Below are 55,048 nucleotides of genomic sequence, written 5' to 3'. Positions count from 1 at the left end.
TGAAGGGAGGGTCGGTTTTTTTTTCTTCAATTCATTAATTGATGCCATATGTCAGAAAGAGCTGACTAATTTGCTACGTAACTATTCAAACATTGCAGGTGCAAGCTAATGAACACAGAATCGAATAGCCAAGCTTCCCTATTCATTGGTGCCCTGTTACAGAATTTGTAGCATATCCTAAATTGAATAGATCCGTGTTCTGTTCATTATGCTATGTCAGGGCAGTGGCCTATTGTCATATCACTTGAAGTTTAAGTCAGCAGTTTGCAAAATAAATTAAAATGACATAAAACCTCACTATTATATCAGAAATATCAGTAACTGAAAGAAAACATTTACGGGCAATCTTGACAACATCGGACTGCAAAAATATGAATAATTATGCATCCCGAAATCGTTAAATCAGTAAATCAACATATTAAAGTCGTTTACATGCAGAAAGTGCTATAAGACCAAGAAGCGAACCAGTTAGTAGCAGTGAGGCAAAGTGGTCTTGTGGATAAGACTGATCGCTTCACAACACAATGTATGTATGTACTCGGGTTCGACTCCCAGCTTCTTCTTTATACCTCATGTTATTTTTTTTTTTTTTTTCTTCTTTACCCCATGATATTGACGTGTCCATCTCCTTTTTTAAAGGGGACACCCCCCCCCAGCTCCTCAACAAAGGAGAAAATAACATTTGATACTCTTTCTTTAACAAGCGACTCTCTGAATTAGTTAGAATACGTCTTTTGCTACATCTACAATAATAAGTATCAATATGAAAAAATACATAGAGATTACCAGTGTGACACATTAGTCTAGTGGATAGGCAAACGCCTGGCAACTGGAAGGTATCGGGTTCGACTCCCAGCTAGTGCTTTAAAAAAAAAAAATTATAAATCTTTGAAAAAAAAAAACTGATGTTAGAACCCATTTTCATCTCACTCAAAGTTTGGTGTGATAAAATAATTATTGTTGGTGTTGTTGATGTATGGGAAAGGGTTCCGAATCACAATATGTCAATGGATTCCTCAAAAAAAAATTGAAAAAGGGCCTATGGTGAGGGGGAGCAGCTAAGTGTAGGAAAAAACTGTAATGGAGCCCCTTTGGGAGGGGGGGGGGGTCTTGTTTTGTTTTGTTTTTTTTTGGGGGGGGGTCTTTGTTTAGCTGGCGGTCGTCAGCGTAGCCGGTGGCCGGTAGCGTTAGCCCCAAAGCCATGTCCAATTTTTAAACTACATTCAAGAGTCCCTTATTGCCAGGTTAAACAAGTTTTTACACTTTCAGTACTACTTACATCCATTTATTCAATCTGTACACTCCCATGCTATCCTTTTCCAGTCTGTAAACAACTTTACAACATGAATTCAATGATGGGCAAGGTTTTACTCCTCCTATGAAAGCGCCCAAACTTCGCGAGGTGAAACAAAGGGTCTTTCAATTCAAGTCTATTCAAGCCCAATATGGGCTAATTACAACTGGCCTGCATACCCGAGCAGAATCATTTTGTGCTCGACAAAGACACACAGCCTTGGGTAAAGAGGTCCATTATTATTTAGGTAGTTGTTTTAATCGACAAAGTACTATTACACATCAGGTATATTGGATGCTCTGTTTCAAAGAAGGTCCAGATTGCCGAGCAATGAATTATCTCATGCCTCTTGTCCAAAAACCATATCTAACTGGTTTTTAAAACGGTATCATTTTAATTTCCATTTCCCAGCATTATTTTGAACTGTCTTGAACTGAAGTTGTTTTCCTTTCTTATATTTTGATACCATTACGTCATCTTTCATACGCCTTCCCGGCATGCACCTCGAGCATTGTATACGTTTCTGTAGATCAATGTAATGCGCATAGATAGCAATGTACCATACTTGGAACACAAGCCACCTCCAATCTCATATAGTGTAGGTGACGCAAATTAGGCTCCGTCTCATTTCACCTCTCTCGGAGCTTCTGATACCGATCATGTCGAATTATGATGTTTGGTTATTTTCGCACATCTGCTCCTACTTCTATAATATCAAGTTTTCGTTATATACCAGGCTTATGTTTAGGAATGTCACTAGACGTGAAAAACTAAATGAGAGAGAGAGAGAGAGAGAGAGAGAGAGAGAAGGGAGGGGGCGAGTTAGAGCGCGAGAGAATTATCACAATCTTTATTCCTAGATCGTGTAAGGGATTTCCTGACTACTTGCATATTTTGTAATGTTACTAATTTTTACATAAAGTTTTCACAATCTTTACTCTTTACCAATATATCAGATATAATGTATTATAAAGTACCGAAATGTCACGTCATACTGACCAAGTTATCAAGGTTGCTGGTTCCAAACAATCTTGTTCTAAACAATGGTGTGATGATCACACAAGCCCCATACCAGGTATGTTTTATTTTGAAGAACTTCAGTTGGTGTTCTCGCTCATTAATTATTAACTCCATAATATCTCCTAGCATTATTTAATTTAAAATTGCCTAGCACCCCCTCCATTGAGCCTTAGAGATATAAGCTCCATCTATCTCCTAGCATGATTTCATTTAAACTTGCACTAACTACATCCAGCCTAGCACCCTCTCGATCTAGCCTAGCACCCCATCCATTGAGACTTAGAGATATTAGCTCCATCTATCCCCTAGCATGATTTCATTTAAACTTGCACTAACTACATCCAGCCTAGCACCCTCTCCATCTAGCCTAGCACCCCCTCCATTGAGCCTTAGAAATATTAACTCCATTTCCTAGCTAGTTTGCCATTAATGCTAGTTTTCAAAACTAATTTATGTATAATACACCTACGTGTTACTTTCAAGTTGCCTTTGATACCAGGTAAGGAAGTAATGTTCAATAATGTCAAAGTCTTCTGCAATATTTTATCGTAAGTATTGAGATAAGACTGAGTATATGCAGTGCGTCCCATAAAAAAAGAAACTGAGAATTATCAATGTTTTATTATAACTTAATCACAATTATAAACAAAGAAAATGCAATAATTTTTCAATAATTCATTGCATTTCACCCCGGTCCCCAACAGGAAAAATTCCTCTGTAGGGCTCTGCATTATGGTTCATGGAATGCCCACATAGAGGATTCTTTTATGTTGGGGGTCGGGGCAAAATGCAATGAATTATTGATAATTAAATGCCTGAAACCCCTTAGCTTTAATACTGGGAATCTGCCCTTGACCAGTGGCGGATCCAGGGGGAGCCCGGGGAAAAAAAATCATAGAATTAATGATAGATATGATTCTATTGATATATTATAGAGGTAGAAAATCTAATGATAAGCTTGCTCTAAATAATAAAATATTTTTTTTTTTTTCTACAGCGAGAAAGACATGTACAAATTTCATTGGTGTATAAACCATTGAAAAGACTGGAGCGACCATGTAAAACACACCGTTACATCAATCTCCAGAAATATTGGCATACTGTATAGAATAAAATGTTTTGTTTCTGATAGAATATTAGTTATGCTATACAATAGTCTAATATTACCACATATATCCTATTGTAATATTTTGTGGGCAACATCCAAGTGTGTGACTAATAATATTCTTTTGCTGCAAAAGAAATCAGTACGCTGTTTTGTACCCGAGTTGGTTATCGTGACCATGCTACCCCACCATTTGTTAAACTGAAATGCTTAAAGGTTGATGATATTTACTTCCTCCAAATTTCCATATTCATGTCCCGGGTGTCTCAGTCATGTAGAAATACTGTAAGCATGCATGACCACAGGTCTTCCAGACACCCCCGAAACGCGGCTCTTTAAAGGTATAGACCAGTTTTGGAAACGCCCCCTCTCGAAAAATGAAATGGAAGCTCTTACAACCAATCATGTGAAAGAATATGGTCATACAAATTTTGCCAAGAAACCGCCTATACTAATTGATATATTTGGTAAATTATTTTTATCTATTTGGACCTAATAGATATAACACACGTGTCGTGCACGTGTGCGTAGTCCCATTAACATCTTTCTGTGTACAGTGCTTATAACATTACCAAGACTGGGCCAATATTTCTTATCATTTGATGATTCCTGAACCTTGGAGGACACACCAATACTTAGCCTATATGCTTGATGATCAACCTTTTCTGATCGATTCCACCACGCCTCTTTCATAATGCAATCGCATGACTATAACTGGTCTTTATCTTTAAGTGATTCGCACGCTTCGCTTACTCACCACCGCCCCCAAAATAAGAATCTAGCTACGTGCCTGCAGTTAAATATATAGCCCAAGCCCGTACAAGCTTTTAAGGAGGGGGGAGGGGTTTTTATAGGGTTGCCACTTTTGAGCCAGAGGTGAGAGTGAGTCATTGCGAGGGGTGTAATGAGCACTTAATTTTTTTTCGTGAGAAAAAGTTTATCCGCGAATTAGCCGGCGAAAAGGTGGGGGGGGGGGGGGGGGGGGGGGGGGGGGGGGGTGGGTGAGCACTAATTTGTACGGGTGTAGCTACGATGTTGACTAAGTTAACGAAATAAATCTTAATATATTTATGTTGTCGAGGAAAATGACCATGTGCCTATATCGCAAGTAGGCCTGCTATACAGTGCGTCCCAGAAAAAACGAAACCGAGAATTAATCACAATTATAATTAATAAATGACACATATTTGTAAAGCATAGATCCTCCTCTTTCATTTAATGTAACTCATATGATGCATATTTCACGCGCGAGTGATTAAAAACAAATTGAAGAGAGGGTACCAAAAAGTCATTTGGCGGGCGTTATCTGAATTTCAAAGAGAAAATCACATTTCTAGAAAGTTTATTTTCTGCCCTTTCATACGATACCTCAATCAGGAATAACAAAGTTCTGTTTGTTTAAATTAATGCTTGCATTTCCATAATTTGATGAAACGAATTGGTTTTTACTGGTTGCCTGCCATAGCAACGAGCAGACTTGGCAAAAGACTTAACTACGTTTCGTTGACAATCAGCCATGCACAAAGAGGACGAAAGAGCCCCCAGAAGCTTAGGGGTTTTGGGCATTAAATTTCAATCAGATTAGCATCCAGTGGATCGCCTTAGGGCCCTAGATGGGGTCCAGGGGGGGGGGGGGCAAAGCCACCGGATGTTCAGGGGTCTTGTTATGCCGACATGTTTTGATCGAGTTATGAAATAAAATTATTTGAATTTAATTGAATTGAATGACAATACGCATTCGAAGACTCGAATCATATCACATCCCCAAAACGACCAAACATAACTTTAGTGTCGATTTGATATTCGCAGAGAAATTTATATTTAATTTTTAAAGATAACCAGATAGAATGATTAAAAAAAAAATATTGGCTGCCATCAAAGCTGAATCACGAGACATTCTCGCACTTCCCATCCTCGATATTACACACACTGAGCTTAAATGTACTAAATATTACTTTGATATGTATACAAAAATCATACTTTCCGTGCGCGTCTCATATGTCTGACGGACAATCTTTGCGGAAGAGGTCTCGCACAAATAGTCCGCCTGCCGCACCGAATGTCCGTACTCTAGTCCACACGTATACATAGTCAATACAAGTATAATTATACTTAATGAATGGAACGACTGGATAACCCATATTCAGCTTTGCCAGCTAGCTAGGGATGACACTACAGGTCTTCCCGGCGCGTGGTGGGGGGGGGGGGGGGGGGGGGCGGCGAGAGGGCCTTGACCCCCAACCGCCAACAAAAAATGAAGAGAGATAGAGAGAGAAGATAAAGCGGAGAGTAAAGGAAAGGAAGAAGAGGAAGAAGAAAAGAAAAGGGGAAAAGAAGGTGATCGGGGGGGGGGGGCGAAAGGCCTTTGCCTCCCAGGCTGTTGCCCCCCCCCCCCCCCCCCCAGCAAAAAGAAAGAGAGAAGGAAGAGAAGGTAAAGAAAAAAGGGAAAAGAGGAGATAAAAGGAAGGAAAGAAAAAAGGGGATATCAGTTGCAGTTTTCCCGCGAACAAGTTGGGGATCGGGGGGGGCGGCAAATGGCCCTTGCCTCCCCCTTCTACAGCAAATTTAAAAGGGGGAGAAAGGAATAGAAGGAAAAGGGAAAGAAAATAAAGGTACGGGAGATCAATTGTTTTTTTTCCCACCAACGCGGTGTGGATCGGGGGCGAAAGGCCTTCGCCTACCCTCCCCTGGCCCCTCAGCAAACAAAAAGAGAGAGAAAGAGAGAGAGAAGGAGAGAAAAGAAGGGAAAGGGAAAGAAGAGAGAAGAGGAAAGGAAGAAGAAAGGAAAAAGGGCAAAAGAAGGAGATCGGGGGGGGGGGTCGAAAGGGCCTTGCCGCCCATGCTGTAAAGGGTAAAAAGAAGCAGAGATCAGTTGCAATTAATCCCACCAACATCATGTGGATCGGGGGAGGGGGCGAAAGGCCCCTGCCTCCCTCACCAAACTTAAATGAGAGAGAGAGAGAGAAGTAATGGAAGGGAAAGGGGGAAAAAAGAGGAAGAAGAAAGGTAGGAGAAATCAGTTGCAATTTTTCCCGATTTGTACCCCTCCCCCCCCCCCTCAGCAAAGAGAGAGAGAGAGAGAGAGAGAGAGAGAGAGAGAGAGAAAGGGAAAGAGGAGAAAAGAGGAGAAGAGCCCCCGTGGACAAAAAATTAATTTGATTTATATTTACACCAGTGGAGAAAGTTTATACCAGGAACCTAATGTTATTGTGTGTGGTGTTATGAAGTGCATAAATTGTGAAGTTTTTTATGAAAAGCTAACTGATTTTTCAAAATTTCTGTGTAACTTGTACATCAAGGAACCCCTCTCTCTCCTTCTCTTTCTCTCTCTGTATGCCTCACAAATAAATATACACGTCCCCACACCCATACACGCTACCAACAGCGTACCCACCACATCACACTCTCCTCTCCAATACGTACACTCATAGGCGGCACCCCACATAACCAAAGCGTACTACGGCCACCGCACCAGCTATATACTCTACTAAGAATACGTTTCATACTGGACTTTGAATGTGTTGAATTTTGCGGTTCTAATGCTAATAAAAATCGCAACTTTGGATTAGGACTGTATCAATCAATTTCCTTCAAAAACTACTGACTTATTTTTTTGTCAAATGAAAAGTTATATCCAACTTGCGGTTAATAGTGGTCAGGGGCGGCGATCCCGGGGGGACGGGGGGACACGTCCCCCCGGAAAATTTGAAAAGGTGCAAAAAAATAATGTACAGAAAATACTGACTAAAGACTGCAACACACTATTAGGCTTTGGAGGGCCCAAGAGTGCAGCGTTTAGACAAATAAAAATACAAAAATCTTCTGGCTCAGAAGCTATGCTCCCTCGCATAATATCCTTCAAAATGTACAAGTATATATTGTAGAAAAGTGAAGTGTGAAAAAAGGTATATTGTTTCTTTTCATACTATAGTTTTCCTAAAGAATATAATTTTGTAATACAACAAAACTTAAAAACCTGTGGGGGTACTACCGGGTAGTTACTTTCGGTACTTCACCCCTCTCGTTCACTATGCTCACTCACTCGGGCTTGGGGCAGTTCCTCCTCCCCCCCCCCCCCCCGATAAAATTCAAACGTGGTTTATTTCTAATTCGATACCAATGACTAATTTACATATGTTGCTGAAATGGCGTGATTTTATCTGAGCTTCCGGGGGCTCTGCCCCCCTTACCCATACCAAGGGCCCTAAGACGGGCCCCTGGTTGCTCAGCTGACCATAATTAAATACCTAAAATACCTGAGCTCCCGGGGGCTCCGTCCCCTATACCCCACTAAGGGCTCTTAGGCGACCCCTGGACGATCATCTGATCGTAAGTTAATGCCTGAAACCGCCGAGCTTATGGGGGCTTCGCCCCCTGGACCCAACTCCGATTAGCGAACTGCATGCAAGTGTCACAAATAAGGTATCCAAATATGCTCATCTGACCCTTACTAAATGCCCCAAAACTCTGAGTTTCATGAGCCCCTTGACCCCCGCCGGGGCTTTGCCCCTGGACCCCACGCCAATTTACGCGCCACTTGCTTTGCTCTTTTTGATCGCAAATAATTTAGCCCCCCCCCCCCCCCTCTCCAAAAAAAAAAGTTTTTGCTCATTACGTCACTCCTCCCTCGTTCCTCGCGTATCGCCCCCCCCCCCGGTCATGAAAAGAAATCGCCCCCCCCCCCCAGATAGTGGTTAACCTTTCTGTGGGACGGACAAAGTTTTACTAGTGACGTCAGCACGACTGCTCACAGACCATTGGCTGATTAGGCCGAATGGAAAGTTTCTATTCAAATGACCATTCGGCATGTGCGCTTTAAAATGGCTATGAAGATGGTAGTAATTTCAAATATATCTATTATTGTTTGCCATCGAAGGAAATCCAACCTTAATAACAAATTACACTAAAAGGAAGGACAAAATAGAGAAGCCGACTGGTGAAAGGTTGATCAAAATCGGACAACAAATAAGACGATTGTGAATTTGTAAAAGTTGTATTTACTATAGGAATGGGAACTTCAATTGGGTGAATCGTTAATGTCACCGTGGGGATACTCTTATTTTTCTGCTTTCATACAAATGAATTTATTATAAAGGATGGATTTCTCTTCTTGATAGTCATCGTCTACACAGGTCTACACAGGCCTGTAAACGTTTCTTGTGATCTTCACTTTTAACTTTCTCGCTCATTATAGATTTACATCACACAGCGCAATGGACATCACTTTAAGAACAGCATTTTCCATGTCATTCCCATTTTGCCCACTTTTATTAGCCAATATATTGTGTCAAAAAGTACAGAGGATGAAAATCTTGAAAATAAAAAATATAATTTTTCGAAACACGATCGCAACTACTTTCGCAATATCATCACTGATCAGGAGCAATTTTAATACCCTATTGTATGCCCCATAGAAAATAATGTTCCGAATACGTAATAAGCATTTTTAATGTTCGTACATTTCAAACCGTGACGTAACAGGCCTAGAAAAATTCCTTAGGTTGATGCTCCGAAAGCAGTGCGATCGTGTTTTAGTGACGAATCATTATTTTGTTATTTATTTATTTATTTCCTCTCATAGGGTGGATGGCCCTTTCAGCACAGCTGATTTTCAAAGGGGTCCACAAACATAAAAATAACAATAAATATACAGTGGATTATACAATGATATGTAAAACATATTATATCATTTTCTGCTCCTACCTTGGGTATAGAGATGGTTCTATTATCGATAAGAATAATCCAATTTGTTGCATTAAATAGAATAAATGTTACTGATCATGCTAATGTAACCAATGTTATGCTGAAAGTCAAAGGGATAACCCATACAATCAGCTGTATGAAGCCAATGTTCTTTCACAGATATTCGTGTGATTATTAATAGCTTTACATAACATTTTTACCCATTTTTTTTTAATTGTCAAAAGAAAAAGAGAAACTATTCAATGGACTATAAGGGGGTCCTGAAGAATAACCAGTCCTGAAGAAAAAAAACAGGCGGGGAAAGATGACAGCTACTAAAAATATCAGAAAAAGATAGACTGGTTTAAAAATAAGGCTAATGAACAACCTCTTCTCACATGATCATTCAGGAGATAAAATCATGCAAAGTTAAAGATAAACTCCAGTACTGGTAAAAAAAAAATAATAATTCTCACAGAATCAAACGAAACTTACACCGAATGTTCAAGATTACAAATAAATGACATGTGCCAAGCAATTTTGGAAGAAAATGTATACTGGCTGAGTAATGAGCATAGAAAGACAAGGAAACCAAGGTAGTACTAGCCCCGACACCATGTGTGTTGTCCCATATATAGCTTTCTATGTGAGTGCTTGTTACTTTACCAAGACTCGGTCAAATTTATTATGATTTTGATGACTCCAGAACCTTGCAGTGCACACCAATACTTACATGCTACATGATCAACTGTTTCTGATCCTTTCCATACCTTTTCTTTCACAATGCAATCGCATTACCAGTACTAAAGTTTATCTTTAAGCATGCCCAGGTCGAAATTCCATTAGGATCCGATCCTATTGGACCATCAGAAACCATTAGAACTATTGGAGTCTAATGGTTTCAATAGGGAAAGTGAAATGATGGACCCACAGAAACCATTAGAAAATATCTATTGGACCAACACAAACCCACAGAAAGAAATGCTGATGGACCAACAGAAAGCTTCTATTGGACCAGCATCCACCCATGTCTTCTATGGGTTTCTGTTGGTCCATTAGATATTTTCTTCTATGATGGGTTTCTGTTGGTCCATTAGATATTTTCTATGGGTTCCTGTTGGTCCATTAGAGATCTTTCTATGGGTTTCTAATGGTCCCATATTCTGAATTCCCTATTGAAACCAATAGTCCAATGGCTTCTATTGGTAAATCAATAATGATAAATCAAAATCGATTTTAGCAACTGTCCACCAAAAAAAATATATTCTAATCTCAATTGCATTAACTTCATCACATAGAGCACTTGAAGTGAGTTTAAGAATATCCTTTATTTTAACTGATGGCTTGTACTATTCTATATAATAAACATACATGAATTTTTTCTTGGTTCGTAATCATTAAAATCAATATATTTATTGCTAAAACGTGAATGAAATTGTAACATATGATTAAACAAATAATCTATTGGTCATTAGTTGCCGAAAGAAAATAAAAATCACAAAATTGATGTACATTGTCATAAGTTGCTTAACAAATTATGATAAATGTAATTTTCTGTGAACACGTATAAAGTAATCATGAATATGCATGAGATAGATTTAGCTGTTGGTTTCTAATGGTTTCTATTGGGCCTATTGGTTTCTATTGGTCCCATTGGTTTCTATTAGTCCTATTGGTTTCTATTGGTCCTATTGGTTTCTATTTCTATTGGTTTCTATGGGTGCTATTGGTTTCTATTGGTTTCTGATGGTTTGAATGGTCTCTATTGGATTCAATATGGGTCCAACAGAAACCAATAGACTCCAACAGAAACCATTAGAGACCAATAGAACTTTTCTAATGGTCTCTATTGGTCTCTATGGGATTTTCGACCTGGGCAGTACTTATTATGTCACGCCACAATCGTGTCGGCCTAAATGAAAGAGATACATAGAAGAGAAATTTTATTTTACCTTCACACAACTCAACTCAACATGGAATAGCATATAATAGTTTTCGGTACCCTGCCACCAAATAAAGAGTAGTAAATTCACTTTTGTCTAACGGGAGAGGTACATAGAGAGAGAGAGAGATAGAGAGAGAGAGAGGGAAAGAGAGAGAGAGAGAGAGAGAACAAAAAAAAAATTATAGAGAATTATATAATAACACCCAAAATTGATAATATTGATGATTGGTTGACGTTAGTCAGGCAAGTGGTCGAAAATGTGGACCACTTATTACTCGCAAGACTCCATGTCCGCTGGCATCTTGCAGACGAAGGACATCACTTCGTTGCAGTATATGTCATTCCATCCTTGTTGAATGTCTGAGGCATCGTTATAGCGAAAGATATGGACGCAATCTTCCACCTCTTCACCTCCGTAGTAGTCGTTGTTGGGTTCTTCTGCACGCATCCATTTGAAGAAATCACCCTGGTCGGTACCGTCAGAGTTCTTCCAGGGGCCGTCAGCCACAGCCTGGTGAAGTCCGGTCCATATCCCGTATAATGGATTGCGGTCTGCTACGCTATACTGAAGAAGTATTAAAGGAAGAGAAATTACATCAGCAAGGCACTTCATGTTATGGTAATTATTCACAGGGGCCCTTTGGAGAAGCTATAAGGACTTTTATTCTTGGCAAAATTGATGGGGAAATAGGGGACCTATGGCTTGAAGTCCTATTCCCTTGATTGTAGGTCATTGAGTATTACTGCCGTTTGATACCAATGAGCACTAGCGCTTTTATCATCCGTGACAATAATAATAGTAATACTACTAATAATCATTATTGTTAGTATTACAATCATTATTGTAATAATAATAATATAGTTATAATGACCGCTGTGAGAGGAATAGTTGTTTTATAGGCTCAAGTGGATGTTGCATTCTGATATCACCCCGAGGCGTGCCGAGGGGTGATCATGCAAAATTGTTGAACACAATTATTTCCAAATCGAGGTTCAAACCTTTAGTGCTTGTGATCTGCTTGTCATCTCGTCATTACATGTAGATCTGGGCCTACAACGGCTACGATCGAGATCGATGTAGCAACCAAATTAATCGCACAAAAACTGTATGATAACGTTTCTTTCGCTGCGCACAAACTTCGTTTTAACAGGAAGTTTAACAGGTAAACCAATGGGGATTTAACTATTTTTCTGGTACCCAGAATCTTGCGGGAACATCACTCATCAACTATTGACCATTTGTTCGTCTCTTTAAGGTAATCACGACTGCAATTTCGACCAGTACATATGGCTAAATTTCCAAAGAGAAGTATATAATAATTTATACATCTCTTTAGAAATCTAGCCATCTGATTGGTCGAAATTGCAGTCGTGATTTGCGATATTCCCGCAAAGAGACGAATACATCATAGTCAATATTTCATGAGTGATATCTGTTGCCCCGAGTAACAGGCCGCATAAATCAATCGTGCTCAGATCCCCATTGGTTTACGTGTTAAAATTTTCTATGTGCGAGCGGACACCATACAGTGCTTTTTGCCTGCGATTCCCAAATGAATGAAACTTTCAGTCATTTTCAAGCGAAGAAAAACACTGAGACAGTTTCTCAGATTTTCTGTGATGTTTTAACCAATCTTTACTCAATGAAAGGACAAGGAAAGAATTCTTGGAATATTTTTGTTTCAATTCAGCATATAAAAGACATATCGACTGCTTACCCAGTCGCACCGAGGGTTCATGGCAGGATGTGCTAGTTCCCGAGAGCATCTCTATATTGTATTACATCCTGCATCAAAAATTTGTCGGCTTCTGATTGGTTGAGAGCTCGTCACATGACCAAAAATATTTGAGCTATTTTTAGAAAGTACTATTATGAGAGTACTATTTTGGTTTACTATTTGGGAGTTGAATTTTGAATTTTTTGAATTGAACCAATTTTTTTTCAAATCTTAATTTAATGAAAACAAAATATTTTAAATCTTTTTAGATAAAAATTGACATTTTTTTTGTTCTAAATTTTTTTTTCCCCAAAAATGTTTTTTTTTTTTTTTTAAATAAATTTTTTGATGCAGGATATAAAACAAATATACCATGCCTTTTATTCGAGGTACTGGTTAAACTATGGGCCTCGGTGACTCCAAAAGTACCATTTGCTTCGGGGCTGCGTCCCTCAGCAAATAGTACTATTGGAGTCACCTCTTGCGCATAGTTTTAACCAGAACCTCTCAAGGCAGTGTATATTTGTATACTATTATTAGTATAATGATAAATTAATAATATTAATACTACTACTAGTACTACTACTATTACTACTACAGGTACTACTGCTATTATAAATAATAATGATAATAATAAGAAGAATGACAATCAGAATGATAACTGATTAAAATAATAACAACAACAATAATAATAATAATAATGATAATGGTGATGATTATGATGATAGTAATTATAAGATTGGATACTTGTTAGGCGCTCACGTCGGTAACACTGCTTGTTATTATTACCCTGGCTTTAACACTGCTGTCCGTACAGCTAGAGCACATGTATTTAATTATTTTTTTTGCCCGGTGCCCATTTACCTCACCTGGGTTAAGTGTGGCAAATAGGGATTAATGTCTGGCCAAAGGAAGTTCATTTTAATTGGCAACACTCATTCCTCTTGTTATACTCTTCACGTGATCACATAACATTTAACATGGCAATGTAATATCTGGAATAGCATGACTGTCAACGGGAAATGGTGTAAAATCTTACCACCCAATCTGGAATGTCGTTTATGGACACGCTTGATTTGAACATCTCATAAACGAAGCGGTTCTCTGCAAGGCTATGGATCGAAGCTAGATGTCCCATTCCAGCGATGGTAGAGTCCTCATTGCATCTGGCTTCAGCAGCCGACCATGTCAATCTATCCCCCCGGTATCGATAGCAGTTCCCTCCGAATAAGTTCCAGAACTCAGGGCAGCTGTAACCGGCGTTGCCCACGGTGGCCATGGCGACAACAGTGATCAAAATGAGTATCTTCATGATGTCGTGCTGTGGAATGATGATTTATAATCATTTACGTTGATAATGATAATTTTTGTACCCAGGTAATCCTTTCAGCATCAATGTTGCTCTTCGGGTGTAGGCTTAAATTGTTACGCCAGGAAAGGCCAGGTATCCATTTACACCTATATCTGACAATACATGTATTTTTTACACCAAAAAAAACACCATACCAATAATCTAATTTCAAGTGATATATTGGTTGAAAGTTTGAAATGGGGCCCCCTTGTTTTATCTAGACGTATCCCCCCCCCCCAACACACACACTTAATCAACCTGTGGGTATTCGGACTAAAGCAGAGAAAGACGAAGTTCCGGTGTACACGGTATTTTATATTTATCATGATATTTTGTATTACTCTCTTGGAAATAGTGATTATTTATAATTTTATTTTTTCACTTTTATTTATTTCTCAAAGAAATGGCCGCTATTATTCTTTAAATTTGACAACTGATGATATCATTTGCTTTTATAAAACTCAGCTAACACGTGTACGCGAAGTAATTCGACGTCCCAATGAATGCGGACATTCTAGTGCCCCCTCACAAATAGATGGACGGAATGATACTACTTGATTTTCTATTAATCAATAGAATGATCTTGGCCTTTAATATGACAACGCTCTTAAAAATGCATTCAATATAGAAAGATGTGTTTGAATATACATACGCTCTTAAAATCGAATTCAATATAGAAAGATGTTTGAATATCCATATCTTAATTAATTTTATATGATCATTCTTGTCTCTTGAAAAGGTTAATTAGTCTTACCCTATCTCCTTTCTATCTTGTCGAAGCAAAACCAATTCTGAAACGATCGTCAAAGAAATTTGAAGTACTGTCGAGAAGAACTGTAACGGGCGTCAACTAGAATACGAGTGAAGCTGTAGGGGAAATGACCAGATGTAATATCTGTTCTGCATTTAGTTGATTTAGGTGCAAAGATGACGAAAACGTGTTGCGGAAAGCTCATGCGCTTTTATCCACGTCGACAGTAATAGCGCACGCGCTTTTTTCCACGCCGGCAGTAAGTACATTAGACTGATTCGTCCGGGAGCCAGGGGGGGGGGGGGGGGGGGGGGGGGGGGGGGGGGGGGGGGGGGGGGGGTCAACCTAGCTGGAAAGGAAACCAATTTTCATGTACACGGATGTAAAAGATCGCATAGCCCTATATAATGAATTGAAAGTCTGCCATGTCCTTAGTGGTGGGTGTGGCCAGGGCGAGGCTCCAAAGTGGTCAAAAATTGAAGTAGATCAGCTGGAAAAGAAACCATATGAAACCCATATGAGAAGATTAGCCGTAATCTCGAGAAACAGGAATGGGCAAGACGTTTTAAGTGGTGGGAGGTGTCTGCCAGACGCCCCCAAAGAGGTCAAAAAATGAGCTAGATCAGCTGGAAAGGAAACCCCATGAAACCAATGGAAAATTGTTAGGCAGAGTCCACAGATACACAAATGAACACTGTCAGACGATTTAAGTGGTGGGGAGTGCCTCCCAGACGCCCCTAAAGAGCCCCGATCCCCGAAATTTCGCTAGATCAGCTGTAAAGGAAACCTTATGAAACTCATATGAGAAGATTCGCCGTAGTCTTGAGGTACATGAATGGACGATGCCAGACGTTTTTTTTATGCGATTGGAGTTGCCGCCAGATGCCCACTCAGTGGTAAAAAAATTGAGCTAGATCAGCTGGAAAGGAAAACCCATATTGAACCTTTATGAAAAGATTCGCGACAGTCCAACGATACGCAAACGGCTATTGTCAGACGATTTAGATGGTAGGGAGTGACCAATGGTGGATCCAGGGGGAGGGGGGGGGGGGGGGACCTGGGAGAAAAAAAATGTTTTTTTTAAAACTTTTTAAACGTTAATTTTACTCTTTTTTTGGAGATGCCCCCCCCCCCCTTGGCGCTCAAGGGGGGGGGGGGGATGCAATTTTTTCAAATTTTCGAGGGCCAAAAAAAAAAAAGTGCTCACCATCCCCCCCCCCCCCCCCCCCCCCCCCCCCCCCCCCCCCATTCAGCGAATTTTAGGCCGACGCGATTTTCAAATTTTTGGGAGCAAAAAAAAAAAAAAAATAGTGTTCACTACCCCCCCTCCCCCCCCCCCAAATGTTACCAATAATTTTCCAGAATCATTGTGCCTACTTCAATAAATTGGATCGTATGTGGTACATAATACGCATGAAATGATAGGTTGTAGCACATTTACTAATTTGATGTTTTTGATTAGTTTCTTTATTCGACATTATATTCTTTTGAAATGTGTAAAATTTGCAACGTTTTGTTTGTTATATAATTTGTAAAAATGCAAAAGAAAAAGAAAATCAAACAGAAATAAATAAATCAAATCAAATCAATCAAATCAAGAATATATGCAGATCTCTACTTGAGAAACTGCTGATTTAAAAGTTATGCACAATTAGCACATTGACTTAATTTTCTTCTTTTCTTTATGCCCATGCACATCCCAATTAAAATTCCATAAACGGATATTTTTATAAGATTGTCTATGACAGTGAATCTGGTGGAACTGTAACATGAACGTTGATGTTTCAAAGGAAAGAATCTACGACAAGTTTGCATTTTATTTTATTCTGATTTTTGTTAAATGTTATTCTATGTTCAAAAAGACCATATGATTTATGCAAAGGGAATGATAGAACTCTAATGTCGACGGTGATGTGGTACCAAACTTATAAGCTGGTACCTAATGAAATTTTCAAATCATCAAATCGTGAGATCCTTAGAAGTTCAAGAAGTAACTATTAATGATTTTAAGTTATTCATGGCTAAGCAGAAAAGTTTTCAAAATGATCCCAATTGTAGTTGTGGAACTTCCATTGAAACACGCAAATACTAAAACTGAGATTTAATCGAATCAAGTAGTTTCATAATTTTCCTTCGATTTTTGTACCGAATTACTTGTAATCGAGAAAAAATAGCTTTACATATACCTAGCCGAAATTATAAATGAGAAAAGTTCATGTCATTCTAATCTAATCACAATAGGAATTAAAGGTAATGCGAAGTGTTGGTAAGGCTAACTAACCATCATAGAAAATATTCATCAGTTTGATCTTTATCTGAAAGCATATGAAGTAAATTTATATCACAACACTTTACAAACATAACGTAGCAATCTAAAAAGCATATCATGTATTTATAGTTTGATTTAATTTGAAAGTATAAAATATGAGTTTTCATCCCTTGTGAGGGCGGTGAAGATCTGCTTCCAGCAGCATCAGTATTTTTTAACACTTATCTTCATCTTGGCAATATTTTTCATGATTCATGTTTCATCTGTTTTTTTCTGACAAAGTTGTATTGTCCTTAGCTTGCGGCAGCCGACATTTAAATGAATGAGCACAGGATAGACTTTGATGATCTTAATGATTGTTGAATTTAGATCTTGGTCCCTTGTATTTTAATATATATTAATAATATCTCATATAAATGTCAACGGCCGCTACACTTATTTCAACGATTTTATGTAATAATATTACAGCCTAATCTGGACGATTTTTGTTCAAAGAAATGTTCTGTAATGAAAATATTGTGCTATATCAATTCCTCTACATAGTTTTTCTACCTGGGAAATTTTATGAAGAGGCAATCCCTTTCAAAAGTCAAGGCAAATCAAAAGAAAACAACTATATAATGCAATTGAATGCCCAATGATTTAAATTGATAAATAAGATTAAAGATTAAACTATATACACATTTAGCGTTGTTAATGACTTATTAGGGAAACTTGATACTGAAAACCGTACATGTTCTGTTCATTTCATGACCCAACGGAGATACAGGTTCCACCCCCCCCCCCCCCCCCGCGCGAAGCGCGAAAGCTTTGACGGTTCATTAAATTTATTAAAGAAAGAAGACGATTCGCTGTACCGTTCTCGACTCGGCTCAAGGGTTTTAGGCACTAAATTACGGTCAGATGAGTACCAAGGGGCCCGCCTTAGGGCCCTCGGTTGGGTCCAGGACCGGAGCCCCGGAAGCTCCGGGGTTTTAGGCGTTTAATTACGTTTAATACCTTATTTTGTTGTGACACTGGCAGTTAACTAATTTTTCTTTCTTGCTCTCTTTCTTTCCATTTCTCTTTATATGATTTTAAAAAAAAGTGGAGGGGGGGGGGGGGGGGGAGGGACCTCGAGGCTTCTGATCCCCGCCGTTTCGCGGGCCCTGGCGGGTAGGCCCCTATGCATCTCAAGAAGCATATTTCTTGCATGACTGTAAATTTAGGAATTTTTCATTTTACAACAAACGCATCAAAAAGTATAATTTACTAAAAATCTAGGAAAATTATGTAATTTCAGCATTATGTGTAAACCACCGTTATGGAATTAGAAATAAACCACGTTTGAATTTTATTTCCCCCGAGCCCCCTCCTGATTTACACTTTGTTGGCAATTGATTTCCCCTACCTTTTTTCTTTCTCTTTCCCTTTCCCTTCCCTTCCTTCTCTCTCTTTTAGGTTTGCTGGGGGGGGGGGGGTGGGACAATTTCTTCTTCCTCTCTTTTGGTCCCTTTTAGCTCTCCTTTTTTTCCTTTTCCTTCTTTCTCTCTCTCTCTTTTTAGCGGGGGCGGAGGGAGGCAAAGGCCTTTTGCCCTACCCCATCCCGATCCGCAACTTTTTGGCGGGAAAATTTCAACTGATATCCCCCTTCTTTTCTTTACTTCATCCTCAATTTTTCTTCCCTTTATCTCCTCTTCAGTGACTGGTCCCTCAGAAACTAGTGCTAAGCCAGTCACAGAGAATTCATGATTTCAACCGATGCCTGTCAGTGCATTGTAAATTTGATTTTTCTTCAAATTTCATTTAAAAATCTTCTCATATTTGATAAATATGGTGCATTGGCATATGAGCTATGGTTGGAGCGTTGGATGCGTTGAACAGCGTTGGTGTATTATGTGGATTTATCATATTCATATTCGGAATATTTTCAGCGAATTGAATAATATTGAAAAGGATACAATTCATAGTTGTACTCGATAATTCTCACCTATTCATATTCTCTCTCTCTCTCTCAATGTCTTGCATAAAGAAAATATGAAAATAATATTTTGCCTTGATTTAGAACAACTGAAAAATTTATCAGTATTAAACAGGGAGAAGGAAAGGGGAGAAAATTAATCAAAACAAACATTGAAGAATCCAATTCAGTGTTCTTTCGTGATGCATAAGAATAAAAGTACATTCAAAGGTGAAATAATAAATTGAAGAGCGATGATCAATCAATTCTTTGACGTTGATTGATTGAATGAAAAATAATGAAACAATATGGACAGAAGGTCATATATCTTCGAATATTAGAAAGTTTCATCCACCATCGTGTTGTTGAACACTATTTGCAATTTAATTTTAATGCGGTGACTTGTCGGTTACGAGCTGAAGGTCATTTCAGGCTTCTATATTCTATAACACTATCAACAGATAGCTGGGTAGAGACACTTCGTCACATCAACCTACGAGAAAGTATATCATCATCTCACAGAATTCTACTCGAACACCGAATCGAAATTCTTTTCACCCTTTTTTTTCTTCTTCCTCTTTTTTTGTCCCTTTTAGCTCTCCTCTTTTCCTTTTCCTTCCTTCTCTCTCTTTCTTTTAGCGGGGCGGGGGGGGGGGGAGGCAAAAGCCTTTTGCCCCACCCCCATCCGCAACTTGTTGGCGGGAAAATTGCAACTGATATCCCCCTTCTTTTCTTTACTTCTTTCTCAATTTTCCTTCCCTTCATCTCCTCTTTTCCTTTTTTCTTTCCATTTCCTTCCTTCCTTCTCTCTTATTTTGTTTTATTTGGGGGGGGGGGAAGCAACAGCCTTGGAGGCAAGCCCCCCCCCCCATCTCCTTCTTCCCCCTTTTCTTTTCTTCTTCCTCTTCTTTCTTTCCCTTTCTCTCCTCTTTCGCTTTCCCTCTTTTCCTTCTCTCTCTCTCCCTCTCTCTCTCTTTCGCGGAAGGCGGGGGGGGGGGGGGGGGCAAGGCCTGCTCACCCCGCTGGATCCGCGCCTGCATCTACCTTATATCTACTAACGTTAGACCCTGATAATGGATCTAGAAGATTTATTGACCTGGCCTCAGTGACGGGTAATTTTTTTCTTCTCAATTACTTGGTCTAACCTTGAAAACCGTCTAATTTTACTTTAGTTTTTCAAACAGTAACAGTTACGACCTAAATTAGGCCTAAGGCCTAAGGCCAAGGGCTGTACTCTACATTTTAATAACAAATTAACGTTAACATAATAGACTAAACTTAAACTGTAGTTTCTCTGTGATACAAGTGGGAAAGGAACACTTTTTTCACAAAAAAAAGTCTTTCCCCCTTTTCCCCCCTTCTTTTTCCCAGGGGGGGGGGGGCGGAAAATTGCAACTGATATCCCCCTTCCTTTCTTTACTTCTTCCTCAATTTTCCTTCCCTTTATCTCCTCTTCAGTGACTGGTCCCTCAGAAACTAGTGCTAAGCCAGTCACAGAGAATTCATGAGTTCATCTGATGCCTGTCAGTGCATTGTGAATTTGATTTTTCTTCAAATTTCATTTAAAAATCTTCTCATATTTGATAAATATGGTGCATTGGCATATGAGCTATGGTTGGAGCGTTGGATGCGTTGAACAGCGTTGGTGTATTATGTGGATTTATCATATTCATATTCGGAATATTTTCAGCGAATTGAATAATATTGAAAAGGATACAATTCATAGTTGTACTCGATAATTCTCACCTATTCATATTCTCTCTCTCTCTCTCAATGTCTTGCATAAAGAAAATATGAAAATAATATTTTGCCTTGATTTAGAACAACTGAAAAATTTATCAGTATTAAACAGGGAGAAGGAAAGGGGAGAAAATTAATCAAAACAAACATTGAAGAATCCAATTCAGTGTTCTTTCGTGATGCATAAGAATAAAAGTACATTCAAAGGTGAAATAATAAATTGAAGAGCGATGATCAATCAATTCTTTGACGTTGATTGATTGAATGAAAAATAATGAAACAATATGGACAGAAGGTCATATATCTTCGAATATTAGAAAGTTTCATCCACCATCGTGTTGTTGAACACTATTTGCAATTTAATTTTAATGCGGTGACTTGTCGGTTACGAGCTGAAGGTCATTTCAGGCTTCTATATTCTATAACACTATCAACAGATAGCTGGGTAGAGACACTTCGTCACATCAACCTACGAGAAAGTATATCATCATCTCACAGAATTCTACTCGAACACCGAATCGAAATTCTTTTCACCCTTTTTTTTCTTCTTCCTCTTTTTTTGTCCCTTTTAGCTCTCCTCTTTTCCTTTTCCTTCCTTCTCTCTCTTTCTTTTAGCGGGGCGGGGGGGGGGGGAGGCAAAAGCCTTTTGCCCCACCCCCATCCGCAACTTGTTGGCGGGAAAATTGCAACTGATATCCCCCTTCTTTTCTTTACTTCTTTCTCAATTTTCCTTCCCTTCATCTCCTCTTTTCCTTTTTTCTTTCCATTTCCTTCCTTCCTTCTCTCTTATTTTGTTTTATTTGGGGGGGGGGGGAAGCAACAGCCTTGGAGGCAAGCCCCCCCCCCCATCTCCTTCTTCCCCCTTTTCTTTTCTTCTTCCTCTTCTTTCTTTCCCTTTCTCTCCTCTTTCGCTTTCCCTCTTTTCCTTCTCTCTCTCTCCCTCTCTCTCTCTTTCGCGGAAGGCGGGGGGGGGGGGGGGGGGGCAAGGCCTGCTCACCCCGCTGGATCCGCGCCTGCATCTACCTTATATCTACTAACGTTAGACCCTGATAATGGATCTAGAAGATTTATTGACCTGGCCTCAGTGACGGGTAATTTTTTTCTTCTCAATTACTTGGTCTAACCTTGAAAACCGTCTAATTTTACTTTAGTTTTTCAAACAGTAACAGTTACGACCTAAATTAGGCCTAAGGCCTAAGGCCAAGGGCTGTACTCTACATTTTAATAACAAATTAACGTTAACATAATAGACTAAACTTAAACTGTAGTTTCTCTGTGATACAAGTGGGAAAGGAACACTTTTTTCACAAAAAAAAGTCTTTCCCCCTTTTTCCCCCTTCTTTTTCCCAGGGGGGGGGGGGGGCGGAAAATTGCAACTGATATCCCCCTTCCTTTCTTTACTTCTTCCTCAATTTTCCTTCCCTTTATCTCCTCTTCAGTGACTGGTCCCTCAGAAACTAGTGCTAAGCCAGTCACAGAGAATTCATGAGTTCATCTGATGCCTGTCAGTGCATTGTGAATTTGATTTTTCTTCAAATTTCATTTTAAAACCTTCTCATATTTGATAAATATGGTGCATTGGTATATGAGCTATGGTTGGAGCGTTGGATGCGTTGAACAGCGTTGGTGTATTATGTGGATTTATCATATTCATATTCGGAATATTTTCAGCGAATTGAATAATATTGAAAAGGATACAAATCATAGTTGTACTCGATAATTCTCACCTATTCATATTCTCTCTCTCTCTCTCTCTCTCTCAATGTCTTGCGTAAAGAAAATATGAAAATAATATTTTGCCTTGATTAAGAACAACTGAAAAATTTATCAGTATTAAACAGGGAGAAGGAAAGGGGAGAAAATTAATCAAAACAAACATTGAAGAATCCAATTCAGTGTTCTTTCGTGATGCATAAGAATAAAAGTACATTCAAAGGTGAAATAATAAATTGAAGAGCGATGATCAATCAATTCTTTGACGTTGATTGATTGAATGAAAAATAATGAAACAATATGGTCAGAAGGTCATATATCTTCGAATATTAGAAAGTTTCATCCACCATCGTGTTGTTGAACACTATTTGCAATTTAATTTTAATGCGGTGACTTGTCGGTTACGAGCTGAAGGTCATTTCAGGCTTCTATATTCTATAACACTATCAACAGATAGCTGGGTAGAGACACTTCGTCACATCAACCTACGAGAAAGTATATCATCATCTCACAGAATTCTACTCGAACACCGAATCGAAATTCTTTTCACCCTTTTTTTTCTTCTTCCTCTTTTTTTGTCCCTTTTAGCTCTCCTCTTTTCCTTTTCCTTCCTTCTCTCTCTTTCTTTTAGCGGGGCGGGGGGGGGGGGGGGGGAGGCAAAAGCCTTTTGCCCCACCCCCATCCGCAACTTGTTGGCGGGAAAATTGCAACTGATATCCCCCTTCTTTTCTTTACTTCTTTCTCAATTTTCCTTCCCTTCATCTCCTCTTTTCCTTTTTTCTTTCCATTTCCTTCCTTCCTTCTCTCTTATTTTGTTTTATTTGGGGGGGGAAGCAACAGCCTTGGAGGCAAGCCCCCCCCCCCCCATCTCCTTCTTCCCCCTTTTCTTTTCTTCTTCCTCTTCTTTCTTTCCCTTTCTCTCCTCTTTCGCTTTCCCTCTTTTCCTTCTCTCTCTCTCCCTCTCTCTCTCTTTCGCGGAAGGCGGGGGGGGGGGGGGGGGCAAGGCCTGCGCACCCCGCTGGATCCGCGCCTGCATCTACCTTATATCTACTAACGTTAGACCCTGATAATGGATCTAGAAGATTTATTGACCTGGCCTCAGTGACGGGTAATTTTTTTTCTTCTCAATTACTTGGTCTAACCTTGAAAACCGTCTAATTTTACTTTAGATTTTCAAACAGTAACAGTTAAAACCTAAATTAGGCCTAAGGCCTAAGGCCAAGGGCTGTACTCTACATTTTAATAACAAATTAACGTTAACATAATAGACTAAACTTAAACTGTAGTTTCTCTGTGATACAAGTGGGAAAGGAACACTTTTTTCACAAAAAAAAGTCTTTCCCCCTTTTTCCCCCTTCTTTTTCCCAGGGGGGGGGGGCGGAAAATTGCAACTGATATCCCCCTTCCTTTCTTTACTTCTTCCTCAATTTTCCTTCCCTTTATCTCCTCTTCAGTGACTGGTCCCTCAGAAACTAGTGCTAACCCAATAAACAGAACACCAAAAAGTAACCTCTTTTGGGAGTGTATTTTAAGTGATTTTAAAGTATAGTGCCTTTTGAACTAGATTTAAACGTTATCGACACGTGCCTTCATTTAAACTAAAAAGGTACTCCTGTTCACGTTTTCATCTAACCTAAAAACCACCAGTTTATCACGCGACTGGAGTAACGTGATTCCACTTACCTCTGTAAATCAAGTGTTTATGACCAAAAAACCACTTGACCAAGCAACGAGTTTTTTGTCAGTTAACCGATGGTGGCGATAAATACGTAATTATTTGGTCTTGTAAGCACTTTTTTTGATTGGTTTCACAGGTTATCCAAGGTTGATGGTAATAATCACGTTACTTACACCGGCTAATCGTCTTATTGTTCTGTCCGTGAGTCTCTGGTTATATTCAACTAGTAATTCTGAGGTGTCTTACACACCTTTTTAAAAGGTTTCAAAGTTACCATAAATTTCTTGGTTATGATCACGTGGCTCAAGCTGATTACTAATCTAAGCTGTGAAAACGTGATATGTAGGTGTGAAAATTAGTAATTATTAAGTGTTTTAAAACACCTTTTTAAATGGTAGTCAAAGTTGCCATAAGTTCCGCGGTGATGATCTCGTGACTCAAACGGATTATTGATCTAAGCATGTCAGACGTGACTTTTAGGTGTGAAAAATTAGTCATTATTAGGTGTCTTAAAACACCTATTTAAATCGTAGTCAAAGTTGCCAGCAGTTCCGCGGTGATGATCACGTGACTCAAACGGATTATTAATATAAGCTGGGTATTCCGTGTTTTCCATGTGTGAAAATGAGTTATTCTTGGGTGTCTTGATGGTTTCACAGTTACCATTTAAGTTCCGTGGTGATAATCCCGTGACTGTTGGCATATTTCTATGTTCACCAGCTGATAACTGACTGTTGGCATATTTCATTGCACCAGTTGATAACTGGAGTGTGCATATTTCCAGTTGCACCAGTTGATGACTGAGCGTTGGCATATTTCGAGTTGACCCAGCTGACACCAATTCATTTGCATATTGAATATAGGGTGCGTGCAGATCTATGTTTTTTAAACAATTTATCTGAATTTACAGCATATTTCTTAATTACTGATGATTTAGTTATATGCAATTCATTTCGAAAATACTACAAATATAAATTACCAGTTATTAGGACATTTCGCTACTTCGTATAAATAGTTAAACATGAATAAGGGAAACATTAACTGTGAACTAAAATAATTTCAATAAAGTACAAGTATACGATTTTTTTTCGATTAATTCAATTATGTAAGTCTACTTATTACCAATGCCCTTACATTGGAAATACAGACGTACCAGTATTGAAGTATTGTTGCTGTTCAACTGGTTGGAAGTTTTACCAAATGGTTCTAATGGCTCAGCTAGACCAGTTGAATTATAACTGGCCTGGATCAACTGGATCATTTAGCCCATTTCAATTTCCAGGGTTACCAGTTGGCATTAAATGGTTCATCAACTGGACTAGTTGCAACTAGCTTTCTCTTCTGGGATGTTTGCACCCCCCCCCCCCCCCCCCCCACCCAAACACCCTCTAATCCCAAACTGCTTCCGGCGCGCCTGGACGTAATTATGGAAGATCCAAGACACGATATTCAGAAACGGGATGAGAACGTCATTATTTTGGCTCATTTATTGTGTAACATTTGCGTAATTATTGGGTTGAAGGCGGGTTACAGTAACATACTTCCTCTTCCACGTAAATTTCACGTGAATGAAGAACATGATTCATCTCAAGTCAGCCTCGTAATATTCACGTGAATTTCACGCAGATATTTTGACTAAAACTATCACTAACGCTTCACGTGTTTCTGTGACGCGATAATTTCGTGTATGAAGATGTAATTTCATAACCAAACAAACACGGGAGTATTAGGTTTACAAACCATGGTCTCCAAGGTAGGGATAATCACGTTATTATAATGGTGATATTGCAGTGACAATTGCGTGATTGAGTGTACGTGTGTTTTAAGTTACCTAATGCAAAAAACGTATTAACACATTTACGTTAATGTCCGGTGTTTGAAGAACGTAACCCTCCTCAAGTCGATACCTTGATATTGACGTGATTTTCACGTGATTTTGTTTATTGGGAAGCCAGTCACAGAGAATTCATGATTTCATCTGATGCCTGTCAGTGCATTGTAAATTTGATTTTTCTTCAAATTTCATTTTAAAACCTTCTCATATTTGATAAATATGGTGCATTGGTATATGAGCTATGGTTGGAGCGTTGGATGCGTTGAACAGCGTTGGTGTATTGTGTGGATTTATCATATTCATATTCGGAATATTTTCAGCGAATTAAATAATATTGAAAAGGATGCAATTCATAGTTGTACTCGATAATTCTCACTTATTCATATTCTCTCTCTCTCTCTCTCTCAATGTCTTGCATAAAGAAAATATGAAAATAATATTTTGCCTTGATTAAGAACAACTGAAAAATTTATCAGTATTAAACAGGGAGAAGGAAAGGGGAGGAAATTAATCAAAACAAACATTGAAGAATCCAATACAGTGTTCTTTCGTGATGCATAAGAATAAAAGTACATTCAAAGGTGAAATAATAAATTGAAGAGCGATGATAAATCAGTTATTTGACGTTGATTGATTGAATGAAAAATAATGAAACAATATGGTCAGAAGGTCATATATCTTCGAATATTAGAAAGTTTCATCCAACATCGTGTTGTTGAACACTATTTGCAATTTAATTTTAATACGGTGACTTGTCGGTTTCGAGCAGAAGGTCATTTCAGGCTTCTATATTCTATAACACTATCAACAGATAGCTGGGTAGAGACACTTCGTCACATCAAGCTACGAGAAAGTATATCATCATCTCACAGAATTCTACTCGAACACCGAATCAAAATTCTTTTCACCCTTTTTTTTCTTCTTCTTCTTTTTTGTCCCTTTTAGCTCTCCTCTTTTCCTTTTCCTTCCTTCTCTCTCTTTCTTTTAGCGGGGCGGGGGGGGGGGGAGAGGCAAAAGCCTTTTGCCCCACCCCCATCCGCAACTTGTTGGCGGGAAAATTGCAACTGATATCCCCCTTCTTTTCTTTACTTCTTCCTCAATTTTCCTTCCCCTTTATCTCCTCTTTTCCTTTTTTTTTCATTTCCTTCCTTCCTTCTCTCTTATTTTGTTTTATTTGGGGGGGGGGGGAGAGCAACAGCCTTGGAGGCAAGGCCCCTCCCCCGATCTCCTTCTTCCCCCTTTTCTTTTCTTCTTCCTCTTTTTTCTTTCCCTTTCTCTCCCTTTTCCCTTCCCCTCTTTTTCTTCTTCTCTCTCTCTCTCTCTCTCTCTCTCTCTCTCTCTTTTTTTGCGTAAAGGGGGGGGGGGGGCAAGGCCCGCTCACCCCCGCTGGATCCGCGCCTGCATCTACCTTATATCTTCTAACGTTAGACCCTAATAATGGATCTAGAAGATTGATTGACCTGGTCTCATTGACGGGTAAACTTTTTTTTCTCAATTACTTGGTCTAACCATGAAAACTGTCTAATTTTACTTTTTAACTTTTTATTTTCAAACAGTAACAGTTACGACCTAAATTAGGCCTAAGGCCAAGGGCTGTAATCTACATTTAATGACAAATTAACGTTAACATTAGACTTAACTTAAACTGTTGTTTCTCTGTGATACAAGTGGGAAAGGAACACTTTCTTTAAAAAAAAAAAAATCTTTCCCCTTCCCCCCTTCTTTTTTCCCAGGGGGGGGGGGGGGCGGGAGCTGCCCCCCCATGGATCCGCCACTGTTTACGGGGATAAAAGTATACAGCTATGTAACAAGTAAATTTCTAAGAGGGCAAATGCCGACTTAAATAAATGATAATGATACAATACGAAGGAATTTAGGAGTTTCATTGGTACCAATCCAATGGGAATTTGTATTAAAATAAGAGCCCCCGTCAGCACTTAAAGAGTCCCCGTGAGAAGAGTCACGGGGGATCTTTTTCGGGGTGAAGAGCCTCCATGGACAAAAATTTAATTTGAGCCCTGGCTTCAAGTGTACCTAACCAGAGGCACCCGTCCTCAATAGTTTCATGCAAGTGTTGGTTCAACACTCCTTAATATCAGGTGTTATGTGTTTGTTTTTTAAACCGCCAGTACTATTTCTTCATGTTTGAAGAAATAATATTAACCGATGATGGAATTTTTATTCATATAATTAGCATGATCAGGTGTCCATGTGGACTTATTCATGCACACACAAATAAAAACTTGTTAAATACAATTTTAAGATCCAAATTTCAATGGGCAAGTTTCATCATTTCACGGCAAATGGTAATGCATGATAATGCTTGCTTGGGGACCACATACTGTATATTTAGGTGATGATGATAATGATAATGATAATAAGTTAGAATAAACTACAATATATGTACATTTAATCTTTTTTAATGAATTATAAGGAGAAATGCCATGTATTTTGTATCTTTTCATCTCGGCTATATTCAAATGTGTGTACCAGTGTAAGGTGATTAGTATTAGATGCATTTCAACCATGTCAAAATGAATATAATTTAGTATAATTTTTAGTTTATTTTTTTCAGAAACACAATATTGAATAGGGAAAAGTAGTGTCTGATTGCAGTGATGTAAGGTAACATGGTACTATACCATGTTGTAGAGTGTTCTCTGTTGCATAGTTTCCCTTCCTCATGTTAACCAATTCATCTTTATGTCGACTATACCAAGCATGCATCAGAACATGCAGAAAAAAGGATTAATATATTGTTTTGGTTTTGAAGACCGTCAATACTACTGGGCCAGAAGGGATTAGACCACACAGCGAGGTCACTGACAGGTGGCTATCTCATTAACTCAGCTCTCAACTAACATAAGAAATAGAGGATCATGGGGGACCAACAGGCACCGATTGGGGAAGTTTTCTATATAGAGGGAGCAAGTAGCTACAGCAGCTAACATACATTGTGGGGAGGCTATCTATCATATTTATTTCATCTTTATAGATAAATAAATAGATTTCATTAATTGGAAGAATAAACCAAGTGAGGCATTAGTGATTCATTATTTTTCTCGTTTCTGGGTATGTAGCCTACTTCGTACATAGATATTTTATTTGTCATCATCAAAACCAGAATCCGTTGGTGTTTTGAATTATCTTTAAAAATAAAACTGAATCTGTGGGTTTTAACACAACCATCACGTGACATACTATCGGTGTCGATGGCGCTGTCTAAATCATGAGTCTCCGCTTTTCAGAGCGACAGAGGAGTGTTAAAGTAAAGAGATTGCTGGGGAGACGCTAGATTATTTTGATTTGGGGTGGAGCATTTCGCTACAAAGCCGGGATTAATGGCGCCGATTCAATATCGCTTACATTTTAACAGTGATAACATTTATTTGTACACTGTTCGTCATTATGGTGGAATAATTAATTTTACCCAAATTTATGGAATGATTTTGACAATGATTTATTCCTAAAAGATCTAAATAAAAGTATACATTCTCAGATTTTATTGAATAATAATTTGCGTGTGTTTGTTTTGCGTGACTGCTAAATCATGTGTGTGTTACTAAGGTGGGTGAACTAGGGGACTTTAAGTCATAACTGATAGTAATAAGGATTATTGTCTCACAAAAGGGCACTGAAATAGCTGATCGATACGGTTTTTATCCTGGGGTCTCACAGTGACGAGGCCATTGCTTAGCCACTGAATCATGACTATACGCAGCGGGGGCTAGGGTACGGGGCCGCCCCTACAAATACACACACAAAAAATGCAATAAATTATAAATCATTTATTGCACTTCCCCTCGGTCCCCAACAGGAAAAGTTTCTCTGTAGGGCCATGCCTTGAACCACAATGCATGGCCCTACAAATCCCACATACAGTTCCGTTAAGTCTCATTTCACAACGCCCCCTATCGTCAGAGTCAGCAGCCATACATGTTAGCCTACGGAATTGTACACAAAAAATCGTTAAAAATTCATGTTGTGTTTAAACGTAAAGCACATCCACCCCGACTTACGTTATCACTAGCTCTTTCATTGGAACCCTCATGTGAGTCATGTCCCATTGACTTTTGAAAGTTCACCCACCGTAATTTGATCAAAACAGGTTGCAAGCTCGTCATTGCCTATAGTACACATGTGAAACAAATCGAATTTTGGACTCAGTTTGCCAAGCGATTTGAAGATTATAAGTCAAGCACACGAAGGATAAGAAGCATGAATTGTCATAGATCACTTCTGCTTGGTTCATTATGTCCATTTCATCCAACCCCCACCATCATTTTTCCATTTAGTAAAAGCAAACATTTTGCCGAGTTTAGCAAAAACATGAATATTCATGAAGACGGTCAGACAATACAGCCTTTTAGTACGTACGTATAGTGAATGGGAATGGGCGATGATCCGTCCAGGAGGTAGAGGTCAGTTGTTTGTGCTGGCAATGTTCACGCGAGCGAAAATGAGACAATCGGAGCAATATGATCCCCAAAATTGAGCTAGATCAGCTGGAAACGAAACCCAATTGAACCTATATGAAAAGATTCTCCTTCTCCTTGCGGGACTATTGTGAAAGGCATATTCTAAGGTTTAAACGTCCCTTTCATGCCCTCCTTTCCGATATGAAGACGATACAAAATAAGAGCTACCCCATGATTTAACTTATTAAGTCTTGTGCTACTGTAAAAGTCAATGACGTTCTTTTTCAAAATCTATCTATCTTTACCTAGGCCTATACCGTACTTATTGTTATTGAGTTATTAAAATTCACAAACAATGTACAACCAAATGCCGTATGCAACGCCTTAAAAACTATATTTCTGAAGGCAATATCAGAACATAACATATATGTTTTTAACATCAAAGAAATATCCATCTGAGATCAAACGAAACAATTTTAAAACTTGTCCATTTATAAAAACGTAACAAATAACTTTCCAGAAACATTGTGACAACTTGAGTTTGATCGTATATGGTACATAATCTGCTTGAAATGATCAGTTGTATATAGCACATTTTACTAGCTTGAACTTAAAAAGTATTACAAGTCATGCAGATTTCCACTTGAGAAACTGCTCATATAAAAAGCTAAGTACACTTAGCACATTGACTTAATTTCAAATTTCTTTTTCCAACCTATCCAACTCATTCACTGTGAAATAAACATAATGCCTTAAGACAATATTTGTGACCGAATATTCGAACACCGTTGAGAAAAAATGTATCTATAAGAATGGTATTACATAAATTAAAAGGAAAAAAGTAAAATACATCCCATGCATCGGGTTATTTTATGGAGGAAAAGTGACGATTGTATTAACAGCGTATTACGTTGTATTGTTACGGCTTTTATAGCAAAATAATGATGAACAAGCATTCCAAATTATGATTATACTGCAAATATGATGAGTTGATACGTTGGAATTCGTTGATACGTATGGTATCAGCCAGTCATAATTACGTCATTCATGCTGATACATTATTGTTAATCCACAGACGATCTTGAAAATGTCTTCAAATACATTTACTTACAACACACTTTCGTACTGAAATACCTTCACTCTTACCCAAATTTCATGGCTATTTTAAGGAACGATGGCATATTACTTGGTATGAATATATACAGCACAATATCTGACGAATTGAACACCATTTCCAGTTTGCACAGTCAGAGGCGACGCTCCGGGGGGGGGGGGGGGGCAGGGGGTCACAGTGCCCTCCGACTTTTTCAAGTACCCTAAAAGTGCCCCTTTTTGCATAAGAAAAGTGCTCCTTTTGCTTTGACAGGTGCACCTATTAATTTATAAAAGTGCCCCTTCCCCTTTCCACCACTGATAAGTGCCCCTTTTATTTTGAAACGTACCCCTTTTCCTTTGACAAGTTCCCATTTTCCTTTGCAATAAGTGTCCATTTTCCATTCTGATAAGTGCCTGTTTTAAACTCTAGTAGGTTCCCTCTTTTTAGGTACAAGAAGCGCCCCTTTTCACTTTTGATAAGCGCCCTCTTCACCGCTGATAATTGCCCTATTCAAATCTGAGAGGTTCCCTTTTGCTTTGACAAGTTTCCCTTTTCCTTTGTAAAAAGTGACTCTCCCCCTTTTAATAGCTACCCCCTTTTAACTTGGATAAGCGCACCTTTTATTTTCACATGTGCCCCCTTTCCTTTATAATAAGTGCCCTTTTTCATATGATAAGTGCCTCCATTTAAAAAGTGCCCCTTTCCCTTCTCATAAATGCCCCTTTTCATCTATGAAAATATTTCTTTTTCATTCTCATAAGTGCCCCTTTTCATCACTTGTAAATGACCCTATTAAATTCTGAGAGATACTCGTTTTACTTTGACAAATACCCCTTCCCCTCCTGATAAGTGCTCTTTTCATCTCTTATTAATGCCTTTTTTATTTTAACACGTCCCCCTTTTCCTTCCTAATAAATGCTCGTTTTCCTTATAAGTTCCCCATTCCCCTTCTCATAATTACCACTTTTCATCTTTGATAATTGCCCAAATTTCCTTTCTAATAAAGAGCCTATCCCTTTTTCATAAATGCCCCTTTTCACGTCTTATAAATGCCCCTATCAAAATCTGATGGGTGCCTCTTTTCCGTCGACAAATGCCCATTTCCTTTTCATCCCTGGGTGCAGGCGCGTACGCAGGGGGGGGGTAGATTTAACCCCCCCTTGAGTTTTGTTTATGTGTGTGTTTTTCGGAAACTCCCCTCCCCCCCCCCCCCCCCCTTTTGAGTTTTTTTTTTTTTTTTTTTTTTATTCTAATGGATGACCTTAAAAAGATGACCTTACCCCCCCCCCCCCCCCCCCCCAACGGAAGGAATTTCGATCGATCAAATTTTAAAATTTCGGGACCAAAAAAAATAATTAAAATTTGTCCTCTTACCCCTTGCGTTGTAGTAGTTGTTGTCAAACTCTGACAAATAAATTCTACCTAAAGGTAACATGGCGTATTAGCAGCATGACTACATGTTGAAAATTCCTATATAGACTATTGTTTTATGTTTATCCTGTAATAAATATAATACTGGTACTTGACAGAGAATCTACGTGATGATTAAGTACAGGCATTTGAGACTATATTAACGTTACAATTTCCGCGGAGAGAAGACATTCAAATTATGATCATGTTTGAACTTCAAAGTCTACAATACCAAGCAGATTTCAGGTGCCTAGTTTGAATGTTATCTAGTTAAAACATTTCAAAACTTAATGTTCGCATGTTTGAAGCATTAGAGGAATACGGTGTCGATAGATTAACAGAAATTATCAACACAATATATGATGACGGAACATTTCCAGATGGATTGGGCAGATCCATTTTCATTACTCTCCCAAAGAAACCGGGAGCCGTGGATTGTGAGCAATATAGGACAATCAGCCTTATTTGGCATATCACTAAGATTATTTTGATGATTTTGCTTTTGAGAGCTAGAAGTAGAATAACTCCCATGGTCGGAAGAGAACAATCTTGTTTTGTAAAGGATGCGGGCACAAGAAATGCAATATTTGTGGTTAGAAATGTAACGTAGAGAGCAGTCGAAATGCAGAAGGATGTGTACATGTGTTTGATTGATTATTCAAAGGCTTTTGATAAAGTAAAACATTCAGAACTTTTTGAAGAGCTGAAAAAGCTTAATATAGGCTATATACGAACGATCTAAGACTGTTACAAAGTCTATATTGGAATCAGTATGCATGCATCAGGGTAGAAGGAGAGTGTAGTGAATATATTAACATCAGACGGGAAAACAGACAGTGTTGTGTTATGTCGCCGGACCTGTTCAATATGTATAGTGAAATCATTCTAAGAGAATTGGAGGCTGAAAATGGGATACAAGTGAGTTGCCATTCAATCACAAATATTAGATATGCTGATGACACTGTTCTATTTTCTGAATCAGAGAAAGATCTCCAGAGACTCCTGGATGTAGTTGTAAAACAAAGGGAGAGAATGGGACTATAGAGATCAACTATACCAAGACAAAGTGCATGGTGGTCTCCAAGAAGAGCAGTCAAAAATGTAACTTGAAACTGAAAGAACAGATTACTAAACAAATCTCCTCCGAACTTTGTTATTCCAGCTGGCTCATTTTTCCTAATTGAGGTGTCATATGAAAGGGCAGAAAATGAATTTTCTAGAAATGTGATTTTCTTTTTGAAATTCAGATACCGCCCGCCAAATGAAAAAAAGTATCGATAATTCTCGGTTTCGTTTTTTCTGGGACGTACTGTTTAAGGCTCTTGACAATCGTTTATCGCACCCACAATTTCCTTGATACTTCTCACATGAAACTTCAATGATGGGAGGGTTTTCATAGATATTGATTACTATTTGTATTTTTCTTGTATTAAATGTATCTGATTTTGGGATATACAGACTCCCATATTCAAGCACAAACTCACTCGCACATACAATCACACGCACGCACACTCACACGCGCACACTCTCACATACACGCACTAAACACATGCACACACATACACACACGCATACATCTGCCCATTATTTCTTTCCCACAGTCTCACTCTCACTTTCCCTAACACGCACACACACTGATCAAAAACTATTGTTCCTTTATTTCTTAAGGTGTGTATTTTTCATCCCTCAATTCCGTAATTGGTATCCAAAACTCATTGCTATTATTAATAACTACATTATTCATTATATTTAAAGCAAGAAAGGGTTCAATTTATAAAGATAAACCCCTTCTATGTTTACATTAAACAAAAAAATTAAAATACAAATCGAAGAAACAGTAATTAAAAACAATGTTATCATTGTTAAAATGTAAGCGATGTTGAATCGGTGCCAATAAACCCGGCTTGTAGCAAAATGCACCACCCCAAATTTCAAAATTTCCAAAAATCTAGCGACTCCCTATCATCACTTTAGTTTAATACTCCTTTGTTGTTCTAAAAAGCGGAGATTCATGATTTAGGCGGCGCCATCTAGACCAATAGTATGTCACGTGATGATGTTAAATAAAACCCACAGATTTGTATTCTAAAAGAAAATTCAAAACAGCCCCGGATTCTGGTTTTGATGATGTTAAATAAAATGTCTATGTACGAAATACATACCCAGGTATGAGAACAATATTTAATTAAATAATGGTTCCCTACTAGGTTTATTCTTCCAATCAATAAAATCTGTTTTAAACAATTATTTTTAAAAATATAATGAAGATGAAATGAATATGAAAGATAGCCTCCCCGCTCAAGGACAGATGCCTGAGTACCTAATCATAGTATTAAGGTCAAAGCTGGGGTGCAATGTCAATTTGTGCAACGTGGAAAAAAGGTTTAGTCGTTTAGAAGCAGAGATACACAACTTAGTCTAATTATGATATTAAATATACCAAGAAAACCAATTTGTAAACTATTGTACGCCTTACATTTGGATAAATTCTTTTAGAGAGAGATTGGGTAGGGGTGAGAGAGGGGGGGGGGAATTTATAATGACAAGATTATTTTAACTTTTAACGCGTAAACTGTCTTTATCATGCTTAATGGAATGGAGGATCGACTTAGCAAAAAGTTCGTCTGATATTGCTTTGAATTTAAATATAATCTCTCTCTTCCAGAAAGTGAGGACAGCCATGGGGAACTTTGATTTAAAGGGGCACGTTCCCGCCAGTGTAGTTATCGGAACATGCCATCTGCGTAAGAGCCGTATTCTGTTGGTGTCAATAGGCAGCTATAGCACCGTCCGCCAGCGCGTACGTATTTTGAACGCCCTCTGGAATACGGGGAACATGCCCCTTTAAGACACAAAACCCATATTCTCTCATTTCCTTTCGCATTATATATATATCTTTCTCCCTATATAGATCTATTTAATCTCCTCTATGCTTCAAAAAAAAAGTTGTCGAGCAAAGTTTGACAACAAATCGCTGTTGTTATACCTCGGTCACACCGCCGAACCATCTCCACACCCAATCCAAATCAACCAATTTTGTTGCCAATTTTGTAAGTAGTTTGTTCGGTCTGTTGTCAGCCTGGTGTCGCTTTTGTTGGTGTGACTGAAGAATCAAATATCATATTCAAATTTAATTGCCCAGATCCAGAAAAAAATCCAACTCATTTCCAAATGCTTTCTTCTAGCTACATACAACATTATAAAATGCAAAATAAATGTGAAACCCTTTCTCATTCAAAGAAATCATGGCCGTGGTGGACACCTTCCCTTGACATATTTCTAGATTAATGCCTCAGTCACATTTGCCATCGCGGCCCCTCTCTCTCTCTCTCTCTCTTTCTCTCTCTCTCTGTATGCTTCACAAATAAATATACAGGTCCCTACACCTATACTCTACTCTACTATACTCTACTAAGAATAAATTTCAGACTTTGAATGTATCACGTTAGGGTTCTAATGATAATAGGTAATCACAGCTTTGGATTAGGTCTGCATTAATCAATCTTCTTTAATGAACTACTGACTTATTTGTTGTCAAATTAAAACTTAGGTTATATCTAATGCGTGGGTAACCTTTCTGTGAGTCGGACAAAGTTGTACTAGTGACGTCAGCACGATTGCTCACCGACCTTTGGCGGATTGGGCCGAATAAAAGGTTTATTACCCCCTATTGTTGAGTAGCTATTCAAAGGACCATTCGGCACGTGCACCTTAAATTGGTCATGAAGATGTTAGTAGGCCTAATTCAAAATATAATCTATAATGCCCTTGTATAGGGAAATCCTAAGCTAACAAAAAATTACTCTAAAAGAAAGGAGAACAAAATAGAAAAGCAGACTGGTGAAAATGAACGAATAAGGACAACAAACAAGACAATTGTTAATTGTTTAAAGTTGTAATTATTATTAGCCAATTGTGTCAGAAAGTAAAGAGGATAAAACAGTTGAAAATAAAATATCGTTCTTTCGAAACACGATCGCAACTACTTTCGCAATATCATCACTGATCAGGAGCAATTTCAATACCCTACTGTATGCCCCATAGAAAATAATGTTCTTAATACGTAATAAGCATTTTTAATGTTCGTACATTTCAAAAGGTGACGTAACAGGCCAAGAAAAATACCTTAGGTTGATTTTCCGAAAGCAGCTGCGATCGTGTTTTAGGGACGAATCATTTATAGTAAAACAATACGTCACCGGAATGTGGATCACAAGGTCCGCGGTTCGGCACTAATGTCCTTTTTCGATCATATTAATCTACATTTGCCACACCTGGTACCTGGTAGGATTGAAATGCACTGTGCGCTGATTACGGCTACGGGAGCTAAAGCTATAGGGTAATAATTTCCAAAGCTCTTTGGAAGCGCATAGAGACGTTATAAAATGTGATATGCGCTATTCAAGAACCGAATATTATTATTATTACACGATTTTCTGCTACTACCTTGACTGCAGAGATGGTTCTACTATTGATAAGATTAATAATAATAATAATAATAATCCGGTTTTTTTTATATAGCGCTCAATACACCGATCCAACGATGTGCCTAAGCGCTTTACAGATATATTATTACCCCGGTCATCGGATTCAGGCTTACCCGCACACAATGTGTGCACATTTTCCACTCCCTGGGGAGCATTCCAGCCAGTCGCCATTTTACACTTGCTCGTCCAACCATATGAACGTTCGCATCCTACCGGGTACCCATTTAACACCTGGGTGGAGAGTAGCAAGTGCAGGTAAATATCTTGCCAAAGGATATTAGTGCCGTGTCGGGATTCGAACCCTCGACCTTCGCATCTACAGTCAAGCGCACACCGCACATACCCTGGTGTATGTACAGCCAGTGTTCTTTAAAAAATATTCGTGTGATTATCAATGGTGTTACCCCCAAATGTAATTATATTTTGTAATTGTCAAAAGAAAAAGGAAAGTTATTCAATGGTCATGGGACGAAGGGTTCCTGAAGAAAAGCAAGTCTTGAAGAAAAAACAGGTGGAGGAAGCGAGAAGACGGCAATGATTAAGACAATTATTGTATTAGAGAGAGATATACTGCATGCTTAGAAATAAGGCTTGTAAAAGGCCTATAAATGACCTCTTCTCACATCATTATTCAGTAGATGAAATCATGCTAATTTAAGCAGTACTTATTAAACACAATCGTGTTGACCTAAATAAAAGAGACACATAGAAGAGATTTGTTTAATTTACTTTCATACAAGTCAAGCTAGCATAAAATAGGATATAATAGTTTTCGGTACCCCGCCGCCAAAATAATGTAGAGTAGTCAATTCATTTTTCCGTCGGGACCGGTAGATATAGAAAGGGAGAGAGAGAGGGGTAGGATGAGAAAGAGAGAGAGAGAGAGAAAGAGAGAGAGAGAGATAGAGTTATAACCTAGCGCCCAAAATGGATAATATTGATGAATGGTTGACGTCAGTCGGGCAAGTGGTCGATAGCCTCAATCTGTTGAGGAGTCAAAAGGAAAATGGAGACCACTTATTACTCGCAAGACTCCCCGTCCGCTGGCATCTTGCAGACGAAGGACATCACTTCGTTGCAGTACATGTCATTCCACGTTTGTTGATCATCGGATTCAGATCCAGTGCGCCAGATGTGGACGCAGTCTTCCACCTGTTCACCCTGGTAGTAGCTGTTGTTGGGTTCTACAGGCCTCCATTTGTAGAAATCACCCTGGTCGGTATCGTCAGAGTTCTTCCAGGGCCCGTCAGCCACAGTCTGGTGAAGTCCGATCCATATCCCGTAGATTGGATTGCGGTCTTCTCTGTTATACTGAAGAAGTTTAGGAAGAGAAATCATATCAGCAATTCCGAATTCTTTTCCACGGTAATAATTGACAGAGGCCCTTTGGAGACACTACAAGCACCTTTTTTCTAAAATAGAAGGTAAAAAATAGGAGATATACGACTTTAAGTCCTATCCCCTTGAATCGCCTTATGATACCGAAGAGCAATAGCGCTTTTATCTCAATGGCAAAAATAATAGTAATGATAATAATAGTAATACTACTTCTATTAAAGTAAACTTGTAACATTGACATTGTTGAAGGTTGATGAAAAAACTGCGTAATTTCTGTATGCAATGTTACTTAAACTATTTTTTTTACTGTACCCTCCAACATGCAAACAAATCCTGACAAATTCTCAAACCACAAAGATATTAATTGTTTTCTTTAAAGGCGTCGCTGTGCAACACCCTCTAGCAGTAAATTATCCCAACCAATTTTTTTTTTCCAACCCTTTTTACATGAAAATAAGTTTTTTTTCCAAATCTTTCAGCACTTGAATGCTTGGAATGGTATATAGAGCCAATTCATTGCTTTGTGAAGATTTGCATTCACCAAAATGTTAATTCAATTATAATGACATTTAGAATTCAGGAATCGATCAGATAAGTTTTTCCCAATTTTTATCTTTAAAAAATGGTCTGTTTTCACTCAAACTTTCAGATTATCTTTAATTGTACATCTAACACCATTTTCTCTCATCTGAACAATTTTAACAAGTCCCAATATGTTAACAATAATAATAATACATGTAATAAGAATAATAATAATAATAATAATAATAATAATAATAATAATAATAATAATAATAATAATAATGATAATAAAAATAATGACAAAAATAATAATAATTAATTATAATAATAACAAGAACAATAACAACAATAATGATAGAGATGATGGTGATGATTATGATGATAGTAATGACAAGATTGGATCCTTATATAGCGCTCACGTCTGGAACATTGCCACTCCTGTCGCTCTGTTATTATTATATTACCCTGGCTTTAGCACTGCTGTTCTTACAAAGCTCATCCTTTAAATGAATTCTTGCCGGGTACCCATTTACCTCACCTGGGTCAAGTGTGGCTAAAAATGCTATGGATTAATGTCTTGCCAAAGGAAGGTCATTTTAATTAGCAACATTCTCTTCCTCTTGGTAAATTCTTCACTTGATCTCTTGAAATTTAACTATGCTGGCAATCTTATATCTGGAATAGCATGACTTTCCATGGGAAAAAAAGTGTAAAATCTTACCACCCAATCTGGAATGTCGTTTATGGACACGCTTGATTTGAACATCTCATAAACGAAGCGGTTCTCTGCAAGGCTATGGATCGAAGCTAGATGTCCCACTCCAGCGCTGGTAAAGGCCTCATTGCATCTGGCTTCAGCAGCCGACCATGTCAATCTATCCCCCTGATAACGATAGCAGTTCCCTCCGAATAAGTTCCAGAACTCAGGGCAGCTGTAAGCGGCGTTGCCCACGGTCGACATGGCGACAACACTGATCAAAATGAGTATCTTCATGATGTCGTGCTGTGGAATGATGATTCATAATTATTTATGTTGACAATGATTACTTTTATACAGTAAGCTTGCGGGTGCACCATGTGTGAGAGAGAGAGAGAGAGAGAGGATTAAGGAGTCCTGAAAAGGACTCTCGGTAATCTTTCTTGGGGGTGTGTAGTCCTGAAAAGGACTGTTTTTGTAGAAAAAAGACTGTTGGTTATCTTTCTTTAATAGCTTATAGTTATTAGGAGAACTATAGCGCTTGGAGAGGATGAGTGGCGGGAGTGGCTTGACGTTTCGAACAGGTTGTCTATCCGTCGTCAGGAGTGGAGAATAGCTGGCGTGCGTGAGCTTAAGTCACCGGGGTGCACCCGCAAGCTTACTATATATCTACATCACCATGCAAGCCGACACTTACAAGCAGCATCTAATGATTACTTTGTTTACCAAGGAACTCCTCATCAGCATCAGTGATGCTCTTGGGGGGGGGGGGGGGGGGGGGGTTGGAATTACCAGTAAAGGCTAGGTACCCTATTTATCATTCTTAGATACTTCATATTTCACCTACACAATCCTTTTTGTTTTAAAGTTTACGGTATCAGTTTCTGTTTTTTATAGTTTTGTTTATGTAATATTTAACTTATCCATATTAATATGTTCTTAATTATATATTATTATTCCGTACTTCACTTTACTTTCACACAATATGGAATACACATTTGTCCTAAAGTATATGTGACTTTTACATGTTTTTTTTACACATATTTAATATATAACATAAATATGTATATATATATATATATATATATATATATATATGTTCTATTATCTTTTTATATTTCATTTTGTTTCTACTATACAATGTGTCCCAGAAAAAAACAAAACCGAGAATTATCGATGTTTTATTATAACTTAATAACAACTATGATAAATAAATGACACATATTCCTAAAGCTTAGATCCTCCTCTATCATGATTTGTTGCAACTCATATGATGCATATATCACGCATGAGTGATTAAAATCAATTTTAAGAGAGGAAACCAAAAAGCCACTAGGCGGACGGTATCTGAATTTCAAAGAGAAAATCACATTTCTCAATGACACCTCAATCAGAAAAAAGAGCCAGGAATAACAACGTTCTGTTTGAGGCCTACCAACAGATTTTGATGTTCATAACTTATTTTGATTGTTATCTTTTATGTCTATCAAAAAAAAGTTTTAGTTTATTTTCTATGTATTGTTGAGTCTACTTCACATATCTATACTTTTTTTTTGCTTTATACAATACGTTATGGTATTAAATTTGTCATATATTGTTGATATGTCATTGTTTTGTTGCTTTTTATCAACACGGCCCTGGTTTAAACCGGTGTTCGAACTGTTTCGGGCTTTTACCGTGCATAAATATAATAAATTCAACTCAACTCAACTCATTTACACCTATATCTGACAATATATATATATATATACATGTATTTTTACACCTTTATCTGACAATCAAGCAAAGAGAAGAAAAATCACATTTCAAAGGATATTTAGGTTTAAAGTTGAAAAGGGGCCCTTTTTTGTTCTCTTGACGTACCCCCCCCCCCCCTTCCACACACACACGCACACACACTTAATCAACCTGTGGGTATTCGGACTAAAGCAGAGAAAGACGAAGATGCCGTATACACGGTATGATAAATTTATCATGATGATTTATATTATTCTTTTGGGAATAATATTATATTATTGGGAATATTACACATTATTTCTCAAAGAAATGGCCAATTTGATAAAAAAAACTCTGAGGCCAGTATTAACGAAAATTGTAGGCATTTTTATACAATACCGTACGCTATTTTTCTTTAAATTTGACAACTATAACTTTGTATGATATAATTTATGAAAATCATATTATAAACTTAAGTGACACGTATGCCTATACACGTATGTAAATCGTCCAAATTGATGCGGACATTCTTATGCCCCCCCCCCCCTCACAAATACACGGGCGGGATGATACTAATTAGTTTTATATTACGTAAAAGGATCTAGGCCTATATAAAACGCTCTCAAAAATGCATTCAATACAAAAAGATATTTGAATATCAAACGCCACTATATTCATACAATATTGATATTTCGTCAAGGGGAAACCGCTTTTTAATGTTTGCCGTTGCGATATTAATTAATTTAATTTGATCATTCTTAAAAAGGTTAATTGGTCTTACCCGATTTCCTTTCAATCTTGTCGAAGTGGAAGAGTTGCCAAATTTCTGAAACGATCGTCAAACAAATTTGAAGTACTGTCGAGATGAACTTTAGGACGTCAACCATAAAAATACGACTGAAGCTTTGGTGCAAATTATATCAGGTATAATATCTGTTCTGCTTTTAGGTGATTTAGGTGCAAAGATTAAGAAAAGGTGTCGCGGATAGCGCATGCGCTTTTATCCACGTCGGCAGTAAGTACTTGACATTGAATTGATTCACTCTTATCAACCAAGAGTAAAATAAAGATACGAAACGTAAACACGATTATACAGTACAAATGCAGGCACCAGAAAGTCTCAAGAAGCCAGATCTAGTCTTCAGGGGGAGAATTGAGACAGGCAAGGACCGAGTCATGGGCAAACCCTAGTTCATATTTTGAAAATAAATACTGTAAACTGAGTAGTAGGTAGACGCTAGCAAATGAAAACCTCAGATATAAGACTCTTGACAATAGTATAACGAACCTTTAATTTCCTTGATACATCTGACATTACACTTACATGTCACGGGAGAGGATTTTCATAGATATTGATTACTACCTGTATATTTATTGACCTCCTTTCCTCTTACCTTGTGAACCTGAGATTGATGTGGGAGAGAGAAGCGGAGAAATGGGGGAGGGTGAGGGTGTGTGTGTGTGTGTGTATGTGTGAGGCAGAGAGAGAGAGAGAGAAGGGTTGGGCGAAAGAAACATAGAAAGAGCAAGATGAAAGGACGTAAGTATAATGGGGAACGGAAGTCACCCACACACACACGCACTTATCTGCCCATGATCTCTCCCCCACACAAATACACTCTCACCAACCAACACGCACACTAACTAATAAAAAAACGATTGTTCCTTTATTTCCTTTAGTTTTTAAGATATCGAAAGTTTTTTCTCATCTCTTAATTTCTGAATTGTTATACAAAAGTCATAGCTCTTATTCCATTCCTGTTCCCGTGTATGCAGTCTGCGTACAGACAGTTCCATTCAACAGAGACTGCCCTCATCAAAGTCTACAATGATCTGCTACTGGCTGTCGATAGAGGGCTAGAGGCTGTTCTGGGTTTTGCTTGATTTCTCGGCTGCTTTTGAAACCATAGATCATGCCAAATTGATGTGTCGTCTGCGTCATGATTATGGATTTGATGGAAAGGTACTGCAGTGGCTTGCTTCTTACCTGGAGGACCGTCATCAAGTTATTGTTGTCAACAGAGTTCCTTCTAAAGCATTCCCACTCCCCTGGGGTGTCCCCCAAGGATCCGTTCTAGGACCTCTGCTCTTTTCACTGTACACGGGTCCGCTCAGTGAGGTCATCCATGCTCATGATGGCGTAATGCATATGATGTATGCCGACGATACGCAACTGTACATAGTGCTTAAGCAAAGTGATGCTTCCAGTTGCATTTCCAAGCTCAGCAGATGCGTCAGTGACGTGAAAAGCTGGTCCTGCGGCAATAATCTTGTGTTCAACGGCACAAAAACAGAAGTTATGCATATAACTTCCATGTTTCGCAATTCCAGTGTGCTACCTGATCTTGACATGGATGGCACAACAATCACTCTTTCCCAATCTGCCAAGGATCTGGGAGTCACGGTGGACAACGTGCTAAATGTGAACCAGCATATACGCAACGTGTGTCGTATCGCAGCTTTCGGGATCCACAAAGTTGGAAAACTGCGAAAATTTCTGGATCAAAGTTCTACTCATCGTCTTGTTAATGCCCTTGTAACTTCCCACCTTGATTACTGTAATGGACTATTAATCAATCTCCCTAGCTCTCATTTAGCCCCTCTTCAACATATTCAGAACACAGCAGCACGCCTCATCACACGTACAAGAAAACATGAACACATCACACCGATCATTCGTTCACTACACTGGCTCCCCCTCCAACAACGTATCAAATTCAAGATTCTCATGCTGACATACAAGGCCTTTCACAAACTTGCTCCCTCATATCTCTCGGCACTCATCACTCCTAAAACTCGTACTTCATCTATGCGTCTCAGATCGTCATCCACAGCACATCTTCATCTTGCCCCAGGCCCTCGCACCCACACCCGCTATGGAAATCGTGCCTTTTCTGTCTGTGCCCCCCAACTTTGGAACAATCTTCCCCATGAAATACGCGAGTCCCCAACCTTAGAGACATTCAAAAGTAAACTTAAGACTTATCTGTTTAATATGTAATGTAATGTAATCATATTTTGTTTGTTTAACTATAAAGCTTTATGTAAATATTAACTATTATTATTGTATTATTGTTATTAAGAATTTGTTATTATAATTATGTATCATGTATTATATTCTTGTAATTTGTAAGTTAACATTACTTTAATTTTATTTTTTGTTAAGCGCTTAGAAACTTTGTATTAAGCGCTATATAAATGTAATTTATTATTATTATTATTCCTTTTACCTATATTATTCATTAGATATGACGCAAGCAAGGGTTAAATTTATAAAGATGAACCCCTTCTATTTTAAAAGTTAAATTTAAAATATAAATCAGAGAAACAGTAATACAAAAAAATATTATCATTGTTAAAATGTAAGCGGTGTTGAATCGGTGCCATTAAACAAGTTTTTGTAGCGAAATGTACCATCCCAAATCAAAATAATCTAGTGACTGACATCCCAGCGTCTCTTTAGTTTTGCGTTCCTCTGTTGTTCCAAAAAGCGGAGACTCATGATCTAGACGGCGCCATCTACACCGATAGTATGTCACGTGATGATGTTAAGTAAAACCCACAGATTCGTATTCTATTAAAAGAAAATTCAAAACAGCTTCGGATTCTGTTTTTGTTTATGATGACAAAAAAATATCTCAGTACGAAGTACATATCCAGGAATTAGAAAAATTATTGATTTAGTAATGGTTCACTATTGGTTTATTCTTCCAATTAATGAAATCTATAATAATAAAACATTTTGTTTTGTTTTAAAAGAAGATGAAATAAATATGATAGATAGCCTCCCCGCTGAAGGAAAGAAGTCTGATTGCCTAATCATAGTATTTAGGCCAAATCCGGGGTATAATGATTTTGTGCAAAACGGAAAAAAAATATTCGTTTAGAAGCAGAGATATACCATTTAGGCTAATTATGATATTAAATATACCAATACAGCCACTTTTTAAACTATTGTACGCCTAACATTTGAATAAATTTGTTTTTTAACAGAGAGAGATGGGTTGGGGTGGGGAGATAGGGCGGGAATATATAATAACAAGATTTGTTGAAGTTTAAAACGCGTAACTGTCTTAATCATATTTGGTAGAATGGAGGATCGACCTAGCAAAAAGTTCGTCCGATATTGCTTTCAATTTAAACATAATCTCTCTCTTCCAAAAGGTAGGGACTGATTTAAGACACAAAACCCATATTCTCTCATTTCCTTTCGCATTATATATATATATATATCTATATATATATATATCTATAAGGATCTTTTTCAATTTCAAATTTAATTGCCCAGATCCTGAAAAAAATCCAACTCATTTCCACATGCTTTCTTCTAGCTACATACAACATAATAAAATGCAAATGAAATGTGAAACCCTTTCTCATTCAAAGAAATCATTGCCGTGGTGGACACTTTCCCTTGATAGTACCGCACGTCATCGACATATTTCCAGATTAATGCCTCAGTCACATTTGCCACCGCGGCCGTGGGGTCTAGCTAGAGCCCCCCCCCCCTCCCCCACCCAACCCCACCGACTCCCCTTTATTTCTTCCTGTCTCTCTCTCTCTCTCTCGTTTCCTCTCACTCTCTCTCTCTCTCTCTCTCTCTCTGTACGCCGCACAAATAAATATACACGTACCCACACCCATACACGATACCAACAACGCACCCACAACATCACACTCTCCTCTCCCATACACCATTAAGGCGGCACCCAAGATAACCAAAGCGTTCTACGGCCACCCCATCAGCTCTTCTAAGAATAAATTTCAGACTGGACTTTGAATGTATTACATGTTACGGTTCTAATGCTAATAAGAAATCACAACTTTGCATTAGGCCTGCATTAATCAAGCTCCTCCAAAGAACTACTGACTTATTTTTTTGTCAAATGAAGAGTTATATCCAACTTGCGGTTAATACGTGGGTAACCTTTCTGATGGACGGACAAAGTTGTACTTGTGACGTCAACACGATTGCTCACCGACCTCTGGCGGATTGGGCCGAATAAAAGTTTCTTACCCCCTATTGTTGAGTAGCCATTTAAATGACCATTCGGCACGTGCACCTTAAAATGACCATGGAGATATTACTAATTTCAAGTATATGATATCCTTTAATTGTAATTGCCCTCAAAGGAAATCCCACCTTAATAAAAAAAAAATACTCTAAAAGGAAGGAGACAAAATAAAAAAGCCGACTGTTGAAAATTGACCGAAATCGGACACCAAATAAGACGATTGTGAATTTGTAAAAGTTGAATTTATACTATAGGAATGGGAACTTCAATTGGGTGACTCGTTCATGTCGCCGTGGGGATACTCTTATTTTTCTGCCTTCATAAAAATGAACTTACTATAAAGGATGGATTTCCCTACTTAAAAGACATCGTCTGGTTTGGTGAGGTCTGTGCAGGACTGTAAACTTTTCTTGTTATATTCACTTTCAACTTGATCGTTTGCTGTAGATTTACATCACATAGCTTAATGGACATCACTTTAAGAATGGTCTTTTCCATGTCATTCACGTTTCTCCAACTTTTATTAGTCAATTGTGTCAGAAAGTACAGAGGATGAAAATGTTGAAAAGAAAAAATATAATTCTTTCGGAACACCATCGTAACTACTTTCGCAAAATCATCACTCAGGAGCAATTTCAATATCCTATTGTATGCCCCATAGGCAATAATGTTCCGATTACGTAATATGCATCTTTAATGTTCGCACATTTCAAAAGGTGACATACCAGGCCAAGAAAACTGCCAGTTGAGATCGTGTTTAGTTACGAATCGTCGGTAGAACAATACACGATTTTCTGATACTACCTCGACTACAGAGATGGTTCTATTATCGATAAGATTAATCATATTTGTCAACGCTTTTGTTGCATTAAATGGAATAGATATTACACATCATGCTGAGGATATTGGATTTGGTTCATCAATAATGCTGAAAGCCAGAGGGATATAAACGCGTACACTTTGATGTATAAAGCCAGTGTTCTTGGAAAGATATTCGTGTGATTAAACAATGGCGTTACCCCAAAATGCTTTTTTTCTTTTAATTATCATAAGAAAACGAAAAATTATTCGATGGACTTTAATGGAGTCCTGAAGAAAAGCCGGTCCTGAAAAACACACACAGGCTGGGGGAGATGACAGCAATAAAATATATATGTTGTTATTGTATTACAGAGCGATATATACTGGCTTAGAAATAAGGCGTGTAAAGGCCTATAAATGACCACTTCTCACATCATTATTCGGTAAATAAAATCATCCAAATTTAAGCAGTATTTATTAAACACAATCGCGTTGACCTAAATGAAAGAGACACATGAAAGATTTGTTTTTGTTTTACTTTGACTTAACTCAAGTTAACATGGAATAGGACATAATAGTTTTCGGTACTCCGCCACCAAAATAATGGAGAGTAGTAAATTCAGTTTTTTCTATCGGGACAGGTAGATATAGAAAGGGAGAGAGAGAGAGAGAGAGAGAGAGAATAAAAAAAGTGAGAGAGAATTATAAAATAACACCCAAAATGGATAATATTGATGATTGGTTGACGTTAGTCAGGCAAGTGGTCGAAAATGTGGACCACTTATTACTCGCAAGACTCCCCGTCCGCTGGCATCTTGCAGACGAAGGACATCACTTCGTTGCAGTACATGTCATTCCACGTTTGTTGAATGTCGGAGTCATCATCAAAGCGCCAGATGTGGACGCAGTCTTCCACCTGTACATTGTAGTAGTTGTTGTTGGGTTCTGTACTCCTCCAATTGAAGAAATCACCCTGGTCTGTATCGTCAGAGTTCTTCCAGGGGCCGTCAGCCACAGTTTGGCGAAGTCCGATCCATACCCCGTAGGCTGGACTGGGGTCTTCTCTGTTATACTGAATAAGTAAAGGAAGAGAAATTACATCAGATTAAAGCAGATTTTTTTTGTAATGGTAATTATAAAACATTGGCAGGTGCCCTTGGAGAAACTACAAGCAATTTTTGCTTGGCAAAAGAGGAGGGAAAAATAGGGGACTTAAAGTCCTATCATTGAGGAATAGTGCGCTAGCGCTTTTATCTCCAAGACAATAATAATAATAACAATGGTAGTAATACTACTATTACTACCACTTCTACTACTACTACTACTAATAATAATAATAATGATAATAATGTTAATTAATTATAACAACAACAACAACGACAATAATAAAACAAAATAAAACAATAATGAAATTGAATTGAAGTTGATACGAAATTGGAAACTTATATAGCGCTTACGTCTAGAATACTACCACTTCTGGCGCTCTGTTATTATTACCCTGGCTTTAGCACTGCTGTCCTTACAGAGCTCATCCTTGAAATTAAGTCTTGCCGGGTACCCATTTACCTCACCTGGGTCAAGTGTGGCTAATAATACTATGGATTAATGTCATGCCAAAGGAAGTTCATTTTAATTAGCAACATTCCTTCCTCTTGTTAAATTTTTCATTGATCTCTTGAAATTTAACTATATAATGGCAATCTTATATCTGGAATAGCATGGTCTAAGAAAAACATAGTGTAAAATCTTACCACCCAATCTGGAATGTCGTTTATGCCCACGCTTGATTTGAACATCTCATAAACGAAGCGGTTCTCTGCAAGGCTATGGATCGAAGCTAGATGTCCCACTCCAGCGCTGGTAAAGTCCTCATTGCATCTGGCTTCAGCAGCCGACCATGTCAATCTATTCCCCTGGTATCGGTAGCAGTTACCTCCGAATAAGTTCCAGAACTCAGGGCAGCTGTAACCGGCGTTGCCCACGGTCGCCATGGCGACAACGGTGATCAAAATGAGTATCTTCATGATGTCGTGCTGTGGAATGATGATTTATAATTATTTATGTTGATAATGATAATTTTGTTTCCCCAGGGAATCCTCACGTTTTTAAAGAAAAAAACAAGAAAAACATACTGTTAATATAATAATAATAATAATAATAATACATAACATTTATTAGGCGCTTAATACTGATGTTTCTAAGCGCACAGTGTTCTGATTAAGAGAAGACTATAACCCGTAGAATTAAATTAGAAGAAAAAAGCAAAAATACAAAAGTAACATAGATAAGGTAAGAAAAACAGTGGAAATCAACTAAATAAAGACAAATATGGTGCGCACCTCCATTGACCGGCGCACAACTGCAATTTACAATTTGAAAAGATAGGTTTAGAGATTTGAATTGAGATACAGAGGGGGCGCAGTGAATAAAGGCGGGCAGTTTGTTCCAGAGAGCGGGGGCAATAACTGAAAAGGCGCGGTCACCATACCGGGTGTTAGTGCGGGGTCCAGGTGTTAACAGTAATGTGGAAGATGAACGAAGTGTTCGTGACGACGTACGGGAACGTAAAGATATGAGATCGGAAAGGTAAGATCTATTTCTGAAAAATTCCGGCGGCCATCTTAAAAAATAGCCCGACTGTCAGGAAAAATCTACCGAGCCGCCATTTTGAGCGGCCATTTTGAAGGAAAAAAGAAGGCATCGTCCTCCTTCCTATTTTTCAAAAAGGCAGGAATCTAAACATTTTTTTTTTTTTTTTTTTGCGGGGGGGGGGCTCATGCTCTACGGGGGGGGGGGGTAAAATTACTACGCCAGCTACTAAAGGCCAGGTACCCTATTTATCATTCTTAGATACTTCATATTACACCTACACAATATGAAATCTTTTTTGTTTAAGTCTATTAAATATGTGTAATATGACTTTGTACACATATTTATGTCTCAAGTTCTCAACCTATTTCTTACTCGTTTATATTTGGTTTTTCATCGACGCGATACGGTATCAGTTTCTGTTTTTGTTTAAGTTTTATTTATGTTATATTTAACTCATCCATATTCATATGTTCTTAATATTGATTATTATCCCATACTTCATTTTACTTCTACAAAATATGGAATACGCATTTGTCCTAGAGTATAATATGTGTCATATATGACTTTTACATGTGTTTTACACTTACTTAATATTTAACATAAACATTGTGTTCTTAACTTATTTATTATCTTTTTATATTTCGTTTGGTTTCTACTAAATTCAGACCCAAGTGGCGGATCCAGAAAAGGGGGGAGGTCCAGGGGGCCCGGCCCCCCCCCCCACCCTGGGGAAAAAAACGTGTGAAAACAAGTTAATTTTACCTTCTGGGGGAGATCCCCCCCCCCCCCTGGCGCTCAAGGGGGGTGCGATTTTTTCAGATTTTTGAGGGCCCGTAAAAAAAATGTGTTCACCAGGGGGCTCTGCTCTGTCCCCCCCCCCCCCTGGTCCCCACCAGTGGCGGATCAAGGGGGGCCCGGGGGGCTAGCCCCCCCCCCTTGGGAACAAACGTATGAAAACACGTTAATTTTACCTTTTTTTTTTGGAGAGGGCCCCCCCCCCCCCTTGGTACTCACAAGGGGGGGGGGGCGCGATTTTTCAAATTTTCGAGGGCCCAAAAAAATATTGTGCTCACTCTGAGAAAGAAGTATTTGCCTCACCGTCCTTAACTGTGGAAGTTGTCCCATTTTTTGACGTGAAGTATTTAAAGTGCCTCTCTCCCCCGCCAATTCCTTTTCTTCTTGCCTATTTTCTATAATTCTTTTTTTAATTTCTTGAGGAATTGGGGGTCTATTTTCAGTTGAACTATATTTAAAAATCATATTTTTTGTTAAAAGAATAATGTGATTTAACCGTTGTTCTTCTCCCGCATTGGATCTTTTTATCCCGATATGAATTTCTTGCCAGATTGAGTGTAGATTTTTTAACGCTGATAAAGCAAAAAGGTCACCGCAGTCTTTTCAAATGTTTGCTACCTTTTCACAGGGAAATGTTCATAGGTCTTTTCGTGTTTATTGCAAAAGGAGCAAAGATTGCTCACTGCATGTTTGAAAGTGTATAGATGCTTATTTGTATAAATTAAATTTTATAACATTTTATATTGAAATCCCCTCAGCTTTCTGTCCAGAGTGGATTTTCGGGGTCTTAAGAAAATTGTTCCCGTGTCATTTTCGACCATATTATATGTACGTTCTAAGTTGCTTGTAACACTGATAAGATTTTTTCGTTCTCATCTTTAACAATCATATAGCTCCGTTTAGTCTCATTTGACAACGCCCCCTATCGTCAGAGTCCAGCAGCCTATAAACATGTTAGCCTATAGACTTTTACCCCCCAAAATCGTTAAACATTCTTTTTGTTATTTTGTTTAAACGAAAAGCACATCCAACCCGACGTACGTTATCACTAGCTCTTTCATTGGAACCCTCATGTCCCATTGACTTTTGAAAGTTTACCCGCCGTAATTTGGTCAAAATAGGTCGCCAGCTCGCCATTGCCTATATAACACATGTGCAACAAGTCGAACTTTGGACGCAATTTGCCACTCGATTGTAAGGTTATAAGTCAAGCACACGAAGGATAACAAGCATGAATTATCATAGATCAGTTCTGATTTGATCATTATGTCCATTTCAGCCAACCCCCCCCCCACCGTAATTTTTCCATTTAGTATAGGCAAGCATTTTGCCGAGGTAAGCAAAAACATGAATATTCATGAACACCATGGACTATTCGATTATTTACAGAGGGGTGCAATTGTGCACCACATCAAACTCCCCTACTCACAGTCAATTATTTCATTGTATTGTGTAGTTTGGTAGGTTTATTTTACTTACTGTTTAATTATCAGATATCAATGCTAGTTTAAAGATATGGAAAAGATTCTTGTATTTTATATTTAGCAAAGCAATCTCACATACAAAATCACTATCAAGTGTCGTCTGATCCGCCGATTGCCGTCTGCTATATATACGTTCAAGGCACATTTATCTGTGGACTGTGATGTACACAGTTTACTCGTCATTGTAGATGTATGATTAGCCATCTGTCATGTAGTATTCTTTAATTGTTGACACACATACAATTACCACACACATGAACACTCTCACTTCCCCTCCTCAACACACCATTTCCGCACACCCGGTTCACACATCATACTCAATGGCATATACACCCTGCAACATAGTGGAACATTCGAGTTCGGTAGTGACGGCGAGCGAAAATGAGACAACCGGAGCAATATGGTACGATATACAAAGAGTGGGGGTTTTCGTTAATAATAAATTCTAAACTTAATCCGGTATCCTCACAAGGATGTTCATATATATTCAAAAGAGTTTTTCATGAGAATGGAATGCCTTCATATAACTGTTTTATTATATTTATTTCAATGTTGTTTAAACCCATTTTCTTAAATTCTGTGATAGATTTCGAGTCACCTTTTCTATCAACAATGTGATCTTAATTAATATAATATGATCATTCTTGAAAAGGGTAATTGGTCTTACCCGATTTCCTTTCAATCTTGTCGAAGTGGAACAGTTGCCAAATTTCTGAAACGATCGTCAAACAAATTTGAAGTACTGTCGAGATGAACTTTAGGGCGTCAACCATAAAAATACGACTGAAGCTTTGGTGCAAATGATATCAGGTATAATATCTGTTCTGCTTTTAGGTAATTTAGGTGCAAAGATTAAGAAAAGGTGTCGCGGATAGCGCATGCGCTTTTATCCATGTCGGCAGTAAGTACTTGACATGGAATTGATTCTACCAATCGAAAACTCGAATCTTCACTTGATTCACATCAACCAAGAGTAAAATAAAGATACGAAACGTAAACACGATGCTGGCACCGGAAAGTCTCAAGAAGCCAGATCTAGTCTTCAGGTGGAGAAATGAGACAGACAAGGACCGAGTCATGGGCAAACCCTAGTTCATATTTTGAAAATAGATACTGTAAACTGAGTAGAAGGTAGACGCTAGCAAATGAAAACCTCAGGTATAAGACTCTTGACAATAGTATAACGAACCTTTAATTTCCTTGATACATCTCACATGACACTTACATGTCACGGGAGAGGATATTCATAGATATTGCTTACTACCTGTATATTTCTTGAACCTACCTTACCTTGTAAACCTGAGATTGGTGTGGGCGAGAGTAAGAGAGAAATGGGGGAGGGTATGTCTGTGTGTGCGTGCGTTCGTGTGTGTGTTTGTGCGTGTTTATGTGTGTGTGTGTGTGTGTGTGCGTGTGTGTGTGTATGTGAGGCAGAGAGAGAAGGGATGGGCGAAAGAAACATAGAAAGAGCAAGATGAAAGGACGTAAATATAATGGGGAACGGAAGTCACCCACAAACACACACACTTATCTGCCCATGATCTCCCCCCCCCCCCCACACAAATTCATTCTCACAACACGCACACCAACTAATAAAAAAAACGATTGTTCCTTTATTTCCTTTAGTTTTTAAGATATCGAAAGTTTTTTCTCATCCCTTAATTTCTGAATTGTTATACAAAAGTCATAGCTCTTATTTCATTCACTTTACCTACATTATTCATTAGATATGACGCAAGAAAGGGTTAAATATATAAAGATGAACCTCTTCTATTTTAAAATTTAAATTAAAAATATAAATCAGAGAAACAGTAATACAAAAAAATGTTATCATTGTTAAAATGTAAGCGATGTTAAATCGGTGCCATTAAACAAGTTTTTGTATCGAAATGCATCACCCCAAATCAAAATAATCTAGCGACTCCCCTGCACCTCTTTAGTTTTACGTTCCTCTGTCGCTCTAAAAAGCGGAGACACACGATTTAGGGGCGCAATCTACACCGATAGTATATCACGTGATAGTTTTGAATAAAACCCACAGATTTTTATTCTAAAAGATAATTCAAAACAGCATCGGATTCTGTTTTTGTTTATGATGACAAATAAAATATCTCAGTACGAAGTACATACCCAGGAATTAGAAAAATAATTAATTGAGTAATGGTTCACTATTGGTTTATTCTTCCAATTAATGAAATCTATATTAATAAAATATTTTGTTTTGCTTTAAATGAAGATGAAAAAAATATGATAGATACCCTCCCCGCTTAAGGAAAGATGTCTGATTGCCTAATCATAGTATTTAGGCCAAAGTCGGGGTACAATTATTTCGTGCAACACGGAAAAAAAAGTATATTCGTTTAGAAGCAAGGATATACAATTTAGTCTAATTTTGATATTAAATATACCGAGACAGCCACTTTTTAAACTATTGTACGCCTAACATTTGAATAAATTTGTTTTTTAATAGAGAGAGAGAGATGGGTTGGGTTGGATAGGGCGGGAATTTACAATGACAAGATTTGTTGAACTTTAAAACTCGTAAACTGTCTTTATCATGTTTCATGGAATGGAGGATCGACCGAGCAAAAAGTTCGTCCGAAATTGCTTTTAATTTAAACATAATCTCTCTCTTCCA

General features: G+C 38.2%; 3 protein-coding genes across 3 annotated transcripts; all 3 read right to left on the bottom strand.

Annotated features, from left to right (window-relative positions):
* Positions 1-11,261: 11,261 nt before the first annotated feature.
* On the bottom strand, positions 11,262-14,080 carry LOC105437530 (echinoidin-like). The gene is made up of 2 exons (XM_030991519.1): positions 13,804-14,080; positions 11,262-11,611 (listed from the first exon to the last, which is right to left on the bottom strand). The coding sequence occupies exons 1-2, from the start codon at positions 14,074-14,076 to the stop codon at positions 11,318-11,320; spliced, it is 567 nt and encodes a 188-aa protein (XP_030847379.1). The 5' UTR covers positions 14,077-14,080; the 3' UTR covers positions 11,262-11,317.
* Positions 14,081-37,719: 23,639 nt separating this feature from the next.
* Positions 37,720-42,716, bottom strand: LOC576152 (alpha-N-acetylgalactosamine-specific lectin). The gene is made up of 3 exons (XM_776489.5): positions 42,505-42,716; positions 40,032-40,313; positions 37,720-38,761 (listed from the first exon to the last, which is right to left on the bottom strand). The coding sequence occupies exons 2-3, from the start codon at positions 40,302-40,304 to the stop codon at positions 38,471-38,473; spliced, it is 564 nt and encodes a 187-aa protein (XP_781582.2). The 5' UTR covers positions 40,305-40,313; positions 42,505-42,716; the 3' UTR covers positions 37,720-38,470.
* A 4,512-nt stretch (positions 42,717-47,228) lies between these two features.
* On the bottom strand, positions 47,229-53,232 carry LOC762957 (alpha-N-acetylgalactosamine-specific lectin). The gene is made up of 3 exons (XM_001198780.4): positions 53,078-53,232; positions 49,291-49,572; positions 47,229-48,611 (listed from the first exon to the last, which is right to left on the bottom strand). The coding sequence occupies exons 2-3, from the start codon at positions 49,561-49,563 to the stop codon at positions 48,324-48,326; spliced, it is 561 nt and encodes a 186-aa protein (XP_001198780.2). The 5' UTR covers positions 49,564-49,572; positions 53,078-53,232; the 3' UTR covers positions 47,229-48,323.
* Positions 53,233-55,048: the final 1,816 nt, after the last annotated feature.

This window comes from Strongylocentrotus purpuratus, unplaced genomic scaffold (genome assembly GCF_000002235.5).
Source record: "Strongylocentrotus purpuratus isolate Spur 01 unplaced genomic scaffold, Spur_5.0 spur5_scaffold_2, whole genome shotgun sequence".
In the NCBI taxonomy this organism is placed as follows: domain Eukaryota; kingdom Metazoa; phylum Echinodermata; class Echinoidea; order Camarodonta; family Strongylocentrotidae; genus Strongylocentrotus; species Strongylocentrotus purpuratus.
Note: the sequence above shows the minus strand (reverse complement) of the source record. Positions and strands in the feature narration are given on the sequence as shown.

Excerpts from the sequence above, each read along its gene's own strand:
- LOC105437530 (XM_030991519.1), bottom strand. The coding sequence starts at position 14,076 with ATGAAGATACTCATTTTGATCACTGTTGTCGCCATGGCCACCGTGGGC. Across the intron at positions 11,612-13,803 it reads ACGACATTCCAGATTGGGTG|TATAGCGTAGCAGACCGCAA; the intron begins GTAAGATTTTAC and ends ATACTTCTTCAG.
- LOC576152 (XM_776489.5), bottom strand. The coding sequence starts at position 40,304 with ATGAAGATACTCATTTTGATCAGTGTTGTCGCCATGTCGACCGTGGGC. Across the intron at positions 38,762-40,031 it reads ACGACATTCCAGATTGGGTG|TATAACAGAGAAGACCGCAA; the intron begins GTAAGATTTTAC and ends AAACTTCTTCAG.
- LOC762957 (XM_001198780.4), bottom strand. The coding sequence starts at position 49,563 with ATGAAGATACTCATTTTGATCACCGTTGTCGCCATGGCGACCGTGGGC. Across the intron at positions 48,612-49,290 it reads ACGACATTCCAGATTGGGTG|TATAACAGAGAAGACCCCAG; the intron begins GTAAGATTTTAC and ends TTACTTATTCAG.